The sequence below is a fragment of the Electrona antarctica genome (assembly GCF_951216825.1).
Source record: "Electrona antarctica genome assembly, chromosome: 22".
Classification (NCBI taxonomy): Eukaryota; Metazoa; Chordata; class Actinopteri; order Myctophiformes; family Myctophidae; genus Electrona; species Electrona antarctica.
Genome location: NC_136805.1, coordinates 21574800 through 21640431, shown reverse-complemented (window position 1 = coordinate 21640431; position 65632 = coordinate 21574800). Strand labels below are relative to the sequence as shown.

Genomic DNA, 65632 nt, shown 5'->3' with positions numbered 1-65632 from the left:
AGGTCCAGCCAAAGGTGCCACATCATTCCTTGCCTCCTGTTGTTTTCAGGGTTGGGTTCAAGGTCCTGGTGGCTGGTGGTGCTCACATATAGAGCATGGTAAAGCACCGGCATATCCAACTGACCTGCTGAGCAGGACCCTAAAAAAGTTAAGTCGCCCAGGTCGTCTAGTATCATCACTCGTACCAGATAAATAACCAAAGCCTTTCTGTAGCTCTCAGACTCTGGAATGCCCTTCCACAGGTTCTAAGCGCTGCAGCTTCTGTGGGCATTGAAAAAAACCCACTTCTGTTTAAACAAGCATTTGCGGAATGTCCTTGATTTTTATCTTCTTTGTGTGTAATTATGTCTGCTGTTTTCTATTCTACAGTTTGTGTTTTTGTTGATTTTTATTGTATGTAAAGCACTTTGTGAGCTGTATATATATATATTATATATATAAATTATATAGATATATATTATATCTATATAATTTACATACATTATGGCAACATTATTATTGGTAAAGAATAGGATACAGATCATGTATCGCCACGACCTGCATCTAACCAACTATGTTAGGCTTTCTCTGAAGACTTTGCTTTGGTTACATGTGAAATTTGCCTTGTTTACTAGCAACGCTGTCCAGGTAATGGCAGGCACTGACCAGGTCAGGAAGTACCCAACCATAGTCAACAACACCCTGCTTTGTCCACTTCTCAAAGCACCCGCCAGAACACATGACAGTTATTACTGATAATTCAATAATATGGGACAATAATTGCCTCTCAGTATGACTTGGGCTAAAAGGTTGTTTTTCCTTCCTGTGTTTTCCCTGGGCTCCTCTTGAATTCTGCTGAGGTTTTTCATGTCCTTATTTTGTGTTTCCCTGATCTGTCTAGAGTTGGTGGTGTTTAAAAGCAAACGTGTGTGTATACCTCTCGAGAAATCAACTCTGTTTTATTTCCTCTTTGGAATTGAGAAAGGAAACAAATGTTTTTCTCTGCAAACCACTGTGGTTTGTGGGTTACACAGCCACTGTTAAAGACAGAGCAACAGATAATTCTGAATGCTGGAAACTGTGTGAAGAACAATACCCAACTACCTATGTTATCACCTAATTACCTGTTAATTATCATTTGGCATACTCATGAATATTAAATAAGTTTAAATATATTTAGGAAATCTGTGTTTGAACAAAGGGTACTTGGGTACCCTTTTATTTATAAGGGTACATCTTATTTCCTATTTAACAATATAACGGCTTCCAGAGTGGTTCTTCAACCGGGTTTTTTTTTTTTTTTAATTTGGAAAGAACCATGAAATGATGCTTATAATTACCTGTACAAATGGCTGAGTAAGTCACAGCCAACAATTTGGCTGGTGGTTTCGATAGTTTTCCCAAATGCCATAGGGATGATATACAACAGTATGAGTTAATTTGACCCAGAATCAAATAACACCATGCACCCAGTATTTGAGCTCTCTAACAACAGGGTTTTTGGGTATAGGAATCAAGCAGCTTTTCGAGCCATAGACAACAGGAGAGCAGGCTGCTGTGAGCTTGGGGCTGTTGCTGGTACTGACCCAGCAGACATTGAAGACTGCTGACTGTCATGTCACATGAGGCCAGTAGGCCACCATGTTCCACTGCCCACTGGGACAACATCACATCATGTTCAGGGAATACATTGGTGGCGTGTAATGGGCATAGAATCAGGAGACATTTTAACTCCTGAATTGGATACAGTACAGATGGATAGTGTGCATGCGCAGCTGCGCGCGTGCACGAGGCAGAGAAAGAAAGAGACAGATGGTACGGGGAGCCAGTAAGCCTTAGGTTCTAGCTTATAGGGATTTATCCTTATCAAATCCTTCCGCTTATGCAGGTAGCAGGACATAACAAGCGTTGACACACACACACACACACACACACACACACACACACACACACACACACACACACACACACACACACACACACACACACACACACACACACACACACACACACACACACACACACACACACACACACAGTATTTACCATAGGGGTATTTACTTACAGCTCATAAATTAGGACAGTCCTAATGTAGATGGCCAGACCAGAATGTATCACCTTTTTATTTTTATTTTATTTTTGTTCTTATTTTGTATTCTTGAATCTTAAATGTATCTCTACTCTTAACCTTTACCTATCCTGTGTTTCATACCTATTGCTTGCAGTGCTGCTGACATCAGAATTTCCCTTGTGGGATCCATCAGTCAGTCAGTCAGTCAGTCAGTCAGTCAGTCAGTCAGTCAGTCATGTATTTATCCTTGTACGTCATTTAAGTGGACTTAGGGCGCCCTCTCCTGGCATCCAGGAGAACTTGACCTCATTTAGATCCACTGATAATCTCTAGATTCTGCTAACAGCAGGAGAAAATAATATTTGGTATATTTTGTTAAAAACAACAATTTATTATTCCTTTTTAACCAAATGGGTTTCCAGATTGATCCACTGCAGACCAAAACATAAGCTACCTAGTTCACATTCACCTGTGCCTTGGATTCTAAAAAGAGAGCATTTACAAGATATTGGAAATGTGTTGTTTGGTCCCTGATGCTTTAATAAATATAAATATCATTGGAGCACAGGTCTCCGCCAGGCCGGGTTGCCTACCCAGGTCCCGCAAACATTGGAAAGCAGCATTTGAGTGGCAGCAAATCTGAGTGCTACATCTTATCAAATGACCCCAGCGATAATATAATTATACTGATTTTACATTACTGTTAACACATGAAAGCAACAAAATAAATTATCATAAGCAAACATGCTCACATGTCTGCTGAAAGGCAAGGGTGAAGAAGTGGACTACGCTGATCTAATTAGAAGGGGCAGGTTGTTCCAGAGCCTGGAGACAGCAGCAGCAAAAGCTGCTACAAAAGCTTACATTTTAGCCTGGTTTTGTGAAACTAGCAACAGCCTGTCAGCAGACCTCAGAGCTCTGATTGGGATATAGGGCTGTAATAGTTCAGAAAGATAAGATGGCGACAAGCCTTGAAGTTTAAAAAATGAATAAAATAACCTTAAAATGTTCCGTCCCAACCAAATACAAATGATAAAAGGCAAAAAAGCAGAGGCCATTTAACCTAAATCAAAAATGTTTACTTCAATTTTTAGAGGTTGGGGCCGCTATGCGGTCCTCACATATAAAGTTTGGGCCACTATGCGTCCCTCACACCTACGTCGCACCACAATTTACGATTCTACTCGAACAGAGCTGAGTCGACTTTTCCACGACGACTTGCTCACCTGAGCTCACTCAGTGGTGCCTCTCGTGACTCCACTTCAGACGGAACGCCTCCGTCGTAAGTGTTTTTACAACTGGATCTCCATATATGGATATGTCAGAGCAGGTCAGAGATCACAAGGTCACTCTGGCATGCGCTCTCACACTCATGTGGTAAACATTTTTGTCTGCCTGCCAAAATTTGGATTTTTCATTTAATGAAAAACACCATGAAAAACACTTGGCATAGGCAATAATTAATGTAATATTTGGCAATCAATCTATGAATTGACTATCATTGCACTTATTTTGACCCAATAATTGCAATTCGAATCCATCTCTGAGAATATTTGCTCAGTGTTTAGATTCCCCAAGTTCCCAAAATTGTCAGTTCAAACCCCACCATGGTTGTTTGTCTTGAGACGTAGAAAAACACTTAATCACCTAAACACTATAGACTTAGTAAAGTACTTGGATCGCGTTTTCAGTCTATGGTATGTTGTGTGCTTGTAGCTATTTTTGGCTAATGTTGGTTAAAGTGGTTAAAGATATAATATAAATATAAATATAAAAACTGTGATGGAAGATAAAAAACAATTACATACAATAGGCCTACTGTCCTTAATTTTAGTTTTAAGTCATAATGTCCTAATACTTAGCCTAAATTGTTCACAGCTATCGGCTTTTGTATTTAACCCATTTAGGCCTGACGTCGAAATAAATAAAAACACACACACACACACACACACACACACACACACACACACACACACACACACACACACACAGACTGACTGACTGACTGACTGACTGACTGACTGACTGACTGACTGACTGACTGACTGACGTGAAAACACCAGCCCGGCGGAGACAATGGGGGGATCAAATGTTGTCCAGCCCTGTATGTTATTATAAATAAGCTTTGAAGAGTCTATTTACCGATGATGACACACAGGAGTGGCGGTTGGTCATGTTGTCAGATCAAAGCAGAACAACTGATGTAGTCCTGAGTTGGATGTCCTGCTTCAAACCATGCAGTTATATTAGTCCTAATACGGTTTACATAGACTTATAATACTGTTTGAGATCAAACAGTCAGCACCAAAAATAATATTTGAGTAGCCTATATTTATCTACAGAGCCCCTAAGGGACATTTATGCAAAGGAGCTGTACCATGTGATGTCAAATATGTTAGGCTACACTTCTCTGCAGACTGCAGCATGGCTGTATTAGTTATACAGTAACTCTAGGCTACTGCCTACTCATTCATTCTACATCATGAATTCAGCAACATCATGAACTCATCAGCAATATTTCTTGTCATCCCTTGTTCCAACCCCAAAACGTAAAGAGGCTGATTTTAGTTCATAATAATAATAATACGTAATAATCTTCAGACTTTGGAACAGCCTCCACAGTTATTGTCTGTTTCGGCCTATAAGTATGATGAGGGTTTCTATCCCAGATGACCAGATCTACACTCTTGCAGGGATCCTGGAGAAGGCCTGGGATTGATTGATTGCATACTTTATTGGCAGAAATGTAATCAGTACAGGGTACAGTCAAACAGAAATGTAATCAGTACAGGGTACAGTCAAACAGAAATGTAATCAGTACAGGGTACAGTCAAACAGAAATGTAATCAGTACAGGGTACAGTCAAACAGAAATGTAATCAGTACAGGGTACAGTCAAACAGAAATGTAATCAGTACAGGGTACAGTCAGACACACGTAAAAATAACAACAAAATTCAAATCATCATAAAAGGTAAAAATAACAAAAATATGTACAGGTTGGGGAACAAAGAAGGGGGTTATAAGGAGGTGGGAGTATATGCATAATTGCATATCCGGTCTGTGTTTTGTGGATTTGGAGAAGGTTCTGGGTTCCCCGGGAGGTTCTGTGGGAGGTGCTGCGGGAGTATGGGGTGAGGGGGACCTTGTTGAGGGCCATCCAATCTCTGTACACCCAAAGCGAGAGCTGTGTCTGCGTGCTCGGGAGTAAGTCGGATTCGTTTCCGGTGGTGGTTGGCCTCCGCCATGGCTGCGCATTGTCACCTATCCTGTTAGTGATTTACATGAACAGGATCTCGAGACAAAGTCGTAGCGGAGATACGGCTCGCTGAGCTAAGGGTTGCTTCACTGCTTTCTGCAGATGATGTGGTCCTTATGGCACCATCGGTCCAAGGCCTTCAACTCTCATTGGACCGGTTTGCAGTCGAGTGTACGGCGGCTGGAATGAGGATCAGCATCTCCAAATCTGAGGCCATGGTTCTCAGCAGGAAACCGATGGATTGTGCAGTCCAAGTAGGGAATGAGACATTACCCCAGGTGAAGGAGTTTAAGTATCTCGGGGTCTTGTTTACCAGTGAGGGGAGGACGGAGAAGGAGATCAGCCGGAGAAACAGAGCAGCAGGGGTGGTATTGCAGTCGCTGTACCGCACTGTTGTGACGAAAAGAGAGCTGAGCCAGAAGGCAAAGCTCTCTGTCTACCGAGCAAAATCTCCGTTCCTACTCTCACCTATGGTAATGAAGTGTGGGTCATCATGACCGAAAGAATAAGGTTGCGAATATAAGCGGACAAAATTAGTTTTCTCAGACGGGTGGCTGCATGGCATCTCCCTTAGAGATGGGGTGAGAACTCGGCATAAAGTCGTTGCTTCTTCACCTGGAAACGAGCCAACTTAGGTGGTTCGGGCATCTAGGATGCCTCCTAGGGAGGTCATTGCTCTGGAGAGGGAAGTCTGGAGCTCTCTGGTGGAGCTGTTTCCCCCACAACCCGACTACGGATAAGCGGTTGAAGATGGATGGATGGATGGATGGGTTTCTATCTCCTTTTCTGCTTTTGTGCTAGCTAGACCAATGGGGAGATTGCTGCAGCTGCAGCACAAATCTTAGTTAGTTATCCATGCTTCTCAGACGCTGGCATGGAGTACCCGGAATTTAACCTAGGACCGTGTGGTCATGCTAATCTTCTGCCACAATGTAGAGGAAAAAGCACACCTGTCCTTTAACCTCTCAAACCTCTCAAAACAAACTAGTCAGTAGACTACTAGACCTCACACCTAGGACTCACCTAATCCCTGCTCATTATAGGGCAGGATGGCTCAGGGTAGACTAGGACAGAGTACAGCAATGGGCCTTGTTTTGAAGATACTCAAGAGACTAGTGCCCATGTACCTGTACATCAGGGATGTCAAACTCAAATACACAGTGGGCCAAAATAAAGAAATTGGTCGAGGTCGAGGGCCGGACTGTGTTTCAACACACGGGCACCGCGGTCATGAGGACGTCCCAGGCAAACAGCAAAAAAGTAAATGCATTTAAAACTGAAAATGCATTATTATTAAGCTCAGTTTCCTGTTCTATGATCCTCACCAAGCACTGCTTTCATAGTATGTGATATGTGCCAATGCACTCGCAGTGCATTGTCGGACTTGTAGTATTATGGTGGTCCGTGCAGTATACCAGAGGGCCAGTTCTAATACTAATTAAATATCATTCCGCGGGCCAAAGATAATTCACTCACGGGCCTGATTTGGCCCCCGGGCCTTGAGTTTGACATATATGCTGTACATGTACCTCATGTCCACGAAAACGTGGAATGCCCTACAGCCATCAAAACGTGTGACTGAGTCCCTATACCCTCCCTCAAAACCGCCATAAAAGAGCACCTGTCTGCAATTTACAACTGGACCTCCTAGACAAGTCAAAAAATGTACCCCCCACTGTTTTAGTATGCATGATTTCTTGTATAGTACTGTATTGTATGTCTTTATACGTCTTGATGAATTGAATACACAGGTCCACGATGGAAACAGGCCATCAGGGCTTTTCTTGTTATCCTTTTACCTCTGTACCTTTTGTAAACTGTTAACCATTCAACCAATTAGATGTCTGAGACCTGAGATGACCTGAAGTGGCTTTTGTACTGTTAGACATGGGCACCAGCCAGTATACAGACAGAATGCCTTAACAGCCATGGTACGTGCAAGGCCTCAGAAATAGATGGTGGTTGGAGGTATTGCCTTTTTGCTAAACGTTCCTGATCAGATATGCTCACAGTTGTAATTTTGACACAGCATGCCAATTTTGATTTGGTGGCTATTCTGTGAATTATAACGTCTTGGAATCAAAATCTAAATGACCGTTGATCCCTTGTTATGTTGTAGTAATAGGCCACATCTAACTTAACATTACGTATGTATGGTGAGTTCATTATTTGTGTGGTCTGCTGAGTCTCTTCAGTCTCTTATTTACCTTATTAAACACATTAAAATGGGCTCCCCAGTTGCGTGTCAATTCAACAACCGAGGCTTTGGCCAGCACGGCTCAAAGAAAACATGTCACCCAATAGCGTGGGCTCCATTGTATCTCTGAAAGGAGCAAGAAGCACTCTGGGTATTGTGTTTCGTAGAGGCGAGTCAGGTTACCCGGGCAACTGCGGGATGGCTACTCACAGGCCTGGAGACACAGAAAAGGCAAGGCCAGAGAAGGAGGGAAATTAGAGAGAAAAGGAACCAAAAAGGAAGTTAGAGACTTCCAAGACCCCAGGATTCTTTCCTTATTTTTGTGGTCTTGTTTTGTTTTGAAAGCAGGAGTGATGGTTGCCTTTGGGATGGGACCAAGACCAAAGGAGGTGAGGCTATAGATTTGTGTGTGTGTGTGTGCGTGCGTGCGTGCGTGCGTGCGTGCGTGCGTGCGTGCGTGCGTGCGTGCGTGAAGATGTGTGCATGTTTGCATGCATGCATGTGTTGGCATGTGTTGACTTGAGATATCTCTATAACTGTTCCTTTTTGACCACACAAAATAGAGATGTTGGGTGTGAAAAGAAGAAGCACTTCATGTTTTTTCTAATGAACTTGTTCAACACAAACACAGGAACACTGCAATAGACTTAGCCAGTCATTACATACATAAAACTTCTACCACAGAATTATTGCACACTATTTATGCCTAACAAATTATTCTGGCTCGTCTGAGCTGGAAAATCTGACCTGCCATTCATAGGAAAGAGAGAAACAACCGTTCATTATTCATTTTCATACCCAAAGACTGAAGTGAAATGACTTCCACTCACACTTAATAGTGTGAGTGGATGTCTGTGAATGTACTACATATCCATGCACAATGTATTTGTTGTACTTACAGATATCTGCAGTGTTCATCTCCTGACAGTCACACTCAGCACAGTTACAACCTGAGGCTATGCGTGTTGCACTGCGGCTGCGCAGGTAAGACTTATACTCAGGCCTCAAATCCTGAATTGGGGAAAGTGAGGACAGGAAGTTAAAAAAGAGAGTATACTCCTGCATCTTGTTTAATTCATTTACTTACATACTTGGTGCATGTGACATCACCTTATTCCTATCTCTGCTCTGATGGATAATCTGCTTGTTATTGCAGTGCTAACAGAGAGCAAACTGCATTGTTTTTCGCTGTGCCTTATGGTCCTTTACCAGGGGGCCAAACCATGTGAGGAAGTGCAGTAACATCCTAAAATGAGCAATATCCGAAATGTAGACTTGAGACTTGTTACTACTTACTTATGAAAGATTTGCAACGCTTATTATAAGAACAGTGCAATTTTAAATATTTTGCTATCCGTCTTTGCGCGTGTGGACATTGGATTATGGGGTAAATTGTAGTCTTGAGAAAACTCAAGTCAGACTTAGCTGAGTCACAAAAAGCATTTGTTTGACTTTGACTTGTCTTGAATGACTTGAGACTTGACTTGTACAGTACTTGCACCGAAAGGCTAAAAACCAGCTTTGATCATATGAAACATTACAGAGCAGTTAATAAAACAAAAATAAATTTCACAAAGATATAAAACAAGGAACAGGAAGGAATCTATAAAAAATAAGTTACATGACATCATCTATATCAACTACCACTTTTCATGTAAATCTTTATAAAAATGTCTCCCTGAGCAGCTCACAACCATTTTATTTCCTCATATATTATGAACAACCAACGCAAAGTTCTTTCATCTGACGTTGTGTGCCACAATGAAGTTAACCACATCTTTTAGCAAGAGAATTGAAGGTTATAGAGCTGAATAAAAATTTTATAGGGAGTTGGACAACCTTGAAATTGTGTGTGTGTGTGTGTGTGTGTGTGTGTGTGTGTGTGTGTTTGTGTGTGTGTGTGTGTATACTATTCTGCACACATGCAGTTTTGCACACGCATATATTATGCATGCGTATTAGCATGTGTTTAGCTTGGATTCCCCATGTTTCTTTGGACCATGGTTTCTGGGTTGACTGGCCTGATGAAACGCTTCTACATTGCTCCCTCTGCCCCAGTAAAACTAGAGCTGGGAGCTCATTGGACCAGCGAGTCAAATGAACACACGCCACAATGGCACATCACTCTTCAGATGTTTCTTTTGACACGCTGAGGTCTTAATTTGAGGTCATGGAAGAATTGTGTCTCCCTTCTCTCAATGCACTCGACGCAAAGCAGAGTGGGTTTATGAGGGGATTTTTATTTTATTGACTCAAATTCATTGTTTGGTGTTTTGAGTCTGTACCACACTACGCAGTTCGGACGTTCAGAGGAGGGTTGGCTGTTTGGCTGTAATGTATTAGACAAATAAGGAGAGACAATACCATTGAGCCGCAGTTGTTTATTCTATTGTGCAGTTTCTGTATTTTCAGCGGTTCGTTAAAAATAGCCTGACTTCGGCTTTCAAAGGTCTTTTGAACATCAGGGATATAATATGAAACAAATGGAATTGACAGGAATTATATTTTGTCCCTTATGCTGGTTGTTTGTTGTTGTATTCAAGCAGATTACTTACTGAGTGAGGATCGTGCGTGCGTGCGTGCGTGCGTGCGTGCGTGCGTCCATGCATGTGTGCGTGTTCCTGACATTTTGCAGAAACCTTTAGAAATCAAACCAGTTGATTAGGGACATCATGTATTTTTTGATACATGCTTGTTATACTATGCAGATTATGTTGGTTGATTGTTCAAATATGTAATGTTTAGCTGGTATCCTAGTTACATTAAAACTTCTCAGTTACTTTGGTACATTTCTCAAATCATCCTCAACATTTGCTAAACAGCAAGTGTATTTCTCAAAACAATTCGTACAAACACCACCACACAATGGATTACTTACAAAACACCACAACTTCTAGCAAAATCTAGTTTTTCACCCAAGAGTAAATATTCATGTCATTGAACATCAGAAAGACAAGTTATTGTGTCATTATTTACAAACAAGTTGCTTGGCCATGTTGTAACAGAGTATTCTGTATTTCTCAATCTAAACAATGACTATGGTGTTGATGACGATGATTGATGTTATGTGTCCAGCATAGGACATCAGTCATGATCAGTTGTCTATAACAAATCTATGATTTATGACGTTTCAGTGCGATTATAGCTTCTTTCACTTTTTGAAAGGGGGGTGAAAATAAATAGTGGTAGGCAAACTGAAAGCATGCAAGTTTTTTCTAATTGACACAAGTGAGTGACTACTGTTCAAAAATACAATGACAACAACATGCAGTAGCCAAGAAATAAACTGGCAACACATCCTGTCCAATATCTGTCAAAGAACTAATGTCTTGATTCTTTTGGGGGTAAGAGCAGAGAACCAGTATAGTACATTTTGATCAATATATATGACACAAGAAACGGATAATGTACGAAACGGCAGACAATATTGTCCATGACCATAATCATTAGCATAAATGTGCCAAAGCATGTGCATTTAAAAGAAAAATAGACAAAAAAACTGAAAATTTGCTTTTATGAAATGCAAAACTGACTAGATGATGTGGTCTGGAGGATGAACACGTAGTTTTAAGAATTTCAATGTTGATCCGAGAGATGTAATTGTTTTCTTTGCACGTTATTTACCTTTTATCTTGTCATTTGTTGATCAGCCATACGTATGTGCCAAAATTGTGAATTGTATGTTGCAAAGTTGGTGTCCCTGACTGTGTGTGTGTGTGTGTGTGTGTGTGTGTGTGTGTGTGTGTGTGTGTGTGTGTGTGTGTGTGTGTGTGTGTGTGTGTGTGTGTGTGTGCCTGAATGTGCACATGTATGCGCTTGTGCATGCATGAGTGCGTACGTGTGTGTGTTGTGCCCCCTCCAGTGGTTGCCTGCTGCTGTGTCTATGTGTGTCAGTTCTCAGCCTACTGTTGCAGAGTCTCTGGGTCCCTCCTGAGACGACCAGCAATGAGCCTGCTGGAAGAGCACCTGAAGAACAAGGCAGGACTACAGTACATACATGAACAATTCACAAAAAGTGCACACGCACGCACGCACGCACGCACGCACGCACGCACGCACGCACGCACGCACGCACGCACGCACGCACGCCATTTCCGTAGGCATTGTGGAAACTGAAACTGGGTCTTTGTAGGGTCAAACTAGAAGGTTTCTTCCTTACATGCATATAGACATGCATCACTACACAAGATCATAATGTTGATCCCAAAACAAAACAAAAACAAAAACAAATGACAAAAAATGTCAAAATCTGTCTTTAGGTCATGCTGATACAGCGCTGAGCACTTCACTGTGTGAATCTAAAAATACCAGAAGAGTTTCCATCGTTTTTATTATGTTTTCCAGAAATGTATTGTGCCTTTAGGGAGGCTAGACCTGATCTGACAGCTGTCTGCCCATGGCTGGGTGGAGGTTTGTACACAACTCGTGGTGGGTCCTTGAACAAATTGACAGTTGTATGTGGGTTTGTGGCCAAGATACGGCATGTTCAAATCACTTGTCTAGCCAAACTGTTTTCCTAAAGGGGTGCATTTGAGGGGGCAGTTGATGGGGTTGTTTGGGTAGAGCGCCTTCCTCCAAGGTTACAACGAGAGGATTATTGTCAACATACCTCCTGCAGAGGATTAATTTGTAAATATGTATGAATTAGCATATTCCGGCGCCATGGCTGTCCTGGAATCTTTGCTGCACATGCCATTGTCAGGCAATGTCAGGCAATAATAAACAACAAACAACAAAGCAGACCCAGAAAACTCTGGAAAATATTGTGAAATGTTTTAGTTTTGAGTTATTAATACCCGATGGATCTTATTTATATGCATTCCCCCAATGAGTATTGTTGGTATGAGAGAAGGCTAGTAGACCTATACATCATTTGGAATTTGTGAACAATGGTATCATCTTATACCTATACTTATACCTCTAGGACATAGTAGATCATGTTATTATAATTGATACATCAGAATAGTAATGAACAACTCATTGCATACTCGGCAGTGTGTCATTTGACAATTTGAGGGACCCAATATATTAATTAATAGGTAATCAATTACAACAATAAACTTGTACAATAAACTGACAAAAGCTGATCATGGCACAAAGATATTTTCCACTCCATACCCTTGAAAAATAGTGTCTGTATACAATCGGATTGAACGGATTAGCAGGACAAAGTGATGTTTCACAAACAAATGGACAACTCTGTGAAAGATTCAGATACAGTGGTTAGCCAGGCATGAGAACAGTTTCAGAATGGAACCCAGGAGGAAAGCTTTTAACCCAAACAATTCCACCCATTGGATCCTCAATACAAGGAAAATAGTTTAAATAGACAATCAAAACCACCGGTGCATCTCAGCCACAGACCCACAATTGTTCTGCACTTTCAGGGACCCACCACGGGTTGTGTACAAACAACCACCCAGTCCTGAGGTCATGTCGGAAAATAAACCCAACCCAGGGAAGCTGTGTTCACCCACACAGATCGCCCTGGTTCACATTTACTGCCAAATGTTAAGCACATAAAATGATCCAGAATCAAAGGCCTCATCCAGCACCACCAGTTGTTTCTTCATTTCATGTATGTCCCTGTGGCAAATTCTCACATACGCAAAACTACCAGAGGCCTAAAAAACGCAAATGCTAAAGAGTACTTCAATGATGTGATGATATTGTTGCTATGACATCTATGGTGGCCTAGCATCAGTGTATTTAAGATAACACATTAAAACACCTACTGTATAGGACCGATGAGGCCACAAACACCTACTGTACATGCTCGCGCAACCAACATGCACGTGTGCAGTGTGCACGCACGCACGCACGCACGCACGCACGCACGCACGCACGCACGCACGCACGCACGCACGCACGCACGCACGCACATGGTTCAGTCATGCAGTCACCACACATCTCACATCTTTTTTACTAGGAACCCACCTCTTCTGTTTGCCTAGATCCATCCATCACTACGTCTGTGCACAAAGCACCCTGGAGCTGCTCAGTGCTGACACACACCCTGTCAGCTGAGCAAGCAGACAAGTGACATTACCAGTTTGTGTGTGTGTGTGTGTGTGTGTGTGTGTGTGTGTGTGTGTGTGTGTGTGTGTGTGTGTGTGTGTGTGTGTGTGTGTGTGTGTGTGTGTGTGTTTTACACATTTCCATCCCATATTGCAGATTATCTGACAAGTTCCGAAGCTATTCAGTTAAAAATACAAGAATGCAAGAATGAAAAATTGTGCACAACAAATGCAAGAACATGAGTGGCGTACAGGATGCATCATGTGTGAATAACATGACAGGGCAACGTTTGGGAAGAGAACATGTGCTGAAACATGACCTCAAAGCAACACTGTATAGACCATGCATGGGCAACTGGCGGCCCGCGGGCCACATGCGGCCCCCACCTTCACTTAATGTGGCCCTCAAATTAATTTCGGAATACTGATATGTTGATTGATTTCAGCTGTTACAATTCCACAACATGCAAACATGACCCGCTTTAATTACTTAGTCTAAATTAGTAGCTTGCTGAGTAGTATTACAAATAATGTTATTGACTTTTTTCTTATGTCCAATATATTTGTATTTAGTTAAAATGACTTTTCAGGATTTCAATTCAAATATAGCAAAAATAGCTGATCTACAAGTTCAAAACGCGCCACGATGCGACGCGTTTTGAACTTGTAGATCGGCTATTTTTGCTACGACATGCATGCAATGTGGCCCCTCATGGAGTGAGTATGGAAATATAATGGCCCTCTCCATCGTCAAAGTTGCCCACCCCTGGTATAGACTATAGAGCAGGGCCCACACATTTTTGACGTGAGATCTACTTTCAAAATGACGAGCTCAACAATCTACCCACCGAAGAAAAACAATTACCATTGCTGAAAATAGTTTAAATATGTAATGTATCAAAAAACAGTCAAAAAACACTGTTTTAAATAGACACTAGTGCTTTCTAGGGTATGATTTGGGGCCCTAAATATGAATACAAAATCAATATCAACCAGCAGGCCATGACGTCATCAAGTTGAGCTGAGGGCTACACGTACCCTTCAAGGCATCTGTATAAACATTAATGTGCGTGCGTGCATGTGTGCGCGTACGTGACGTGTGTGCATGTTTGTGTGCATATGGGGGGGGGGCCCTCTCAGACCGCAAAGCAATGCGAGACGACTGTAATTACTCGCAAAGCTCCAGTTACCCTTCCAACAATATTTGCTTGTCAGAAGTTATAAGTCATTACTGTCTTTATCTGTCCTAAAATAGTCCTTTCTGGAAATTTTAAGCCTGTAAAAATGATTGGATGTCATTACTCCATGAATATAATATGGAAAACACACCATAACCATAATCAAGGTTTTTACTTATATCAGCAACCTAAATAAATAGCATTACATTACATAAGCCTGCCTTGATGATATAGGGAACAACATTTGCTCTCAGACCAAAGGACTTGCAGTGACATAATACACTGTAGCGTGTGGTATTGTGCAGCAGAATCTGAAACATAATACACTGTAGCGTGTGGTATTGTGCAGCAGAATCTGAAACAGTATGAAAGGACATATAATATGAGAATGTACCATTATGGCATTATGACATTAATTTGCAATGACACATAGATTACAGTCAGTTATTGTATACAAAATCAAGTGGATAGAAGTTCTTGTTTTTCACATGCCATAAGTCTGTGTGTGTGTGTACGCACACACACACACACACACACACAGTGCGTGCGTGCAACTATTTCAAAATATACAGATTTGACCTTGTCATTATGCATTACTAGGACATTCCGTTTGTTCTTTCTTTGTTTCCTTTTTTAAATGATTAATTTAAAGAAATTAGATCAGAAATCAGAAATTGGGGAAATAATATATCGAATACAGAATAATATACTGTCTGTTAAACATGGAAAATACAAATAAAGTGTTAAAAAATAAAGAAAGAAACCTGCCTACCAGTGACATCATTGGTAGGCGGGTTTGGTATTTAAAACAAAATGTTTTTTATGTTTTTATTCAAGAAAGTATTTTATTTCAGAATGCTATAACTTCCCAGGAAGAGATAAAAGCTGTTGTTTCCATTACCTTAGAATCCCCATGGATGATATGATTTGTGGTGATTGTGTCCTATACTGCACAGGTCAACGAGGCCGCAGCGTGCACCGGGTGTCCATGAGGCTGGAGGCTCTGAGCTCTCAGGTACAGAGGCTGACCAGGCAGAGAGACGCTCCACAGCCTGCTGGACATGACATCAGTCTAATACTGCAGAGGTATAGGCGCAATGCACGCACGCACGCACGCACGCACGCGCGCGCACACACACACACACACACACACACACACACACACACACACACACACACACACACACACACACACACACACACACACACACACACACACACACACACACACACACACACACACACACACACACACACACACACACGGCATGTGAAAAACAAGAACTTCTATCCACTTGATTTAGTATACAATAACTGACTGTAATCTATGTGTCATGGCAAATTAATGTCATAATGGTACATTCTCATATGTCCGCGTAGTGAGCTTGTCGATACGCTATTTCCGGCAAAAGCTTTGCCCACGGTACGGATGGTGGGGTTTAAGTGGTTGAAATAAATATGCTTTGTGTGTGTACGTGCCTGCGTGGGTGCGTGCGTGCGTGCGTGTGTGCGCTTGTGCGTGTGCGTCACACCAGTCTCAGACAGGACCACAGAGGCATAGTGCGATCAGTAGAGAGGGAGCTGAGGAGAATGTCCGAGAAACTGGAACAGCTCCACCGTCATCATCCTCAGTCTCAAACACCAGGACCAACACACGATGAACCCAGAACACAAGCAGGTAAGACCAGAACACCCTTTCTGAGACCACCCCTTAATTAACAGACAACCCCTTAATTAACAGACAGCCCCTTACAGTCCCCTTAAAAAGTACAAAGATGTTCAGCCATTTGGAAATCTGATGACAAAATGTATAGAGGGTATGCGCATGCATAACGTGAGTGGCAAATCGAGTGCATGGCAAAGTGAGTTTAACGTTGTTTAATGCAATCAGAAAGGACTTTTCTGTTTGGATGTATGGGCTGAAGGGAGTGAAGGCCAGAAAGTATAGTTTTTTGCCACTCAGTAGGCATTACCGCGTTACTTCTGGGTATAACAGCTATACAAGCTATATATTAAACTTCACTTTAAATAAAACTGGACCCCATGTCAAACTGCCCCCACCCCTGACCCTGCCCCCACCCCTGACCCTGGACCGGTGGACCCCATGTCAAACTGCCCCCACCCCTGACCCTTGACAACAGAGAGGTCTGAATGAACCACTTTCAACCTAGTATCCCTATATTATGGGCATGCCATTTAATTATAGAGCACCGAAGTCCTGACGTCACTCGCTCGTCCCCTCGATTCACCTGGTTCACGGAAGTAATTTCTTGGGCTCATCTTAAAATCGTTTCATATAAGCGTTGTGGTCCAAAAATAAACAAGCTGTCTCTGCGTTATTGTCAGGGAGGTGTCTCTGTATCTTTTGCGACAGTCAGTCACTCATATATGATACAGTCTGTTTCTATAGCGAAAATGTAACTAATTCAGTAGCAGTAACAATAGCGTTTTCTCTCAGTCAGTTGATTCTTCATATCCATATAAGTGAAGCGGCCTGGATGATTTGTTATTATATGAGGTGATCTAAAATCCCCCTATGGGGATTACAATGCAAATAAAAAGTACACAAACCAGTGGATGTGCGCCCTCTACCGATATTGATGTCAGACTTCGGTGCTCTATAGGCACCAAAAATAATCTCCCCCAAAATCGCGATGCATTAACTTGTAGATCGCCATTTTACTTTTTGAAAAAGGGTTTAAGTGGTTAATACTTTAGCATTAATTTTGCATTTTGGCAAGCACTGAACCCAATCCCTTCCCCCTCCCTACTGATTGCCAAGTTCATTACCAGGCCATCTGTGGTGGTTGGGTGTGATATTATACTCCCTAGTCAAATCTATGGTTCATGGTCACACTAGACTAGAGGTTAACCACACAGAGACATTAACAAGCTGTGATGATGGAGGGTGTGAACGGAGGGGTCGAAGGCCAGCAAGTGCAGGTGGTTCTGGGGGATGAGTCCTTGAATACAGGGGGGGTTTAACAGGTCCCACGGAGCTGACGTGGCTCGACTGACCACGGGGAGGAAAAAGTTTATGTCCCTGCAACGGCCCTCCAGAGAGGTGTCAGATGGGGTTACGCACCCTGGCTGGCACGCGAGGGTGGGGGCGGGTTGACACACGAGGGGAGGGGAGGACAAGAGGAAGTGCTGAGAAAGGCAGCGAGAGACAGAGAAAGACAGTTTTGGGAGTGTACACTTACACTATACACTGAATAAGGGAATTCATGAAGCAGGGGCCACACAGACACCCGTTCTTGCGATTGAGCTGACAATCGTGGCACACATTTTCGAAATCTGAAAGCACTCCTAAATATACACAGACTCCCTCATACACAGAAGCGCAAGCACTCACCTGCGCACGAGCGCGCACACACACACACACACACCCCTCCCCTGTGAGCACCCCTCACCCTGTTTCCCTCACATTACCTCACACCCATAAACCACGATTGAATTACCCAGGAGTCCTTTCACCAGCTTGTCGACTCGTTCCCCTGTTTTCCCAAACGAAGTGCTCCCCCCTCCCTCTCTCTCTCTAAGTCTCTCTAGTCTATACAGCATATCACAGTGTTAAGGCCTTCGCACCTTGGCTGTTAATACGAGTTCTCTTGTCTTTGCTCTCCCTCTCGCTCTCTCTCTCTCCCCCCTCTCTCACTTTTACTAGGTTGTTTTACACAGTTAAGAACTGTGTGTTTTGGCAACAGCTAGCATTGTAAAGGAGAATATTTGGTAGGAGGCAGGTGGGTCAGGTGTGTATGTGTGTGTGTGTGTGTGTGTGTGTGTGTGTGTGTGTGTGTGTGTGTGTGTGTGTGTGTGTGTGTGTGTGTGTGTGTGTGTGTGTGAGAAAGTTCATTCCAGTTGATTGACATTGGCTGGAGAGGGTGGGGGGGCTTACTGGAAGGGGCCTCTGAGAACACAGTACCTTTAGTCTCGGGCTTCCTTTATGCATGGCAACACTATACATGGCTGCTATTCACAGCGCACATTTCAGCCAAGAGATTATATATTGCTGTTATTATCCAATGTTGTTCATTACCTGCATTGGGCCGACTTCACAATGTGCTTGTTGTTACCAAAGTCCAGGTATTTGTGGAATAATTATGCATTCAAAATGCCCACGTAAAATATGTTTTTTTTGTGATGGTTGATATCGCATGCAGAAGGCCCCCATGATGAGGAGTGTGAGGTGCCAATGGATCATGCATATCCTGTCTGCGCTGAGAAGGTGGAGGTGAGAAAGTGAAAATGTACATACACACTGTACACTGTATACACTATAATAACTACCTATATCAGTGGTTTTCAACCAGTGGTCCGGGGACCACCAGTGGTCCTTGGGGTTCCAGGTGGTCCCCGAGAGTTGGCAACCAAATGGACACTTACTATATATTTAACTCTGGAGAGTGTAAAATGAAACCAAATCCATTTGGTTTCATTTTACACTCTCAAGAGTACAGTATGAGTACAGTATATATATTTTTTTTCACGGTTTAGAGATTCAGGAACTGAAGCCAGGCTTCACTCATTTCCCCAATATGTGGCAAATTAAATACTCTAAAAACATATTAACCACTTTCAACCTGGCATCCCTATTTTAGGCATGTCATTATATTATTGTTAGTGTAATCATAATAGTGTCAAAAATAGCCTCAAGACGTATCACAAGTCTGTATGTGTATACTGTGCTTGTAGATCTGCCCTTTTCACTATGAATACAGGTGTGACTTCAGATTTTGACTTGCCCAACCGTGTGACTTGGGCACAAAAAGTTAAAAAAAAAATAATAATAAAAAACACATTGATATAGGTACTGTACACTGTACAAGTACATGCAAAGGTGTTGTACAATTGTATCCACTAAGTGAAGAAATCAACTCTACAGAACTCAGGTCTATACTTTTATACACTATATTTCTTCAATATTGTACTTTGATTATGTTTTATTTTTAGGCACAAGAGTAATCCCCAAATAGGAATAATATATCTGAGCTGAGAACTCGATTGAATAGCAGGAACCACAGAAGGCTTCTGTGGTTGCACTGGAACGCTCACAGATGTGAATATTTGTAAATGTATAATAAACAAAGCAGCAGAGTCTTAAAAAAGAAGAAAACATTTTGATCTTTTTTACATTTTCTCAGTGCCAATTCCTCCCCATGTTTATAGTGGCCTGTCACTGTCAACCCCTACTGTTGGTCTTAAGGTGGCTGTAGTATACCAGTGCTTCTCAACCTGTGGGTCTTAAGGTGGCTGTAGTATACCAGTGCTTCTCAACCTGTGGGTCTTAAGGTGGCTGTAGTATACCAGTGCTTCTCAACCTGTGGGTCGGGACCCTTAAGGTGGCTGTAGTATACCAGTGCTTCTCAACCTGTGGGTCGGGTCCCTTAAGGTGGCTGTAGTATACCAGTGGTTCTCAACCTGTGGGTCGGGACCCTTAAGGTGGCTGTAGTATACCAGTGCTTCTCAACCTGTGGGTCGGGACCCTTAAGGTGGCTGTAGTATACCAGTGCTTCTCAACCTGTGGGTCGGGACCCTTAAGGTGGCTGTAGTATACCAGTGCTTCTCAACCTGTGGGTCGGGACCCTTAAGGTGGCTGTAGTATACCAGTGCTTCTCAACCTGTGGGTCTTAAGGTGGCTGTAGTATACCAGTGCTTCTCAACCTGTGGGTCGGGACCCTTAAGGTGGCTGTAGTATACCAGTGCTTCTCAACCTGTGGGTCAGGACCCTTAAGGTGGCTGTAGTATACCAGTGCTTCTCAACCTGTGGGTCGGGACCCTTAAGGTGGCTGTAGTATACCAGTGTTTCTCAACCTGTGGGTCGGGACCCTTAAGGTGGCTGTAGTATACCAGTGCTTCTCAACCTGTGGGTCGAGACCCTTAAGGTGGCTGTAGTATACCAGTGCTTCTCAACCTGTGGGTCGGGACCCTTAAGGTGGCTGTAGTATACCAGTACTTCTCAACCTGTGGGTCGGGACCCTTAAGGTGGCTGTAGTATACCAGTGCTTCTCAACCTGTGGGTCGGGACCCTTAAGGTGGCTGTAGTATACCAGTGCTTCTCAACCTGTGGGTCTTAAGGTGGCTGTAGTATACCAGTGCTTCTCAACCTGTGGGTCTTAAGGTGGCTGTAGTATACCAGTGCTTCTCAACCTGTGGGTCGGGACCCTTAAGGTGGCTGTAGTATACCAGTGCTTCTCAACCTGTGGGTCGGGACCCTTAAGGTGGCTGTAGTATACCAGTGCTTCTCAACCTGTGGGTCGGGGCCCTTAAGGTGGTTGTAGTATACCAGTGCTTCTCAACCTGTGGGTCTTAAGGTGGCTGTAGTATACCAGTGCTTCTCAACCTGTGGGTCGGGACCCTTAAGGTGGTTGTAGTATACCAGTGCTTCTCAACCTGTGGGTCGGGACCCTTAAGGTGGCTGTAGTATACCAGTGCTTCTCAACCTGTGGGTCGGGACCCACATGCTTTTGTTTAAGTGACAATTTAAGTACCTTTAAGACCTTTTTAATTCTTAACAAAAGACCATTAAGGTCCTTGCAGACTGGACGATTTCTTCGTAAAACCGACAAAAACAAACAAAAACACAGCACTGTACACTGTACAGGGACCTTTACTGTATCAAAAGTAATCGACACACGATATTATAAAAACATTGGCCAGATTGTCAAATAATATAAGAAAGAGACATACATTGAGAAAATAGCTGATCTACAAGCTCACAACGCCTCGTGTTGCAAGGCATTGTGGGCTTGCTATTTTCACAATATCAAACAGAGTCAAACCAAATTTAATGCCTCACCTCCTAAAAATTCCAAGTGCTTGTCAGGGTGGAGGGTCCCCAGTTCAAATAGGATTATTTTGGGGGGTCGCGACTCGTGGCCTGAAAAGGTTGAGAACTATTTTAGTAGACAACCACGTCTCCTCCGATACACATGGAGTCACCATAAACATATTTTCACCTGGCAGTGAGGAGTTTCACTGGGTGGGGGCATAACATATGTACAGTATATGTGTGGAGGAACATGCTATCCCTCCCATTTCTACTCCCAGCGTGTTGCAAAGCTGAAAGCACCATGAAGTAATTAAACCCCATTCTCCATGTTGGCAGGAGCAAGAAAAAAGTTGACAGTAACCCCATGCATGACAAGAGACTACCATAGTTTATATAAATTTGACAATGCTAAATATTTTAATAATAATGATGACTGCATTAATAATTTTGGAACCTTTGGTTCTATTTCCAATTTAACCACTTTCCCTATTTTGGCCATGTCATTAGACAACAGTTTTAACATTTTAACACGTCACATGAGCTTGTAGGTCGGCTATTTAAACTATTCATCGTACAATAAAGCAAATAGGGTTTAAGTGGTTAAAATAAGAAGACTTGCCTCTTATACTTTGGGATATGCCTCCTTCTATTATTTCTTTATAACCCCATTTCCCTCCCTCTCCATTGTTGGCCTGCTGCCATGCAGTTCCTGCAGTCCCACTGGCAGTCAGACCCCTGCTACTCTTTTTATGGGGTGGATGGTAGCACCTGTACCATACTGGCCTACCTCAGTCAAACAGAAGACTTCTGTCCCCCTCGTCCGGGAACAAACCATTTGGCACTGCCATGGCGCCAGAACCTGCCCTCCCATGCACGAAAGGTATAACAGGCTGATCTTTTAAAATGTCAATAGTGTGCGTGGGTATCAAATGATTGCATTTATATTGTGTGACTGTACAGTATCAAATGTATGTCTTTACCTCAAGTATCTCACTTCTGTATCCCAGGCCGAGATACGGACCAGTCTCAGCTCCTTGTACGAGGCAATCAGCAACAGCAATGGTCCCGCAGTGAGGTTTATCCGTTCCAGAGTGGAGAGGATGTCAGAGCAGTGGACGAGGGCCGCCTTGGACATGAGGAGCAAGACCACCCCACCTCAGTTGAAGGTGAGTCCAAACAGGAGCAAGACCACCCCACCTCAGTTGAAGGTGAGTCCAAACAGGAGCAAGACCACCCCACCTCAGTTGAAGGCGAGTCCAAACAGAGCAAGACCTCCCCACCTCAGTTGAAGGTGAGTCCAAACAGAGCAAGACCACCCCACCTCAGTTGAAGGTGAGTCCAAACAGAGCAAGACCACCCCACCTCAGTTGAAGGTGAGTCCAAACAGAGCAAGACCACCCCACCTCAGTTGAAGGTGAGTCCAAACAGGAGCAAGACCACCCACCTCAGTTGAAGGTGAGTCCAAAGTAAACAGGAGCAAGACCACCCCACCTCAGTTGAAGGTGAGTCCAAACAGGAGCAAGACCACCCCACCTCAGTTGAAGGTGCTGATATCTGGAGTCCAACTGATTCAACTTTGGATATTAAAGCAGAGGATCAGTGAAACAAAACATATACAGTCAAATGTTTAGTGTGCGCACATATTTGAATATATATTCTTTCACACCGAACGTGTAACTCAAAACATATTTTCAGATGGGGGTCCGCGGCCAAATACAGATAATTCTGGGGGTCCTTGACATTAAATAGTCTGAGAACCACTGATATAGTTTTTCAGAAAACTATCGTGATTTAAAATACATGTTGTAGCATCTGGTCTCAGAGTGTACAATCCCAGCTTTGTAACACCCTCCCCACTGGGTCTCCTCCACCCACTGCGCTGTAGGTGCTGCTCTACCCTGGGGTGTTGGCTGCAGGGCAGCGCTTTGGGGCCATGGTGGACAGGGGGGGCCCTCTGGGAGAGCTGGTCCAGTGGGCTGACCTTGGAGCCTGTCTGACCATCCTGGGTCATAATCTGACCATCAGCACATCGCTACAGCACCTCCACAGGTAGCATTCTTATTAGCATGTAGCATCATTAATCATATTTCCGCTAACTGTTTTTTCATGGAATTATAAACAGAGCAGAGTTCAATGTTTTTCTTTCTGACCATCTGGAAAGATTGACGAATCGGGCCTCCTGCACATTTATATTTAGATATTTGAAATGACACTATCTATCACTATCACTGACCATTTCCAAATGCTCTGTTGAGAAGGGAGTTTGTTTATAAACATGGCAAAAACGCTGCAATGTGAGGCGCTGAATAACACTGTGGGAGTACTCCCACAATGCGCTGGTGGCTCACCAAGAAAGAGAAAGACGACATGTCACACATTGTTTCCGCTCTGTTGCTTTGCTATGTGCAGTGCACAATGTATCATTTTATTACGGTATCTAAAGTGCACAATGAATGTTTCTGAACGTGCACAAAGTATGTTTCTGAATGCGCCAAAGTATCGTGAGGCTGACGATCAATGATAGTCTGACAACCAAATCCAATCCAACTTAATAATATGTAATATGTCTTATTCCTGGACTGACAAAGGTCCCAATCGATCAGAAATATATTTGTTCACAAGCTGGGCCAACCAGCTCATTCACTCTAATGTATTTCACCAAACGTCCGGATCCAGTTTGTCTCCCATGCTTGTCAATTGTGTGTGAACCGACCTTAACCTTCTATCATAGCCTTGGCCTGAAGTATGTGTTACTTTGTTATGATTGGTTCTTCAGCTTGATAGGTGCCGCTCCAGGCCGAGGAAGCTGTCCAATCCAGAGGCCCCTGTCCTTTGACCTCATTTATACCGACTACCATGGCCTCGCCCACCTGCAAGGAGCCATGGGATTGGCCTTCCAGCACTACCAGTAAACTACTACTTTTAATGCAATACTTTTCAAATGTGTACCTCTTTGGACGGGGTTATTATCTCCATTCTGCCCGCTTGTCTTTCTGACCGAAAATAACTGGAAAATGGCTGGATTGTCTGTAAACCTGGTGGTACGTCATCAGTAGGCTACCATGAAGAAATTATGAACTTTTGTGTATAAAAGCAGTGTACCGTCTCCTAATCATTTCATCCATTGACCACGCACAAGCGTATAGCCTATACGTGTGCATGTCATGCAGGGAATAATTATGGTATACCGTCTGAAAAAAACACAGCACTGTATAAAAGGTCAATTTCACAAATTAAAATGGCATATACACATCTCAGGTGTAAATGGCATCTTGACAGATGAATAGGCTGGGGTATACCTGCTACTGAGTGCATGTTTTCTCTTTTTTAAATGTAATATATTATATTGAACTTGAGTTCAAATCTCTTAGCCAATAACCAATCTACAGAAAAAGCTCACATTGCGTTGTGTTGTAGTTCTGCCTTTTGGAATGTGGAAGCTGGGGTTCAAGTGGCTAAACTGTATTTCTGGTAATCCTTTGCACCATTGTGGTGATCCATTGCAATGTAGGATGGCTTCTCACTATCAATCTTTATTCTTCAACTCAATGTAGGATGGCTTCTCACTATCAATCTTTATTCTTCAACTCAATGTAGGATGGCTTCTCACTATCAATCTCTATTCTTCAACTCAATGTAGGATGGCTTCTCACTATCAATCTGTATTCTTCAACTCAATGTAGGATGGCTTCTCACTATCAATCTTTATTCTTCAACTCAATGTAGGATGGCTTCTCACTATCAATCTTTATTCTTCAACTCAATGTAGGATGGCTTCTCACTATCAATCTTTATTCTTCAACTCAATGTAGGATGGCTTCTCACTATCAATCTTTATTCTTCAACTCAATGTAGGATGGCTTCTCACTATCAATCTTTATTCTTCAACTCAATGTAGGATGGCTTCTCACTATCAATCTCTATTCTTCAACTCAATGTAGGATGGCTTCTCACTATCAATCTTTATTCTTCAACTCAATGTAGGATGGCTTCTCACTATCAATCTTTATTCTTCAACTCAATGTAGGATGGCTTCTCACTATCAATCTCTATTCTTCAACTCAATGTAGGATGGCTTCTCACTATCAATCTCTATTCTTCAACTCAATGTAGGTGCCGTTTCCGAATCCTGGACTCATTCGGCACCGAGCCAGCCTTTAACCTGGGGAGCTATGCACAAAGCCATGGTTACAACACACTGTGGGGCAGCTGGGACCTGCAGCCTCTACAGTACATGACAATGTTCCGTAAGCTGTGTCTGTCTGTCTGTAAAACCAGGTTCCCCAATTCATTTTCCTCAAGGGCCATATTTTGACTAGGGTACCAGGCTGGGGGCCGAGTTTGCTCGCTTGAAAAATTGGGTTTTTGAGTGGTGTAAACCACTCCTACGACTGGCTTTGTTAGTTTACGTGTCTGTCTGTCTGTCTGTGCTCAAAAAATGAGCATGGTTGCTACGGTCACCCAGTTCACCCGGGTGTGATTTCATTACGTCAGACATTACGTCAGATCAGAGCTGATCAAGCTATATAATACCTTACACCACTCAGTTCACACGGGTGTGATTTTTTAGCTTAGAATATATGTTGAACTGTGGTTCTCAACCAGTGGTCCGGTGACCACCAGTGATCCTTAAGGGGGTTCCAGGTGGTCCCCAGCTAAATGATGGAGAGTTGGTAACCAAATGGACCCTTATAGATCTTTAACTCTTGAGAGGGTAAAAAATGAATTTATTTTCATGGCAAGACCCCATTTGAAAATATGTGGCAGGGCTCTAGCAGTGATTCTCATCATTTTAATTTGAAGGATGCCCAGTTTGATAGCATAGGCTACTGACCCCCATGGCCAATGACCAATGGCCAGGCCAATGACCCCCAATGCCATTTATATCTGGGACCTCAATTTATTATAACCTTTATTTATTTATTTTACATCGTAAAATCAATGTCAACTTAACTCTGAGAGAGTACAAATGGAACCAAATGGACCTGTTATGGTCCATTTGGTTCTATTTGTACACTCTCCATTTTTACACTCTCTGAATGCCAAAAGCCGTTGAATATGATTAATATGATTAACTCTTGGGGAACCCGGGTTCGAACTGGGAACCTTGCGGTTTCCATCCGGTAACTCTACCCCTGAGCCACTGCCGGGATACATTTTGTGTGACTAATGATGCCATGTAATGCACCTTAAATGTGTACTTCCTACAAGCATGTGTCACTGTGTCTGTGTGAAACTGCAGTGCTGAACTGATGGTGACTCTGCGAAGTACGGTGACTCATACAGTACACACTTGGTGCCAGACAGACCGGCGCACGCACGCACGCACGCACGCACGCACGCACGCACGCACGCACGCACGCACGCACGCACGCACGCACGCACGCACGCACGCACGCACGCACGCACGCACGCGCACACGCACACGCACACGCACACGCACACACACACACAGAACTGCAACCTACATATAGCTTACAAAAGCCTTTTTTCTGACCATCACGAGGGCTGATGATCCCTCACATACGGCTCTCTAAAGTGTCCTCAGGGTGGGAGGATTAATAGCCGAGGTTAAATAAACTTGGTGCCTAGACAGAGCTTTCATCCTGACACCTCTACCAGTCACCTCTCCCACCCTGCCGAGAGACGGAGACAAGCTGGAGCAGCGTGATCTAAGAGGCAAACTTCATCCCACAGCCTGAGACACTGTTTATTTGTCCTGTTGAGGGGGAGAGGAGTAGAGGGACAGACAGACAAAAGGGCAAGCTTGATGAGAAAGGTCTTGAGGAATGAGAGACATTTGCAAGAGTCTGGAGTTGTTTTGAAGAGGAAAGAAGAGCATCCTTTGAGTGTGATGGATTGCAGTTGAAAGAGAGAGAAGGCAGGCACATAAACAAACAGACAGAGTGACAATCAGGCATAACAGCCAATCGAAACCCAAGACCATAGAAACAGACACAACAAACTCCTTCCTGCGTGTTTCTCCGCTGAATACCTATTGACCGCATGTTTCCATCTCCAACATGTCAGCATGTCGCTATGCTTGCCTGCTAATCTGACAGATAGGCACGTTAAGCGGCGCTTCTAGACAGGTGTTAGAGACGAGTGGGGACAAATGGGGCCGTTAGGCAGCGGCGGAGGAAGGCCGTATGAGAGGAGAATTATTTGGCAAGGTCTTTTAAACAAGAACGCTGAGAAAGGAGAGGAGAGGAACGGCGGAGGTGGAGAGAAGAGAATTATCTTTGATGTATGTACGCAAGCACACACCGACACACACCGTCCGACACGCACACACACACACCAGTACCCATGAATACTCCCAAATGCACAAACAGTGTTCGCACACAATATTGCACGCTTGTGTGCACCCGCAGACACTTGCTGACACATTCCAGTACATGTGTTAAATAAATACTCATCTCTCACACCTTTTCTCCATAGTGTCAGAGGCCAGAGGGGGTGGGGGGGTCGTCAGGTTTAAACCACCTATCCAAACAGTCAGACACAAGACCCCATAACTGCTCACTTCCATCAGCGACTGATCCGAGAGCACCGTTCCTTTTTGACACAAGCTTACAGAAACTTCCAGATTTTATTTTATTTTTTTCATATACTGTATATCTGTCAGTCGCTAGCGTTCTTGCTCCTGGGTATCAATGCTACCTGTCCAAAAGCCATTTTCTTCTTGTTTTTAAGAGAATGTGACCACCGAGGTGTTTTCCATCACAGATTCTGTGTTTCCAACAAGATGTCTAGATGTCCATAGAGAAGGACTGTCATGGTTAACATAAAGTACAGTAATTGCTGGTCCCTCTTGCTGATGATAGATGTTACTGGGAGAACTTCACAGTGAACGTGGACATTAATTAATTAACACATTTGTAGATTACATTTTCACCACTAGGCCTGGAGAATAGATACTGAATACTGTCTAGGTCTAGGCTATGGTAGAGTGGAAACGGGCGGAGAGGCAGCTGTAAATGTTTGCGGTCATTCATTCTTTGGAGAAAACAGAAGAACAGGTGCAGTAGGGAATATGAAGTTCACCAAAACAAACGTTTGTCTGGGTTTCCTTTCCCATTACAGAATTGGCAGTATTTTGTGGGAAAATATCTAAAATGGCCTGGTCTTCCATACATGCACAAATAGAAATACGAAGGACAGGGACTGAATAATGGCTAACCTGTCTCTGTATTCTATTGTCTGTAGCCCATACTCCTGATAATTCTTTCCTGGGATTTGTGAGTGAGGACGCGATAAAGGAAGAGATGGACAAAGAACAGCTGGAACGTAAAGGCAACAGGAAGGAGAACATGGCAGTTGTCTATGGCAAACAGGACTACATGTGGCAGGTAATGGCCAATCAATACCCTCAATCGATACCCTGAAGAAGGCAGTTGCATCTGCCAAAACGTTGGTTCCTACTCTGCATCCTAATAAATAATCGTCACTTTGGCTATCAGTGTGTGCGGCCACTCTTTTGTCTTTTTAAGACTTAACTCTTTAGATGTTTCTGCCGTGAGCTGGCACCACTACTAAGACTGTTGTGCGTTTAGCATCCTCCTGCACAATGGTCAATCAATAAGCAGTATCCCCCAAATTGAATTCTTCCATTTTCGGGCTCATGAGACAGGATCTGCCAATGAGCGGAAGTGCTGGTGATGCACACTTAAGAAATCACACCATTTAAGGGTGAATTAGCACTTCGGCAACTCAAGAACATGGGAAAAGTTCAGGACAATTAATTGTCTGTCTCTCTCTCTCTCTCTCTCTCTCTCTCTCTCTCTCTCTCTCTCTCTCTCTCTCTCTCTCTCTCTCTCTCTCTCTCTCTCTCTCTCTCTCTCTCTCTCTCTCTCTCTCTCTCTCTCTCTCTCTCTCTCTCTCTCTCTCTCTCTCTCTCTCTCTCTCTCTCTCTCTCTCTCTCTCTACCAGGGTAAGGCTGAATATGTGCATGTTATTAGCGAGGCATTGGAGACCCATGCCACAGTCTACCAGCCTCCAGGACATCCCGCCGTGCTGCCCAGCTCTGTGATAAACCACGGCCTACTGACCCAGGAACAGTTCTTACAGCTGCTCCAGAGAGCCAAGGTCAGTGTTCTGTGATAAACCACGGCCTACTGACCCAGGAACAGTTCTTACAGCTGCTCCAGAGAGCCAAGGTCAGATGATGTGAACTCATCTGAATGGGATCACACTGAATCTGAGAGGGGCACCAGAAGGTGCCTGGTTGTCACTGTAGCTGTTGAATATGGGAGTTTACATCCATTTTATGTTTTTCTTGACAAAAATGCATATACTGTACGTACATAAACGTATATTCGTACATACTGTAGGCCAGGCTTTCTCATTGGTTCGACCTCCCGTTAGTTCTACCCATTACTAACACTATCCCAAACCCTAACCTCAGTCTTAACCGGCCACGCATGTGTCATAACCGGCCACGCAGGTTGGACTAACGGGATGTCGGGCAGTCCCCACTATTCTAGGGGTGCCTCAGAATACTTGATTACATTTGGAATGTATCAATGTTACTTGCTCTTTAGTTGGTGTGTTCTTTTTCAGTCTACAATACAACAAAATAGCCGATCTACAAGTGAGTTTGCAAATCTGCTATTTTTGGTGAATGTTCCGCCCAAAATAGAGATGCTGGGGTTTAAGTATTTTAACACCAAGTATAAAAGTTATTTTCAATATATCCTAACACAAACACATATTCGCTTGTCTTGTGTGTCCAAACAAGTCAAGTGTCCTCATCCAAATCCAGAGGACAGTGGGCCACTATAATTTAACTATATCTTGTTGTGTAACTCTCTATTGCTTCCCTCTCAGGTGTTTGTAGGCCTTGGGTTCCCCTATGAGGGTCCAGCCCCTCTAGAAGCCATAGCGCTGGGCTGCATCTTCATTCAGCCGCACTTCAATCCACCACGATCCGCTGACAACAGTGATTTTTACAAAGGCAAACCCACCACGAGACAGGTATTTCATTCCAAAAATAAATAAAAAGTAATCTATTTTGGAGTTAACCCATTCTGGGCGGGAACCCCTTTTGGTGTTTTAACTAAGCATTATGTTATGCTTTAGCTATTGAAAAATAGCAGATCTACAAGCTCATAGCGCGCCACCGAGTGGCGTGCTACGAGCTTGTAGGTCTGCTATTTTTGAAAAATCGTGAAAATGCGGCACAAATCTTATATATATAATATATAAGATTATATATATATAATATATATTCAAAGATTTTTGAATAAAGTTTTTTTTATTTCAACGTCAGGCCTAAATGGATTAAATTGGATTACCATCTTGGTCTGTACATGTATTCTGTGTGTAGATCTCCTCGCAGCATCCCTATGCCGAGGAATTCATCGGTAAACCCTACGTGTGGACAGTGGATATGACCAATAAGACTGAAGTGCAGGAGGCTGTCAAGGCTATTCTAAACACAGAGGTACCAGAACTCATGTGCTTAAAGGAGCATTCAGTGATTGGGTGATTTGGAAAAAACCCTGGTCCGCCCTGGTAACAAGATGTGCACATGCACACGCTCTACAGTGAGGGAAGTACAACAGACCAACAGCACGTGCGTGCACCAAGGCCCGCCGCACTCGATCATGATTGGAGGAAGGCCCCTCTCATCCTGATTGGATGAAAGCTTTGCCACCCAAAGCCCAAACCGAAACTAGGGTTTTTTGACTCCAGGGGCTCACTGGGGACAGGGAGGAACTCCTTATATGGTCAGGACACTTTATAGTAGGGAGGATTATCCAAAAAATAAGAAAAGATAAGTGATATTTGAATTAAGTGAAATCACTGAATATACCCTATTGTTTTGTTTTTTTAATGTTTAAATGTTTTTGAATTGTTTTAAAAAAAACACACCTGTGTGAACTGAGTGGTGTAAGGTTTTATATAGCATGATCAGCTGTGGTCTGACGTAATGTCTGACGTAATGAAATCACACCCGGATGTGATTTCACAACTGGCTTTTTTTGTGCAGAAAAAATGAGCATGGTTGCTACGGTCATCCAGTTCACCCGGGTGTGATTTAATTACGTCAGAAATTATTTTGAACATAGCAACCATGCTCATCTTTTTCTGCACACAAAAGCCAGTTGTAGGAGTGGTTTACACCACTCAAAAATAGCAAAAACGGTTTAGCTACAGTATTTATCATTATTGCGAAATCAGGATTTCATAGTAACTGCGACGGTACAATATGGGCACTCCCAGACGATGCCGTAATACTATCCCTGTTATGCCCATATATGGAGATACCTGATGTCATCAATATTAATATGGGAATGTCAATATATGGCCATATTGTGACAGTCTCATGATAACCAGCGTGGTTGCCGCGACACGAGTCACACTTGCAAATGAACCAATTTTACAGGTAAAGCCATTCACCCCTCGAGAGTTTACATGTGATGGAATGCTGGAGAGAGTTCACGCCTACATCACTTACCAGGTAAAATTAAAACATTAAACCAGCATAATAATACCTGTCAACAATTTGAACGTTCAATGTTCACACGCCACGCACGCACGCACACACACACACACACACACGCGCACAGCGCGCGCACACACACACACACACACACACACACACACACACACACACACACACACACACACACACACACACACACACACACACACACACACACACACACACACACACACACACACACACACACACACACACACACACACAAAAGTGATTGGTTCCATTTCTACCACAAGGGTCCATTTGGACCTAGTGCTGAGAAACGCTATAGAGCGCCGCAGTCCCGCCCCCTTTCAGAACGACGAGGGCACCAGGTTATTTTTCCCCATAGACGTTTCAAAAAGTATTTATTTAACTACACACCTACTGTGACTGTCCCTATTCTGAGGAGAACATTTTGGCGAAAATAAGGGGCCGTCTGGGTCAATGAAATACCTGTATATAGGATTTAAGTATAGTTAAAATGTACTTAAAATGTGCTTCCCAACCAAATCTTCCCCTCACAGGCATGTGACCTTGCCACCTCACTTACTGTATTGTTAAATTAAATGTGAGCTTTCACGACCAGATGTGGCTTACAGCAGTGCTTTTCAACCTTTTCAGGCCGCAACCCCCAAAAATAATCATATTTGAACTAGTGACCCCCCCCCCCCCCACCCCCCCAAAATAATCATATTTGAACTAGTAACCCCCCCAAAAAAAATCATATTTGAACTAGTGACCCCCCAAAATAATCATATTTGAACTATTGAGCCCCCCAAAAAAAATCATATTTGAACTATTGACCCCCCAAAATAATCATATTTGAACTAGTGAGCCCCCCAAAATAAAATCATATTTGAACTATTGACCCCCCAAAATAATCACATTTGAACTGACAAGCAAGCATTACCCTGACAAGCAAGTTTGACTCGGTTCCACAGTCCACGGTTGCCTCTTTCTTATATTAATGACCAGATTTTATAGTAGGCTATAGTACTTTGATTATTATTATTACAATTTTCTGGGCATTAAAAAGGTCTTAATTTAAAGTCCTTCATGTCTGGGGTATTGCACAGGTTGAGACCCACTAGCCTAGCTTATAGTACAAGACAAGCAGAGCACTACTCCAACCAACCCCTTAACATTTTCATTCTGTACTTCCATCCAGAACTTCTGCAGTGTATCTTCTCCGTCCTGGCCACCCGAGGGCTCTCTGAGGGCACACCTGGGCCCCCTGGGTCAGTCATGTGTGAGTGTGTGTCGGCGCTCCTCTTTGGTGTGTGATGCTGCTCTCTTTCACCACCTCAACAGCCCCGATGCGTTCGTCAGGTGAGAGAACTGCAGACATCCAGACAGAAGACCTGTGGTCAGTCACCAGTACATCCTGTTCTTGAGATGCTTTAATTAGAACTGATGCTTTTCTGTATGGCCAACTAAGACAGGGGTTCTCAACCCGTGGGTCGCGACCCCTCGGGGGGTCGCCAAATTATTTTAGGGGGTCCCCAAATTATTAAAATTTTTAAAATTTTATTTTCACTTTTTTTCAAAAATAGCAGACCTACAAGCTCGTAGCGCGCCACTCGGTGGCGCGCTATGAGCTTGTAGATCTGCTATTTTTCAATAGCTAAATTATAACAATGCTTAAAACACCAAAAGGGGTTCCCGCCCAAAATGGTTTAAGGTTATTGTAGCAGTCAATTTATATTGGGGGTCAGGAGGGGGCGGGGCGGGGGTCCCGAGACATTGCCAAAGCATTTCCGGGGGTCCCCGGCCAAAAACGTTGAGAACCCCTGAACTAAGACATATAAAAACCATCTGAATTCAATTAACTATCAGGTAGGATAGAAAACCGGCAGTAATAGGACATCTGAAAGGACAGGGTTGCTGAGCTCTACTTAAAGTAGGTAAAATATAGGCTAGTACAGGTGTGACTGTGAGTATGTACTTTGCTCAGCCAATAAAATCATCACTATGATTCACACAAACACACCTAACTGGGCATAGGAGGGGCTAGCGCCCCTCAAAAACAGCGGCCATGCAAGTCGGGAATGATTCAAGTCAGAAACGCATGCACCACCCATTGTGCAAAACTCCTTTTATCTGATGTACCCGTTGTCAGCTTTTTAGTTTCTTGAAAACCGTTGGTCTGATTAACCACTGGCCACTCCGCACTGCCCCCCAAAATAGAGCCCACACACATGCCCACACACATGCTCTAAAAGTTTCAAATGTATTCTCCACCTTAAGTGATGTTTCCAGCCTAAGCAGTTTAGGTTGCACTGTGGTTGCACACTGGTTAGGATGGCTGAAATGCAGAGACAAAAAAAGAGAAAAAGTTCCCCAAGGGGATAACAAAGTATAGACCAATTCACCGTAACTAAACTTCATCAAATTCTTGCCGTTTTCCTCGTAGACTGGGGCTGGGTTGCTCCAACATGGAGCAGGAAGTCAACCACCTGTTTCCTGCCTACAGCCCCTGGGGTCGCCGCTGCGGCCTGCAACAAGAGCTGCTGCTATTCAGCTGTGCTGGCTCTGATGCTGCACTCCGCAGGCTGTGTCCCTGCAGAGCACATCTACCTGGACAGGTGGCACTATGTCCTGACTGCATCTAGGAAAAGCTAAACGTGAGGACTCATGTGCAGCGGGAATAAAGTTGGTAAATATAAAAGCACCAAAGAGCCATGTGTAGGTAAAGACCAAAGACCAAATGGACCAAAGAAAAGGCTTGTTTGGACAAGGATTACTCACAGACCTGCCCGTTCTGGGTCACATTTAAGCTCATGAAAAGTCAACCTACAACCTTCACTGCCACAGATTTCCAAAATGAGGCTTTGACAACCCCTGGCCATCTCTCATTATGGATAGAATAAAATTATGAATATAATTTCTTAAAAACACAGGACAAAGTTCATTACAAAAACAATATCTATCTGCTATTATAGCCTATTTCTGAACCCATATGAGAGTAGGCTATGTATGCCAAAAGTATCACTTGCAATAGCAGAGGCAGGTGGTGGAGATGTATTCGTTTTGTCAAGGGGTAATGTGTTTTGGCAAAACCGCCCTCCTGCCTTTCTTATCTTAATCCATTAAGCTTTCTGTCTACAGTCAACCTGCTCAAATTTCAGGACGTGAAAAAAAGATTTGGCTTCTCGTCTTAATCTGACGGGCCAAAAGGAACTTTCCATGGGGATTTTGACAGAGGATGCCTTTAAAATCTAAATTAAATGAGGAACCAGAAACTGAATGGCTGTCATATCCTCTTTACTTAATTATCAAAAGTTGAAGACCTGATCAAGATTTGATGCTTCATGGCATCCAAATGTGAATTCTCTAAATATGCCTTGACTCCTTGAGCAAAATGGAATAGACAAAGAAAGAAAAAGCATTAATAATTCAAATTGTACCATAATGTCTAGTCATTTGAAAGAATATAAGTAGCTGACTTTACCATCTATAGTCTTAGTTACATGTTTACTTAAATTGACAGAGGGATCATCTACAAATACTTTTTCAGTATTCTTAGTTTGCTAACAATTGTAGCCATATGTATTAACTAAAATCACACCCGTGTGAACTGAGTGGTGTAAGGTCTTATATAGACTGATCAGCTGTGGTCTGACGTAATGTCTGACGTAATGAAATCACACCCGTGTGAACTGGGTGACCATAGCAACCGTGCTCATTTTTTGAGCACAGACAGACAGACACGTAAACTAACAAAGCCAGTCGTAGGAGTGGTTTACACCACTCAATAACAAGAGCAAAGGCACACCTCAGGCCAGCATAGTACTTGGAGGATCTAATCACTCTAATGCTGACATTAAAGTACTACACCGGGCACTGATGCATGGAATTACTACCCATGTAGCCTGGCCCCTTTCTACTGCATGACCAGGTCTGAATATTAGCCTGGGCCTCAGAGGACAGAGGGTGACAGCCAAAGTGATGAGGGCTATTATCAGAATGAATCATGGGGTAACCTCGGGATGCCTTCGGGAGGTCAAGGCCATAAGCGTATGATTATACCATCATGTAAACCACTGGTTCCCAACATTTCTATTTTCCTCAGGGCCCCCTCAACACCACCACCTCTCCATGATAATCCACACCCCATTCCCGGACTATTGACAGTGCCACATGGGGCGTACCCTCTCAAACACACATTATGTCATTTCCACTCATAAAAATCACTGAAGGAAGGATTTAATGACATTTTCTTTAGTCATATTACCATGCACTGCTAGTCATATTACCATGCACTGCATGCATTGAAATGCTTGTATTGCGTTCTTGGTCTGTCTCCAAAAAAGGCCCGACACCTAACCGAGATCTGTGCAGCCCTTAGGTAGAGTCCTGCATAACTATTTTGGGGACAAATTAGAAAACATGTTTGACAACTTCCATTACGTAAAGAACGACCTAGCTCAATGTTCACGATGAGCCGAACCAGCCCTTGGCCAAAATTAAATGAGGGGTCACACAAATGAGTGTGGCAGTTAAGGATGCTGTCCTCTCCCTGGCCTCTCCCATCACCCCTGTCTTCTAGACAGAATGTGAGAGAAACAAATCTAAACCACTAAGTGCTAAGCTACAGCCCATAATCGCAGTTGAAACTGATGGGGTGCTGTGCTTACAAGGTGCAGCTGCTAGCATTGACGACTCCAACTTTGGTGCTGACGTCTACAAGGCACTGTTTTTAACTGGACTAATGTTAGGGGGTTTTCTTGAGGCAGACGGTTTGGGGAATATTAGCAGAAGAAAGAGGGACCCGCTCCCCCGTACACTCTATATGACCCACACTTATTGCCACTCAGGGATTGGACTGCTCAGGGTTGCCATGACAGGACTGGTTGACAGTATGTCTGACTGCTGAACGGCTGTAAAACTGTCCACTAAAACAACACTGGACCTGCCATTCGTGGACGTTATGCAAATTCAGCTGGCCTTGTCAAATGGGACTTTTGCTTGATTGGCTGCACTGTCCAAAGATGATGGACATGAACCTTCTGTTTCTCTGAAACAAGATGCTGGAAAATTATGTGTAATTTTTGGACGAGTCAAGCTAATTCAATATCAGTAACAAGTGTTTTGGCATATAAAAGCTGTCTTTCAATCTTCATGGGGCTGATACTGGAGGGTTCAAATAAAGGGTTTGAAAACAACACGGCACAATGTCTTTGTGTGAGTAGCAACAAAGCTTTCAGTGTTCCATACAGCTGGCCACTGGACGTGAACAGAAAGGACTTGTGTTTGAAACTACTGATAAGGTTTCGCATTGTCCTACTGACTTCCACAGAAGGATGGATTGAATTCACCAAATAAAACAAACAAGGAGCATTGCTGTTTCATATATCTGCATTCCTTTCCTTGTATTCGCTCACTTGTTCCATAGTGGACAACTTACAGTAGGGTGTCAGCACTACTTGTATGCGGGGCGACTGTGGCTCAAGAGGTAGAGCAGGTCGTCCAATGATCCTTGGGTCGGCGGTTCGAATCCTGGCTCCTCCTGTCTACATGTCGAAGTGTCCTTGGGCAAGACACTGAACCCCAAATTGCTCCTGATGTGCTGGTTGGTATCTTGCATGGCTTCCGCCGCAATCGGTGTATGAATGTGTGTGTGAATGGGTGAATGTAATGCACAATCTATGTAAAGCGCCTTGGATAAAGGCGCTATATAAATGCACCATTTACCATTTTATGCTATGTATTGTGAAGTGGTGGATGGCGCATGCATTGAAACAGTGAGAAGTTATTTTTCTATGAAAACGGCTATCATAGGAACACATTTTAACACTCATGTTGAATCGTGTCTGTGTCTGTTTGTCTGAAGTCACATACCCATGGAGTTGGCCTGACTTCAGTGCAAATTGATTATGCTCAAATATGGACATACTGTACTTTGTACTATAGCGAGGGAGGGAGAGAGAGCTCAGCCCGAGAGAGAGAGGGAGAGTGGAATGGAGAGACAATAAAATGGCCAATGCTTTGTACAGGAACTCACTGATGATTAAATGTCCATTGTCAGTGCAATAATTTTACATTCACCCACTCACACCGACGGCAGAGAAAACCATGCAAGGCACCACCATGGGAACCATTTAGGGATGTGTCTTGCGCAAGGACACTTTTTGTGCGTGCGTATGTGCGTGGTTGACAGCTACGGTAGTCTGCTTCCATATGGATCAAGTGAATCATTCTGCTGTTGCGATATCAAGAACTTGCTCAGGAACTATTTTTTGTTTAAAAAAAATAATATGTATTTTTAATTCAAAATATTCTTTGTAGTCTTTGTGGAATGTTCCACTGCTTGTCAAAGTATAGCCCTACTGTTGTGCTGGGCAATTACCAGGGTACTGGAAGTGTGAGGCAGTGTTTCTGAAACAAAGCATACATGTGTTCTGCAAACATAAAATGAGATGTCCAGGATATCTGTACTCTTTTATTAAATACCATTATATGTATGAATTTCGAACTAACTACCGTCATACCGAGGAGAACTATACTGTAGTGTCCTTGGGTAATGTTTACATAGAGTTATGTGTGGAGACATAATATTGACTATACTGTATTATTCACATCATATTGAACAATTCATTCTTGAATATGGCATAACTGAAATTAATTCAAATGAATGTCATTGCCTGTTAAAACCAAAAAGGTGTTACAAACACCACTGTAACCATCTGGATTCGAACCACAAATTCAATGTTGGCCAAAACTTCTTGGCCAAGGGAGATATTAGGCTTCAGTGCTACTCTGCTACTCTGCTATAACACAATTTTCATTTAGTTTGTGTCATTCTTAAACATCACATAAATATAACATTTGGTATAAGTAGTGTAAGTGAAAATAAAGCCTCAGCCTAAGCCACCCATCTCATACGTAACATAGTAGTGTAGGTTCAAAGACAAAAGGTGAAATGGTTTCATTATAATGAAATGTACCTCAATATTCCTCCATACTCCATATTCATAAACATCTCAAGGTATTTGAACGGCCATTACTGCCAACCTGCAAATGTGCCTACTCGGCACTTCTGCACTCGACACTTCTGATCAGACCAAGGTAAAAATAAAAAAGAAGAAAAGCATGATTGATGCTGGAGGGAAACATGGAGGGAAACTGAGAAGACCCGTTAGACATTCTGGAACGTAGAGGTTCAATAATGTTTGTCTGAGAGCTTTTTAATTTTACAGGATAGGAACTCTTACCAGCCACACTGGGACTCCTTCTCCCATACATTTGTATAACTCCAGGAATGTGGTAGGAGTTCAATAAGCAGTGCCAAGACAAATGGGTGAAGATTCTGGGAGAATCTACAGGGGAGTTTCTTTAACCTTCAGCCTTGTTCTGTCCATGTTTTAAACCTCCAGCTTCACTCTACTATCGATGACTCTCTGTGTGCTGCGTTGTCGTATAGAATTTCATACCCCATATTAAATCAGCTTGGAGCATTTCATCTTCATAATCATACTGTGTATTCATGAAATGCTTCAGATCATATGATTGAATAACATACTGTACAGTCATCGATAGCTCATTATGCAAGTCAAGACCATCTGGGGCTGATGAAGAAAGTACTTGGAGAAAATGAGTAAGTTTGCTTTCTGTCCAAAATGATGGTGTCATGTCTCTGGATCAAATTGACAGAGAAAAAAACCCTATTGAAAGCTAGGTTCCTTTTATAGGGAAGCTATAGCATAATCAGAGATAGAGATAGAATCAGAGATACAGTAAGTCACAAAATAGTCACAAAATAGCTTTTTGTCTTGAGTGTGTGTCAACTGATAAGATATTCAATTTCTCAGTCAGGTACATAGCTGTCAAATTAATTAAGACTCATTTGGACTAAGAGAGTAGACGGTTATCCATGGCAGTTTCTTGTTTCTTTAACATCAGACGTTGACATGCTGGTGGTGACAGATGAGCAAGAGATTTACTGGTTTTGTAACTTAGTTTGTCTGCTTATTTACTTTGGGACTTGCCTTGAGTTATGCGTGAGAAAGAGGTGCAAGCATTGTTTTCTGCCACTGTCTGGTGCGGTTAAGTGCTCTAAATACAAATGTCTTGTACACTTAAAAAACTGGTTTCTTTTTAAATACAAATCATGCATATAGGTCTACTTACATTGGGACAATCTCCATGCAGTAACGTACCAACGCACCACTCGGTTCTATGTTGCTAGAAAACAATCAGACTACCTAAATGGGTATGATGTTTAAAATGTTCCATAAATTAATCAATTACTGTGGTGGTAAGTTCATTTTATCTTTCAGGCTCCAGCTTTGCGGACCTGCACTGACAGACCATTCCCGACAGGGGGCAGTGTGGTCAAGCTAAACCGTACAATACTGTAGGACTACTAGCAGGTATCACACAGACACATAGCAGAGAGAGAGAGAGAGAGAGAGAGAGAGCAGAGAGCGTTTGTGAGAGTTGTGTGTGTGTGTGTGTGTGTGTGTGTGTGTGTGTGTGTGTGTGTGTGTGTGTGTGTGTGTGTGTGTGTGTGTGTGTGTGTGACTGTGTGTGTGTGTGTGTGTGTGTGTGTGTGTGTGTGTGTGTGTGTGTGTGTGTGTGTGTGTGTGTGTGAGTGTGTGTGTGTGTGTGTGTGTGTGTGTGTTAGTGAGTGAGTGAGTGAGTGAGTGAGTGAGTGAGATAAACAGACAGACAGGAGAGAAATTTCAAAGTAAGAGAGAGAAAAGACAGTGTGTGTGTGTGTATGTAGTGTGTGCGTGCGTGCGTGATGCACATTGCACATGCATACATGTGTGGGCACTGGGCACAAGAAGAAAGGGAGAGCAAGAGACAGACTGATGTTAGAGCACGTTTAGATGCTTCCACTCCGTTTATTCCTCCCAACACTCTAGAAAAAAAGGGAGAGCAGGGCGGGGAGGGGAGGGTGTTGGAGCGCTGTTACTACCATAAGAAAGCAGCTGCTTTTATTGAAACCTGTTATTGGCGTGCCAAGATTACACTGAACAACAACAACCCCCTCCCTGGAAGGCAGTAAAACGTCGACAACAAACACTTGGCATGCCTACAACGCTGCTAGAAGCCACAGAGGTTGGCCTTAATGATACTTGGTAACTATTACACACTATTAAACCAAATGAAGAGAGAGAGAGAGGGAGAGGGGGGGGGGGGGGGGGGGGGGGAGCGAGGGGGGGAGTGCTGAGAAGAGAATCTTTCTAGGTAGCTGAGTCATCAGGTTACCTCAAAGGGAACCTCAAAGACAACTATAGTGTGTGTCAACTATAGGTTGTGTAATCATGTACACGTAAACATGTGTGTGTGCACTGTGCATAAATGCGTGCGTGCGTGTGAGAGAGAGAGAGAGGCATTCAAAATGGGACAATGTCTGAAAAGCTAATTATTCTTAAATAGTACATGAGTGCCACTCTCTCTTTGCCAGTCTGTCCTACAATGTACAGCATTCTTCAGGTAATCTGCAACAGCTTTGGCCAGAAATTATGCTTATTTTACGCTTTAGTTTTTTTCTTCTCTAGAAGAATAATTTGGAACACATTTTCTTTTGTTGCAGCTATTATGTTTACGTTATCCATGGAACTACATAATGTGATATCCGTGTCAACACCAGTCTGTGTTGTTTGTTTGATAACGATGCAGGAAGTGACATCCATCGTATTCATCTCCTCTACAGTTGGGTGCCACCGATATTGTCCCTTATTATTTGACCCATTTAGGCCTGACCTCAAAATTTTAAAAAATCCTTCTAAATCCTCCAGTTTTCTGAAATAAATATTTTCACGATTTTTCAAAAATAGCAGACCTACAAGCTCGTAGCGCGCCACTCAGTGGCGCGCTATGAGCTTGTAGATCTGCTATTTTTCAATAGCTAAATTATAACAATGTTTAAAACACCAAAAGGGGTTCCCGCCCAAAGTGGGTTAACTGTCCTTTTGCGCAGATCACGCAAACCTCAGCAAAAAGAAAAGGACAATATCTATGGCCTCCAACTGTATATGAAAGAGAGATTGTGTGAATCTCTGCATTGCTTGTACATCCGATGCCATGTTCCTGTGCACTCTGAGATGGCTGAGACTAAAAAGAGGAAGTGCTCTGTGTGATATGCTGTCACATCCATCAGCAGACATGCATGCAGACATCCAGAGAGCTGTTCTGTATGCCTCAATGCTTGGAGCATATAATATATGGACCTTTCCGAATTTCAAAGGATACTGGCTCACCACACCTGAGTAACTCTGAGGCAGACATGATCCGGTCTAGCTCTCACACTCACATGTGTGCGCATGTGTGCGCATGTGTGTGTGTGTGTGTGTGTGTGTGTGTGTGTGTGTGTGTGTGTGTGTGTGTGTGTGTGTGTGTGTGTGTGTGTGTGTGTGTGTGTGTGTGTGAGTGAGAGTATATGTATGAGTATATGAGCACTGCTGAATCCATTGTTTGTATTAATCAAGGCATTTTGTGACCCCTATGGCAAAGGACAAGGACATTCAAGCCAGAATATATTCCTACAGTTACTAGAGATGAAAAAGCACCAAAACCAGTATAAAAGTTTGTGAAGTTACTCTTTTGTGCAAAAATGTCTTGACAGTATCGTTATTTTCTCCAAACATAAACTGCGCAAAGGTGAAACTCGGGGCAGAATTGTTCCAGACAACAAAAAAGAAATACATTAATGACGTTTAGAAGATTTATAACACTTTCCTGGGGGTCTTTATGTGTGTAATACGTGGTTTTAGATATTTTAGATGTTAACAGTGAGCAGTGTCTCTGATGTCATGGACACATGGGCTCACTGGGCTCACTTCTTTCCTGGACTACAATTCCCATAATGCTTTGGTGCACTGCTCCTCCTTGTGGATTACTGAGACAACATGTAGTCCAGGAAGTAAGTGACTCACTGCTAAAATCTAAAATATCTAAAACCACATATTACACACATAAAGACCCCCAGGAAAGTGTTCTAAATCTTCTAAATGTCATTAACATAATTTTTTTTGCAAAAAGGGTGAAGTTTCCCTTTAAGATGAAGAGTAAACTAGACACAACATATTCTCATTTGCTGACTTGCACTGTTGCACTCTCTCAGACCTGAGAAGAGAAAGTTCTGAAGAGAATAACAAGCCAACGTTCGCTACAGCTCAGGGAGAGCTCTTGTCATCTTTCATCCCACACCTCCGAATTGCCTTCATTTTCTGGGGGCCCATAAATTGGCTGTTATTGTCCCATAAATGGCTCCTTTTGGCGTGGGATTTATAGTGGGGGGTGGGAATGAGTTGCATGGGGTGAGGAGAAGGGAGGAGGAGGAGGGGGGGGGGGTATAAAATCTACCTTTTGATGTCTCCCCTGGTTAACAGGCAGTGCAGACAAGCCTGCCCATATGCCACATGGTGCCTATATACCACACACGGATAAGAGTATGTGCGACAGACGCACGCATGCACACGCACACAGGCGCGCACACGCACGCACACACACGCACACACACACACACACAGATATTGGAGAGTGTTTCTGCTTTCATTCAGAGTCATGGGATGTAACAGCCACGGAGAGTGGTTCACGTTAAGCTGTGCCACTTCCTCAGCTCTAATTAAAGCAGCCCATGAAGGGGCTTTCTAAAGGACTGTGGCCTTGCCCTGTTTTGCTATAAACTTGATCCTGACCTTTATAAAAACAAAAAAAGGGGAAAATGTGGTCTTTTAACCCGGGGGTGGGGGGTTTCGCCTGTCTGTCTGTCTGTCTGTCTGCCTGTCCACCAAAACTTGGTGGAAAGGTTGGTCCTGGCTGGCAAGTCCACGTTTCACACTGACTGGCCAAAAGATTGGTGGTTGGTATACCTTTGCTTTACCTTTCCCAAAAATGCATGCAGATTAGCATTTGAGAAAGGGTTTATCGTGAGCACGAGAAGAATATTGATTAACTGGTCACATCCGTTATGATGGCAGAAGCACTGCAACACCTTAGAGACAAACTGCCATATTTCCTGCTGCTTCTCCCTAGCCTCTCTGACCCTATAGTATTCACATATTCACATCCCTATCTCTCTCCACCCCCCCCCCCCACCCCCCCCCCCCCCCCCCCCCCCCCCCCCCCCCCCCCCCACTCTCTCATCTGCACACACGCAAAGAATTGCTCATTTGCCTGTTTGCCCCCCCTCCCCCTCTCTCGCTCTCATTAGTGTGGATTCCCCTATAGGGGCAACGGTGGCGTTATAGCCCACTAGGCCTATAATAACTCTTGTCTTGAACCATAGGTCGTAGAACCCAAATTTCCCTTTGCAACTCCAAATCGCCAACTCAACTCCAACTGTCAAATTGACGCATCATACAGAATTTTGATAGTCCATAACTCCATGTATCAACACCAAATTTGAATCGCATGTTGCATGGCTCTATTCATCCCAGCAACCCACGCAAACCCACAACTCGCGTCGAGACAACCACCCTTCTAGTTCTCTCTCTCTCTAGTCTCATCCCCGCCCTCTCTCTCTCGTCTCATTATCTGCCCCCCCCCCCTTTCTCTCCCTCTCATTCTCTCTCCTCCCTCTCTCTGTCATTCTCTCTCCCCCCTCTCTCTGTCATTCTCTCTCTCTCTCCCTCTCTCTCTCTGGCAGATGAGCCAGGTGATAGTAACACGCCCAGCTGTATGCCAGTTACCACAGTGATGATAGCTGCCTGCCCAGGTGCACAGGCAGCTGGGACGGCTAAGAATGTGATTGTGCGTGCGTGCGTGACCGTGCGTGTGCGCACAAGGGAGAGTGAGAGAGAGTTATAGTGAGTGGAGGAGAGAGAGAAATGCTTTTGATATGGTTGTTTTCTCAGTGAGTGCGTTCGTCTGTCCGTGCACATGCTCGCGCGTGTGTGTAGGGATGGTGACAGAGGAAGAGATAGGGCGAAAGGGGACCTGGTTGCGAGAGAGGGAGACAGACAGGCAGGCGTGTGAGTGACAGAGGAAAGCGTGGGAGCTGGCTGGGAACGGAGAGGACAGACTGCCCTCTGACCCCCGCGGAGCGTCCGGGCGGACCCCTGGGATCCACCTGTGCCGTGACTCGGATATGTCACAACGTCCTGGCAGTGTCGTTTAGTCTAGACACTCATCTGTCAGTCACTGCTCAGGACGCAGTTTCAGCCACGGGGCTAATTGAGTTAAAGACATGAACTCATTGCAGGAAACACGCTACATGCCTCGCCGGAGTCTCGGATGAGATCAGCGCGCTAAATTGGATCCTGTCAAATAAAACAAGGTTATGAGATGGACTAGAAAGATAATGGCCGAGACCCCCGACCATTCCCACACCGTTTGATGTCGTCGGGTGTTTATTTTTAACAATTTCATTGACGAGTCGAGCTCTATTGAGTCATCACAACAAAGTACATTCCTTCTCCCGCCGTGCGTGCACCTGCGAGCCAGAGACAGGAACCACCCCACCATACAACGCCTCTCCTCTTTTGCTGCCGCCATTTTTTCTTCTTCATATGACTCCGCATCACCCCTCACCCCTCCCTTTTTTCTCTCTTATGTTTTTTTTTTCTTTTTTTCCCCCACCCTCTCCATCTCATCTGGGAACATTCCAGGCTACTCCTCTCCTGCACCTTCTCCTCTTTGCCCCTACAACCCCCCCCCCCCCTCTCCCGCCTTCCCCCAACCGCTCCTCTTGAGAGCGGGAGGCCGCGCTGCCGTCACTCACCACCAGGTGATAAGTGGGACAATGGGGGCCTTGGTGGCCCCGACTGGTCAGGTGGATGAACAACACTGCCGCTGGGGGGTGGGGGTGGGGGGGGGGGGGAGCAAGAGAGAGAGAGAGAGGGGAAAGTCCCTCTCCTCACACACACACACACACACACACACACACACACACACACACACACACACACACGCGCACCTTTCTGGATGGTGAAAACTCTGTCAGTGTGGATTAGGAAGGAGCCGTGTGCGTCGGCAAGGGGGAATAAAAGTGATAAAAGCCGAGCCGACGCACCTCTCTCTCTTTCTCTCTTTCTATCCCTCTTTCAACTGGTTTTGGACTTTTTTTCTTCCTTGGGTCACTTTTGGCCAATTTCGGGATTCCCAAACCTTTTCATGTGTCTGTAGCTTTGATAGACTATAAGTATCCCTATGGGCTTATGCAGTTTTGGTTGATGACTTCAGTAGTCATATACATACACGTCGTATAGTTCTGCCTACAACTCATTAAGGTGAATTTCACATATTATAGTGGCAAGTAGTCATGATAGCATAATGACATGTCCTGAACGTGACACATGTTGGTGTTACTGAGTCACCATGTGTGGTCTCCAAATGTGCCTGTGTGTGTGTGCCTGTGTGTGTGTGCCTGTGTGGTGTGCCTGTGCGTGTGCCTGTGTGGTGTGCGCGTGTCTCTCGGTGGGTGCCATCAATAATTTGATGATAAAATTATTTGCTTCGGAATGCAACAAAAACATCTCCACAAATTCAGGGCTTTATGGGGTGTGTTGATTGATAGAAAATAAGTAATGTTTGGGGTGAACTCCTCCATTAAGTTTTGCATAAAAACAACAACATAAATACTTTGAGGAGATGGTAGTTGGGATGGTGGACATTCTGGACAAGGAGGTGGAAGTTGGGTACTTTGAGGTATACAGCCCTGAGGGATTCTGGGATGTGATGGGAGAAGTGGGTGGGTTGGGTGGGTTCGAAGGGGTATTTTTCTTCAGCCTGGCACAGCAACGGTTTCGCTTCACGGCAAGAGAAAATGGGCGCCGAAGAAGGGAGGTGGGAGGGTGGAGGCTCCGAAATCGATTTCATGCCGGAGTCAGACACAGCCTCAAGGAAGGACTAGTGTGTGTGCGCGTGTGAGCGTGTGTGTTACTATACTTGTGAGGACCAAATGTTCCAGCTAGTAGGCTAGAGTAGAATTTGAGAAATTTGTGAGGACAATTTTCTTGGTCCTCATAAGACAAAAGATTGTTTTATGGTTAAAAATTATGTTTCGAGTTAGACGTTACAATTAGGAAAATATTCAGGTTGGGGTTAGGGTTAAGATTGGACATTTAGAGGTTAGTTTTAGGTGTTGGGATTGGAGTTATATTCTTAATTCATGCTTAGTTGTGCCTCAGTGTCATGCGCCGGAAAATAGCAGATCTACAAGCTCACAACACATCCCAGCACGACGCGTAACTTAAGCTTGTAAATTTCCCATTTCCAGGTTTACAAATTAGAAATGGCAGAAAGTATGTGTAAAAGTGTCATTCATAAAATCACCGTCCTAAAATGTCAATGTCCTTACAAGTATAGTAACACAAACGTGTGTCAGTGTGTGTGTGTGTGTGTGTGTGTGTGTGTGTGTGTGTGTGTGTGTGTGTGTGTGTGTGTGTGTGTGTGTGTGTGTGTGTGTGTGTGTGAGTGGAGCGTGTGCATGTGCATGTGTCTCCAGGGTGAATTCTGAGGGGCACACAATGGCACATGGCTGATGAGAGTGAGCACGAAAGAGACTGGAGAGTGAAAGAGTGAGCAGAAGATAAAGGGGCGGAGCATCATCAAAGGCTGTGGATCTGCATGTGAAAAAAGCATGTTACCGTTTCTGTGTGGAGATGGAGAGCCTGCGGCATGCTGCCGTCTGCTCTTCACCCAGCTGTCTGTCAGTTAGGGCTGCAACTAGTTCCACAGCCATTATTCCATCCATTACTTTTCAGATGAATCAAATCAACGGGAAGCAGTTTATTTATTTTTTCAACGAGTCGATTAACAACTTAAACCCTATTTTATACTTTGTTGCATGTGCAGAAATTTTTAAAATAGTCGATAATAGCCACAAAAAAAGCAAAAATAGCCAATACGTTCTCCAATCTATACAAGGTTCCCCGCCCTTTGATGATGGTTTGTTGAATTCTGATGGAGAATACACTCAAGATTTGTCTCTACAAAGGGTTAAATTAATAGAAATCTTGGGGAAGTACTGCATGAGATATTGAAATGATAATGCTAACAGAGAAATTATTGCTGCAATAAAACTTTGGAAAAAGTATCCACGTCAAGACAAACAAACAAAAACAAAGAGCATAATTTAAGTTGTTGCAGATTGCCTAAAGTCTATTGTGCATTGTAGGACGGCTTGGCAAAGAGTTGGCCACTTTTACAATTTAAGAAGAATTAGCTTTTCAGATGTGCACGCACACGCATGTGCACACACACGTATGTGCACGCACACCACACACACACACACACACACACACACACACACACACACACACACACACACACACACACACACACACACACACACACACACACACACACACACACACACACACACACACACACACACACACACACACACACACACACACACACACACACACACACACACACACACACAGCATTCTTATAGTATGTTCTGTCTTCTAAACAAACATGTTATTATATTACACACTCAACTGCCTCTTCCCCCTGATCTCACTCTCCTCCTTCTCTTTGGAGTTTTATCCTGTCACCTGCCATCACCTTTCCCTCTTACTTTTAGTCCATGTTTAACCTAGATATCTCATTCCCTTTCTCCCTACATCTAGATATCTCATTCCCTTTCTCCCTACATCTAGATATCTCATTCCCTTTCTCCCAACATCTCTTCAATTTCTCTCCCTCTCTCTCTCTCCTTTTCGTTCGCCCCCCTCCTTGGCATTAGTAGCAGCATCTCTTTTAAGGCACATGTCAAGCGAACTGTCTGACACACTCAAAGGCCTTTGTGTCCTGCCTTTCTGTTCCCTAATTTGGTTTCCCCAAAACACTTTCCCATAGCATGGCTGCCCCCCCCCCCCACACACACACACACCTCCCAGCTACCCCTCTCCTCCAGCCGTAACACTCAGTCTAAGAACTGTCTCCGATAACATATTGATGACGACAATTCATGATTAAATTGTGCACGGTATCTCAAGGTTTGCCTGAAATGTGAAGGAATATTTGCCAACTCTTTTGTGTATTTCCTTTCAAAGGCCTTCAGATTCAGGGTACAAAACGGTTATTTTACATCTGAGAACACACCGTGAATTTAAGAAATTGAACTGGCTGTAGGGTAGGCCTATATAATCCAAGCCAAAGCTTTTGAATTAGGAAACAGAATGACCAATTTCCTGATGCGACCGTGAACTTGAATCATGTCTTCCAATGAGTGAAAGTCACGAAGAGTAAAGGAAACCTAATCAAGGGATTCGTGACAAAATCTAAGATGACTCACGTTATCTGAAAACACCTCCCTCCCTGAACACTTTGATACAATAAATCAATTATAACGACAATCCAAAACAAGTCATGTGCTGAAAGCATCAGTCCATAACACCGGAATCTCCAGCTCGCCCTGGGTATCCGGTTTCCCTGCCACCACCCCTACCCCCCCTTCCCATGACTCCACTGACCGAATAGGTTTCTTCAGCCAGCTCTTCGCCATGGCAACGCTTACCAAAGCATCGGCCCGTGAGAGCTGTGTGGAAGAGGGAACATGACCCCGAAAACAAGAGGGCAGGCACCGTATGTATTCATTTATTTATTCTCATGAACGTAAACATCATAGTAATCTCTTCGCAAAATAAATAATCCGCAAACGAACGTGCGGCGCCCCCTGCTGTGTCTGTGTGTGCGAGTGACGGAGTTCGTTCCTCGCGTGCGTGGCTTTCCGCGGCGTCCTCACCTCAGGCTCACACATGTGGTTCTAATTCAGCATATACGCACCCCTTCACTCTCTCTCTCTCTCTCGCTTTCTTTCACCCCCAAATACGTCTCTCTACTCCCTTCCTTTTATCCCGCTTTCATTCTCTCTCCTGCCTCTTCATTGATTCTCTTCCTTTCGCTCTCACAACGGAGAAACTTCCTTTTCACGCTTCTCAGCGTTCCTCGCCAGCACCTTTTCTGCATTGTTTCACCTTTTCACCGAATGCTTTCTTGGTTTTTTTACGTTTTTCCGTCATGTGTTCTTGCCTTTCCTTCAACGGCCATCTCTTTTACCCATCATCCATTCAGCTTTGAAGCCGCTGAATTATTCCCCCTGTAGGAGCATCGCGACTGTGTTCCATGTCACAGCGGGACGTATTACTTTACCTCTCACATCCCGCCGTGTTGTGTAGAGCTGTGCCAAGGAAACGTCCACTTCTTTAAAGGGGTGGGAGGGAGGGGAGGGCTGACATGATGCTTCCTCACCCCTGCAAGGAGCCCGAGAATCATACATTTCTATAAAACGTCCAGGGAGTCAGGGACTTAAAACAGCCGGATGATCTGGCTTAGATGTGGTGTGTGTGTGTGCGCATGTGTGTCTGTGTCTGTGTGTGTGTGTGTGTGTGTGTGTGTGTGTGTGTGTGTGTGTGTGTGTGTGTGTGTGTGTGTGTGTGTGTGTGTGTGTGTGAATCTGTCCACCTGTCTGGCCAATGGTTTTATGAGGATGATCACGTCCAAGAGAAGAGATACATGGCCCCCTTGGGACAGAGAGCATCAGCTCCATGAAGAAGAGAAAAACGGACGGCTGAAGCAGAGACGTCTTCATCGACTCCCCCGCCTTACGGTTCTGATTCAGACAGCCACCCCCGCTGGAGCTTTGAAAGGCTGTTTACAGTGAAGCAAAGCTGGATGTTTTCACAACCGCGGACGCAAACACCAACCGAGGATAAATCACATCCAGACTCATCTGGTTTGTTTTGCGAGAATGGTATCAATTTTCGAGAGCAGGAGTCGGCTGCCAATTCCGCCTCGGACACTGGCACGTCCATCCTTAAAGCCCTCTCTGACAGCTAGAGGGCGGGGCGGCAGGAGTGAGGTGGAGTGGGGGACGCTGGTTGTGTTGGACACAAAAACGTTATCGCAGAATCAACAAGGGGATAGCGTTACTGAGGTCATAGTAACTTAAGATGCTCCACCCTACCCTTAATTTCCTTATTTAAAAAAGGTACTCCCTGTGTTATGGGCCTAAAACAGGGTGAAGGGAGATACATATGCTACAATGGAATGATCTCAGTGGACGGCGTGTGTTTTCAACTGACCCTCACCTTCCTAATGAGGCCCCTGTCGAGGCGTGAGGCCAGTGCCCCGTTTAAACCTCCACGCAGCTTCGCCAACAACTTAGGGTGGTGAATGGGAACACTAGCTTTCTTTCTCTCACCCTTAGCTGACACGCACTCACGCACGCACACACACGCACTCACGCACGCACGCACGCACGCACACACGCACACACGCACACACACACACACACACACACACACACACACACACACACACACACACACACACACACACACACACACACACACACACACACACACACACACACACACACACACACACACACACACACCTTTGGCCTGAGAAGTAGGGAGAGGTTGTTTTTTCTGTCTGAACTCAGCCAACCATCAAACTCCTCACAGCTGGGACCCAGAGCCATGATTGGGAACCAGAACTCTGCAGAAAGCCCTTCCACCCAGTGCTACCACCAGAACAACTTCACTTTTGTCAGCAGGCTGGAGGTGGCCTACTGTAGCTGTGGAGGGGTGCGTTGACCGATTTGAGCATTCTCTAGACAAAGATGACATCAATAGCATGTAACAAAGGCAATGATAGCACAGTCTTTCCGTTACCATTAATGTAAGCCAAATAAAGTGGCAAAAGAACGAGAGAATGAGAGGGACTGACACAGAAAGACAGATAGAGAGCCAGAGAATGAAATAGAGACTGAATGTGAGTCAGAGAGAGGGGGGGGGGGGGGGTGGGGGGGGGGGCTATCTGACAGCATTTTGATGGCCGTGGGCTGGAAACAATTTGTGGAGGTGAATTCAATACAAATTCCACCCTGTGCAACCATGTGCCTCGTCGACCCGGGTTACCTCCCCTCGCCATCCCGGCCGTTTCCTCAGAAACACACAAACCCTCCCTGTTTGCCCACCTCCCAGCCTCCCAGCATGCATAGCTGTCAGTCACGGCCGTCTGTCACAATCTCCTAACAGTTGATGTGACCGCGTTTGTGGACATAAGAGAAGCAATGTTTGGACTTGAGAAGTATTTGGGGAGCCAGTCATTTCACCCCTTTGAGTGACAGTGGATTCCCCCCACTGGGGGAATCTGGTTTCAGTGTAAAGGCCTGTGTCGTCTCCGCAGCTTCTGTGGGTCTAAACATAGACGTTTAAGGACACCTCAGCACTTAGATATGGAGGAGAGAATGACAGATAATAAAGATTGAAATGAAAGATGCAGTATAGGCCTACTAGGCCTATACTGGCCTATACCGCCAGAACCGGCCATTTTGAAGATGCGCACGCATTCACTTGCATTCTATGGTCCGCGTTCAAACGCCTGTATCTCCAAAAAAGGTTTTTCAACGCCGGACAGCAGGCAGGTTTTCTCTGCACCGAGCGAGAGAACAACCGGTCAAGACACCACACACAGCATGTTGTCATTGTAACATGTGGTTACGGATATTTGGCTCTTCACAATAAGTGTTCCGCGCGATAAAACCTTGGCAAATGGCAATGCACGATTTAATGCTGGTGGCAAGACGGTTAATTATCCTGTAAACGACAACGAGGCACCTATAATGGAGTCTTGATTGAAAAAATAATGACAAAATGGAGTGGAAATTATCAAACGTAATTATGGTAGTTGCAGTTTCTATAAGCCCAATTTATACTTAAAAACTGTTATTTCTGGTGAGTGACAGTACGACAAAGTATAAATTAACCACTTTCACGCTGGCATTTTGGGCATGTCTTTAATTACAGGTGAACATTTTCAACATCAAAAATAAAAAAGGAAAACTTCTAAAATAAATAAATACATAAATTAATTAAAAAAAATCCCCCCCCAATTTCTTTTTTAATAGCAACAATAACAGATCTGCAAGGTCACATCACAACACATGAGCTTCTAGATCAGCTATTTCCGTCGTATGTCAAGTATAAGGCTAAGCGCCGATGCAGCATGAACAACCTAAGGCAGGTTGGGCGGGAAGCAAAGCGTTTCAATGTGGCCTCTATTAGTGCATCATTTGCTCTCCTTTTGATCAAATAGGTGGTTTTGTGGTAAAGGATTAGGTGAAGATCATACTCAACAATCACCATTCCCAAACGGAGTGGCCCGCTCCGTGACTGACATCCACTCTGCTCGTAAAGAGATACCCTATACTTTTCTGCACCAGTGGCGAGTATGATTGACCACAATTAGGCCAATTACAGCCAATTTTAATGACTGGGACAAATTGATGATGGGGTTTATGGCAGCAGCTGTCCTCATTTTCATCTCAGGAGTACTCATCAGTCTAGACATCACTGACTGAACTGAGGCAGGTACAGGCCGGGGGGGGCGGGGGGAGGTGTGGATAGGTGTGTATGTGTGCAAGCGTGTGCACGTTTATATGTTTGTGGGTTAGTATGCCTGCTATGCACGTTATGTTAGCATGCTGCAAAGGTACGGGTCGGAATAATGTGTGTGTGTGTGTGTGTGTGTGTGTGTGTGTGTGTGTGTGTGTGTGTGTGTGTGTCGAGTCATGGCCAGTGTTCATCTGTAATCACTGTTGCCACGGAGCTGCAGGTGTCCCCGCGGCCCGCCGCCACAGAGCCGCTTCTAGCCGCTTGCCAGGAAAATGCTTTCAAGCGGCGTTGGGTTACAGCGCAGCAGCGCAGCCATCTGAGGGACGCCCGGAATGTGTCCTTTCCTCATCAAAGGGAGGCAGCGTTCGGCCATTTTTATGTGCCGCAATTAACCACTTAAACCCCATATGGTAGAGCGGCGGCGTCCCTCAGGGCTCTGTGCTAGTGTCTTTTCTGTTTTTCTGTTATATTGTGAGGAAGGCTTTGGCCGATCAACAAGCTCACAATGCAATAACAGAGGAGGAGATGAGGAAGGGGCCGTGGAGGAATAAAGGGGATGGGGATGGGAAAGAGAGAGAGAGACAGAGAGAGAGAGAGAGAGAGACACAGAGAGAGAGAGAGAGAGACAGAGAGAGAGAGAGAGAGAGACAGAGAGAGAGAGAGAGAGAGAGACACAGAGAGAGAGAGAGAGACAGAGACAGAGAGAGAGAGAGAGAGAGAGACACAGAGAGAGAGAGAGAGACAGAGAGAGAGAGAGAGAGAGAGAGACACAGAGAGAGAGAGAGAGACAGAGACAGAGAGAGAGAGAGAGAGAGAGAGAGACACAGAGAGAGAGAGACACAGAGAGAGAGAGAGAGAGATAGAGAGAGAGGAGAGAGAGAGAAAGAGAGAGAGTCAGCACCTGCTATGGGAGCACGAACACTGCCAGACAAACTGTACAGGGAAAAAGAATGATGGAGTATGATTTTTACTCCCTCCCTCGGCCCCCCTTATTATTTTTAATAAACTCTTTAATAAAATGGAATGACCCCCCTTGACCTGCCATCTGCATCTGGATGTGGTTGCTGGGGGAAGCCCCTTGCCAAGTATAGACACAGAGGTGGGGGTGATGGGGGGGGGGGGGGTGGACCAGTGAAAATACACCAGACCTTATATGAGATCTTTCTTTGAGGTCTTTCTTGGCTCAAAAGGTCATTCTTTACACTGTTCGGGGTTAGATTAACACTTTTTGCTGTGTTATTAGAGGCAAATCCATTTTTGTGGTCAAAATGACTATCACTGATTGAATGATTGCACAAATTAGTCTCTACTAGTTCAATTGCAGGGGGGTAAAGACATTAATTATGTCAACAATGAAGTACCAAAACAGCTCGTTAAAGCAGCTGGAAGGAACCAATTTGTTGAAAATTGACTTTTCAGACCACTGACGGTCGCACACGTGTGAAGCCCTGAGAGTTACAGCGTTGTCCTAACTCTCCATAACACCCTCCAGGGAGCAGATGAGGAGTTTACACATTGTAATGCCAGCATATGGAGCAAATCAATTGGATCTTTACTATTGTATCACAACCAAAGTGTCATTGCCAGTGGTTTAAATGGTTCTCCTCAAGACCAATTCAAAGGGATCACAGAAAAAGTCTATCATTGTATAAAAGATTTATCACCCCAGTTTAAAATCCGGATTATAGTCATCATAAAGATTCACATGCATCTGGAGCAGAATACTTTCCAAGACATATTTCACAAGGCCTAAATACTGCGGACATGGCTTCCTTGTTTCACATCCCTAGAAAGAGATTTCCTGGATCAATTTATACAAATCCATCCCCTTTGTCTACACAAGCCAAAGTATAAGCATTAGAGTAAATATGATGAGTTCCACATTAACAATGTTAATGGGATATTAATAGGTTCCATTGTAGACTAGAAATTACTCACACTGTCAACTCCCCATGAAAACGATTTAAATGCCTTTTGTCATCTTTTTGAGTGTGACTGTGAACCTTGAAATTGTTTGTAATGAGCATCCTGGTGGTGACTCACACTTTGAGTGTGCGTGTCGTGCGTGCATGCGTGCGCTCATGCATATACGTGTGCAAAGCTCGTGTAAATATTGCTCACATGGACAGCTTGCTCTCCAATGGAAGCCATCTAAGGTGAGGCAGGATAATGTAGAATAATACGATTATTCGAGATGAACCTATAAGCTGGTTTCTGGACGTCACCAAGTCAATAGAATACTGTGCCCAGAGCCATTGTAATTGTCATTCAACCATTTGTTCTAAAAGGTCAGTGATGACTCTTGGAAAGAGGAAAGTGAAAATTGTTCTCACATGGGCCGGCACTGAGAGGACCCCCATATGTTTCAGGGGTCCCGTTTAGAGGGGGATGCAGAGGCTTTTTAAAATCCCTGCACTTCTCATCATTATTTCTCAATCTGTGCCTATTTTTATAGACCAAGAATCCAGTCCAAACACAACCCAGGAAAATGCACAACTTAGGCTACACCTTGGAATTTTGGAGGCTTATAAAAATTGGGTGTTCACGTGGCACCTGTACATACTGCCTTTTGTTTCAGTCATTCGGTTCGCGACGTGCAAGTCATGTACAGTATGTTCAGACGGAACAGACCTAGCATGGGGTGTTAACTAGGGGTTTTTGTGGGATTTCCTCTAAATTGTCCACTAAAACACGAGATTTCAATCTGGACCCATGAAATTACTTTTGCACTGTTGGCAGCCCTGAAGTGGTGGAGCTGGGTTGATCCCATGATCCTTTGAGTTGGGTGTGACCATGCTCAGCTGAGCCAGAAAACAGTTACTTATGGGACTGGCCCTTTTTTTTAATACATGTCTACACTCTTTCACTTGCTGCTCCTTTCTCTCATTCCCTCCCAAACTGGCCTTCTCTCTCTCTCTCTCTCTCTCTCTCTCTCTCTGTGACTTGGGGAGCTATAGAACGGCACATTGCGTGCGACAGTGGTGCTACAGGCTATGGAGGCTCAGTCCAGAGCAATTACATGGCTGGCACAGTATACTGCAACGGGCTCTCTCTCTCTGTGTGTGTGTGTGTGTGTGTGTGTGTGTGTGTGTGTGTGTGTGTGTGTGTGTGTGTGTGTGTGTGTGTGTGTGCGTGTGTGCGTGTGCGTGTGTGCGTGTGTGTGTGGGTGTGTGTGTGTGTGTGTGTGTCTGTTGTTTTACAGTGGCAGCACATGCACCTGCATTTGGCCAGTGTGTAAAGCTGTGCGTAACAGCCTACATACCACTATTTCTTTTAAAGGTTGCAAAGTACCTGCTCATATTACAACTTAGTATTTGTCATCCTGCATATGTATGTGTGTGTGTGTGTGTGTGTGTGTGTGTGTGTGTGTGTGTGTGTGTGTGTGTGTGTGTGTGTGTGTGTGTGTGTGTGTGTGTGTGCTGCTGAAATGCTTAACCGCATCTGCCAGTGCCACTTGGCCTGGCAGCTCCCCTCACTGCCTCTGGTGATACGGCCATCCATCGCCAGCCCGAGCAGGCAGCTGTGTTCTGGTGCCCCATAAACAGAATTCCTGCCTGATTTTACAGTTTCTTTCCTTCTGCCTGTTTCCTTCAACGAAATAATACAGATTGGGATGGATGCAGGAGCCCAGACGGTGGCAGCTGGAATGCAACCCTTAAGACACCTAACTGGCAGTGGTTTGATTTTTTGCACCACTTCGCAATAAGAGCAAAGGCTGACTGATAGCCAATGTCGTTCCAGTAACCATAGTTCAAGCAGTGTATCCAGTAAGCTGCATCATCCAAACCTGGAAAAGCGGCAGAATTATGGGGCGTATTACTGGGAAAGCCGCCCCATATCGTGAGAGCAAGTTATTGAGAAAGGTGTGGGGTGTTGAAAAAAAAGACAAAGTGCTGTGAAATAGTTTGCCAGGCAGTTACTCCATTTACCTTGACTAAACCATCAGTTTGAAATACTAGTGTAATTTCAAATGCTATACAGGTGTATGAATGGGCCTGTACATTTTTGTTTTAGATATAAATGGGCCCATATGAGCTGGATGGTTCTTAAAATTCCATATGGTCTAACTGGTAGCCTTGGGATTCTGTAAGAGCTGGGGAAGCATTTGATTGGCCCTGCCCTGCTGTGTGCTGCGGCAGAGGTGGGTTTTTATTGGAGGATCTTTTTTTGGGAGGGGGGGTGGAGGGGTGAGGGGGGGGGGGGTAGCAGTTGGGGGGAGCATGCAGGAAGTCCCTGTGGATGCAGTAAAGACTGCTCATATAAAGGGGTAATCCCCAGATAATTACAGGTGGAGTGCGGGGTACAGAGACTCAGTCTGCAGGAGAGGCCCCTCTGCCCAAGGTCACAGCCCCACCCCGAGTACCCTACTCCTCAAAGCATGGAGGACTAATAGGCCTGCACGCGTTATGGCAAGCAGTTGATTTCCTAACCATGGAAATATAATACACCATATAAGTGAAGCCTACAGGTGGCAAAAAATATATATATATAAAAGAAAATCTTCTGCCAACTGTTCCTCATTTTATATCCCTTTTAAAGTACAGATGAAGTATTTGAAGGAGGTCAGAGAGTAGGTAGACATATGGGCTACTCTACTCCTGAGCCACTGCCGCCCCTACAATAGTTTGAAGATTGAAATTACTGTCCCCTAAACCAGTGCTTCCCAAAGTGGAGTCCGGCGACCCCTAGGGGTCCTTGAGGGAGTTTCAGGGGGTCCCCAGCTAAATGATAGTTAGGAACCAAATGGACCCCTAACTTTGATTTTACAATATACATTGGAAATGTGAACCAAAAATGTGAACCAAAAATGTGAACAAAATGTGAACAAAATGTGAACCAAAAATGTGACCTAAAAATGTGACCCAAAAATGTGACCCAAAAATGTGACCCTAAAATGTGACCCAAAAATGTGACCCTAAAATGTGACCCTAAAATGTGACCATAAAATGTGACCCAAAAATGTGACCCTAAAATGTGACCCTAAAATGTGACCCAAAAATGACCTAATTCAATGATGATAATAAAACAAAATAAGACAAATGTTGTTTGGACAGACGTCTAATGTTAGAGCCTACACTGGGAGGAAACAGCTGTCACTGGAGTGGAGAGCATATAGGCCTACAATGGTAAATGGTGCATTTATATAGCGCCTTTATCCAAGGCGCTTTACATAGATTGTGCATTACATTCACACATTCACACACACATTCATACACCGATGGCAGCAGAAACCATGCAAGGCACCAACCTGCACATCGGGAGCAATTAGGGGTTCAGTGCCTTGCTCAAGGACACTTCAACACTAACTCTGGGGGAGCCCGGGTTCGAGCTGGCAACCTTGCGGTTACCATCCAGCCACTCAGGGCTAGATAGCATATATGGGTAGAAGAAAGCAGGGGCTCGCAACTCACTTTAAGATGCCCCAAAGTTTTATTTAGCGACAAAGCAGGCCAAAAATAACAACGTTTTGACCGTGAGGTCTTTGTCCAGTATGGTAGTTTGTCATACTGGACAAAGACCTCACAGTCGAAACATTGGACCATCTTAAATTGAGTTGCGATCCCCTGCTTTTTTCTACGTTGTCTGTTTTAACAGACGATGGATGATGTGCGTATATAGCATATACTGTATACCTTACTCACAGAAGTGCAATTTGGAGAATGGCTTGAGAATGTTCTGCCCTTTGTAGGTTTTGACATGGTCAGGAAAAAAAATGGGAATTAACATACTAATTAGTATCTTTTATCATGTATTCTTTCAGCAACTATGGTCTAACGATAAAAGTCTCTAGACTAGACTTTATTGGGATTGATATGATAATAGTCATGCTGCCTGAAGATACTGTTGCCATAACTAGTGTTTCTCCTCTGTTCTGTCAGACTTAACATGCTGACTGGGTCAATACGGTACAGTACTTGAGAAATTAAACAGTCACACCTGTGTACATTGCATGATTTTAGTGGGGGAATACCCTCTAGTTTGGGCAGGAAACAATTCCGTTTTATGCACTTCTTTGCTTATTACTCATTCGAGCAGCCATATTTGCTAGGCCCACATGAATACTGAAGACTAAATACTTTAAATAGTTCAATGTTGCTACTATCAAAGTTCACTCTTGTTCATGGGAACAGGAGATATTTCAGTGGAATACTCTTGAGACCAGCAGGGTTGTAAATAGCTTTGTGAAACATGGGCAGGTGTGGAGGGCTCTTGTGCACAGAGCAAGTGTCTGGCAAGCGGGCAGACGTGGTGATTTCTGAGGCTCAGGCAGGTGGCAGATGACAACGCAGCTGTTGTTGTGTGTACAGTATACTAGGGATGTCTGTGAACGCTTGCGAGTGTAACGTCTTGTGAATGTGTGAATAATATGCATGTCGAGCAGTGGTGTAAAGTAGTGGTAAGTACATTTACTTAAGTACTGTACTTAAGAACATTTTTGAGGTTTTTGTACTTTACTTGAGTATTTCCAATTTCCAGTACTTTTACTTCTACTCCACTACATCTCAGAGGCAAATATTGTACTTTTACTCCACTACATTTATTTGAAAACTTTAGTTACTATAGTTACTTTGTAGATTCTGATTATTATTACAAAGCATATACACAGCCCTATACATTTCGGCCATTTGAAAATAGCCGATCTACAAGCTCACAATGCGTCTCATTGTGAGCTTGTAGATCTGCTATTTTCAAAAGATTTTTATACATTTGAAAACTTTACTTTTGGTACTTTAAGTACATTTTGATTCCAATACTTTTGTACTTTTACTCAAGTACATTTTGAATTCCAGACTTTTACTTGTAACCGAGTATTTCTATATTGCAGTATTGATACTTTTACTTAAGTAAAACATTTGAGTACTTTTCCCACCACTGATGTCGAGGCATGTGTATGATTTCAGTGTGTTTGTACAGTAGGTGTGCGTGATTATTTCTCATTTGCATTCATGTACAGAAATCTGGATGTGTGTGTGATTTGTTTATAGCTTTAATATGACAGTTTGATGGATGGTTTATCACAAATGAGAGGATTCAATGTATGTCGTGTTGATTTACAGAGAACAGTGGTTGGTGAAGCATGGCTGTAGCCACAGCAACTGGGACCATTACTCACAACACCATGCATAGCTTTACAGTGCAAGAATACAGCACACTGGAGTCGGCATGGCGCAATTCCCCCCACTGTAACATTCCCAATCGAGTGGTATATCGCCTGGTGTTAAGGGACGATATTTGATACATATTTCTAGTTGTTTTACTTATAATCTGATAATAATGAGGACTTTGACATGTGCCTTTTGGCATGCTCGGATGGAAATCAGCACAATGATGGGAAAGAGTGCAACCGACTGAAATCTAGGCGTAGCAAGAGGTCTCACAACATCACCGTTCCGCCAAGCAAACCAATGTAATTAATCTATGAAATTCTAGAATAGCAACATGATATCAAGGGAGATATCCTCTCTCAGTGAACAGGAACCAGAATGCTCCATCTGTGGAATACCAGGTCTGGAGCTGTGGGACAGTTACGGGAGTGCAGTATTCCCTAAAAACACTGGAGGCCAAGTGAAACTGAGCCTAATTCCATGGAATGCTGCTTCCGTCTGGACATGTCGATAAATAGGAAGCTTATTGTGATAGTTGAGGTTCAGCCCCCAGGTAGTCTAATGAAAAGAAAACTGGGATAGTTCCCAATGGGGTAAGCTCACCTCCCACAACGCCTGCCGTTAGCATTCCCACTAGCCATCTCCCCAGGGACAGAGCTGGGGTAAGGTGTGTGCGTGCGTGCGTGCGTGCGTGCGTGCGTGCACAAGTATTTATGCATGTGAGAGAGACGAAAGAATGAAACAGAGATTTGTTCTTCTGTTAAGGTTGATGTATGTGCGTGACTGCGTGTTCATGTATATTATGTGTTATGTTATGTATTACAGTATATATGTTCGTGGTATGAGGGTCTGCTGCCTCCATTCTTTGGAATTATTTTACTGTCCAAAATATCAAAGTGCACAGAGCAGGGTTCTTATACGAGTCCAAGGGGAAGGGGAAGCCACGGAGGGAAAGTGAATGAGGGGTTTGGAACCACAACAGATATTTAAGTGTGCATGTGTGCGTGTCTGTGATAATCTGAAATGACGGCATTCAGCGGTCTGGTACTGACTAATAATTTCCTCCAGGAGCGACCATAATCACTGTCAGACCAAAAGAAACCTACTGTCCACGGTGCAGAAAGACCAAGAGATGAGCGCGGGTAACCAGAAGACTATAGGCTAGAAGGGGTAGAACAATAATGCGTGATTTAGGCTATACTTCAACGTACGACGCTCCGCTCGCCGAAAACAGCCGATATACTTGTGAGCTTGTAGATCTGATATTTTTGGCGAGTAAATAACATCACAAGACAGAGTATGAATTAAGCTTTAGACTGCTGTGGCTATCACGGACAGACAGACAGATGGAAAGCTGTTTGGGTCGTCCTGGCTGGAAGCTTCATGAGGTGGCTCAGGCCTCAGGTGTGCCTTTCTTAAGCGCTTTTACAAGCATGAAGGTGCTTTTAATGAGCCTAGCTCACTCACACACACACACACGTACGCACTGACATGATTGTATGCAAACGCTGGCGAATGCACAGGTTGACCCTGCTTATACAGACACCTGTGCTCGCTCGCACGCAAGCACGTCGCACACACGCATGCACACATGCACACACACAAATAATAAACAAATGCATAATAAGCACATACACAGTAAGAGTGTGGGAGTGCTAGTGATGAAGTAATTACCGTAAGTAATAGTTAGACGAAGAGGACGATAGAGCAGGACTGTTACTGTATATGATGGTATGATAAGGACGAAATATGAAGAGATCTATGACACACACACACACACACACACACACACACACACACACACACACACACACACACACACACACACACACACACACACACACACACACACACACACACACACACACACACACACACACACACACACACACACACAGAGATACTTAAGCTGGATGTACTGCAGCAACGAAGCAACTTTAATTTCACCTGGATGGGATCTCCATCAAGTGATAAAATGAAGTGATAAATGTATACTTTGTTAATGCAGCCAAATGGGGTAAAATAATCAAGGACAGGTCAGCATAAGGCCTGTAAATGGGGGCATATCAGGTTGACTGTGTGTGTGGGGAGAGGCAGCAAGGAGATGGATGAGGCGTCTTGCCTGCTTGTGAGTTTTGGATAGAGTCAGGTGTGTTTCGACCCGTGCGGTCGGTGGGAAAGAGAGACAAAGCAAGAGAGAGAGGGAGAGAGTCAGGTGTGTTTTGAAGTGCCGACCATGAATTTCTTGCCTGCGTAGTTAGGAGGAGAGTCGAGCAAGAAAGAGAACAGGCGTGCCTTTTTCTCTTCCAAGTGTGTGCAGATCAGTGCATGTGTTTGTGTGTGTGTGTGTGTGTGTGTGTGTGTGTGTGTGTGTGTGTGTGTGTGTGTGTGTGTGTGTGTGTGTGTGTGTGTGTGTGTGTCTCTCTCTCTCTCTCTGTCGGGGGGTGCACGTGTGTATGCGTGCGTTTTGAGGGATTTTTACTTTACTTTGGTGTATATCCAATTTCAGTACTTTTACTTCTACTCCACTACTGTACATCTCAGAGACAAATACTGTATTTTACTCCACTACAATTATTTGAGGCTTACTATTTACTTAGATTTTGATTATCACTACAAAACATACATTAATCACTTCAGCTTCACAATATACATTTCGGCCATTTGAAAATAGACGATCTACAAGCTCACAATGTGTCGCAATGTGACGCATTGTGAGCTGGTAAATATGCAAATTTCAAAAGATATATATATTTTACATGGTATACATTTGAAAACTTGTGACATTCTGCATAATGAGTACTTTCTACTTTACTTTTGTACTTTTTACTCAAGTCAATTTTGAATTCTGGACTTTTACTTGTAACACAGTATTTCTACTGTACATCGCAATATTGATACTTAAGTATCGCGTGTGTGAGACTGCGTGTGTGTGTGCGCGTGCATGCATGCGTGCGAGTGTCTGACAGTGTGGGCCATATGGGAAGGTGTGGCGCTGGCCTGATGCATGAAGGTGTGCACAGCGGCATGCGCACGGGGCCTCCGGGGCAGGAGGACCGCGGAGGACTGCGTTAGTCTCAGTGCGCTGCTGCTGCTGCAGTGCAAGCCGTCTGACGTTGACGACACCTGGAGTGCAGCTGTGCTGTCCTCCCTCATAACATCACCCGGCGCTGCGCAGAACAGCGCCAGCACATCGCAGCAGCAATCCGTTACTCGGAGGCTGAAGCTAAGCAGAGCAGCAGGCACGGGGTGTGTGTAGGAATGCGGGGCCTTCTGTGTGTTTGTGCTGCTGGAGCTGGGCTCGGCCACAGGTATGTGCTGGGCTGTGGGGTGGAACACTCAGCATGGACGGAGAGAGAGTGCGAGCTCCTGCCATCTGCGCACCGACTGTGCTGCTGCTGCTGCTGCTGCTGCTGCTGCTGCTGCGGCCTCTACCGTGGGAGAGAGCGGCTGCGAGGCAGACACAGGCAGCTAGCACGGTGGTATGTGATACAAAATACAAATAAACTGGGTTTCCGTGAAGGCGGGGGAGATTCCCGCTTCTGTACGGCTGAAGAGTGAAGCAGGAGGAGTTGAGGTGAGAAGGTATAAGGAGGTAGCTAGCCACGTAGCATCTTGCCGCGGTGGAGCTAGAGTCACTCACTCAGAGCTGGAGAACTCTCTCACAACGCTGACCTTCTAAGTCATTCTAGGGTTAGATGTGTAACATCATGACTGTCAGAGGAGGTAAAGGAGAAACCTGTGGGTCTCTGTTGTGAGAGGCTCAACCAAAAGGATGTTGGCTGGCATGGAAGATGCACATAACAGACAGCGTTGTGACTAAAGTTGTATATCATGATAACACACCTCTGTGAGGGATAAAAGACATAGTTGTCTTGTCAACCGTCAGTCCTCCTGCATGCCTTCCCAGAGTTCTCCACTGTCTGTGGACACACCTTCATTCCCTGTCACTGTATCCATGGATTCCAATACAAACAACATTAACTCACCAAAGTATCTATCGGTCATATAGGCTCCATCAACTACAGTACTATCGTCCTCTGGGAGAGCTTACCTCTCAGGTATAGAACTGTGTGTGTGTACACGCGCTTGTAACTTTCCATCTTTTCTTGGTGTGTGCGTGTGTGTGAGTGTGTCTGACGGGGGGTGCACGTCTGTGTGTGTGTGTGTGTGTGTGTGTGTGTGTGTGTGTGTGTGTGTGTGTGTGTGGGGCAATGGGGCGATCCAGATGGCCCCTTAATTGAAACCATGTGGTGGCAGTTAAAGAGGATGAGAAAAATGGGAGAATGCATGCATTACACCAAGAAACGTAAAAATAGTCAGCCGTATGATTATGCAGCTAATCTCTTGTGTTGAGGGCATTACCAACACACATAAATAATGGGTGGGGGAGAAAACAAGCTCAAAGAAGCAAATGACACTGACGAGGAGGGCTGGAAGATTGAGGGCTGAAACATTCTTTGGCAAAAATAATTAAATATCACTCTGTTAAAAAGACAGAATAAATATCAACCGTTCAACTTTCAGGTCGACTGTTAAAGTTACAGGGTTCTAAAGTGCTTTCTCTGTTTGTCAAATACTCCTATTTCTTATTGATTTATTTTTCGTTTTTTTTGTATACTTTGCAGCTAAACAAATAGCTCTGTCAGAGAGTATCTTCACAAGAAAGTATTCAAGAAACTGCAGCACAAAACAGTTTTAAACCTCCAAACCTACCAAAACGCAGTGTAACTGCTTGGATACAACAGTACCGGGGTAAAGAGCTAATGGTTGCAAGTCAGGGCTAATTCACTCCAAAGCACTTGAGTCCATCAAACCCCTCAGTAGGTCGTGCTAACCGCTGCTGAAAAGTCATAACCACACAGTGGTTATTGTAGCACTGGTGTTGGCCATATTGTAGCTCAACACCTACTAACTGCCATCAGCTTGTTGCAACTCACCTTAGAGGAAATGCGATACCATGTCATTCACACCACAAACTATAATAGCTCTTCAGGGACTTTTGAAACGGGTCCTTTTAACTTTTTCAATTACTTTGGTGTTTTTGGGGCTCCCATATGTGTTTTCTATCCCCACAAATAACCAATGTTTAACAATCATATGGGTGCTTTCATGGAAATTGCTCCCAGGAACAGCTCAACTGATTTTGTACTCATCGTGATGTCATCAATGTCACCCTACTTTGTATAATTCCTCCTCTTAGTCTTCAGTTCCAAATTTGCATTACCTACTTGTTGTTAACTAGTTGTACGAACGCT

At 44.1% G+C, this 65632-nt stretch overlaps 1 protein-coding gene across 1 annotated transcript; it reads left to right on the top strand.

Moving 5' to 3' along the window:
* Positions 1-8462: 8462 nt before the first annotated feature.
* Positions 8463-34572, top strand: LOC306915035 (alpha-1,6-mannosylglycoprotein 6-beta-N-acetylglucosaminyltransferase B-like; the record flags this gene model as incomplete). Its single annotated transcript, XM_079492281.1, has 17 exons — positions 8463-8488; positions 11367-11482; positions 15656-15785; positions 16241-16377; positions 18863-18933; positions 22178-22351; positions 22479-22637; positions 23357-23520; positions 24248-24379; positions 25585-25718; positions 28681-28823; positions 29404-29559; positions 30301-30447; positions 30800-30916; positions 31862-31936; positions 33129-33289; positions 34374-34572. The coding sequence occupies 17 exons, from the start codon at positions 8463-8465 to the stop codon at positions 34570-34572; spliced, it is 2241 nt and encodes a 746-aa protein (XP_079348407.1).
* Between the last annotated feature and the right edge of the window lie 31060 nt (positions 34573-65632).